We start from the raw sequence: 72,089 nt of genomic DNA, 5'->3' as shown, positions 1-72,089 counted from the left end.
TTTTTCTTTTTATCATGAAATCCATTTTTCATTTTTTTTCCCTTTGTCATGTTTTTTTTATTGCTACTTCTTTATCTCAGTAACTTATAATTAGGAATCATTTTTGTTAACCACAAATCCTTAGTTTTTATTTTTTTATTTTGTGAAAATCATGGTTTTTTATAATTATTTGTAACTATAAATCCCAACTTACTATAAATGTTTATACTAGAATTCGTCTTTCTTTTTCTTTTTTTACTTTTATTTTTTTTATCATAAAATCCTTTGGTTTTTTCCCCTAAATTGCTACTTTTTTGTTTCCATGGCTTATAATTAGGAAAAACCACAAATCCTTTGTTTTTGTTTTTATCATTTTTTTTATTTTATAAAAATCATGGTTTTTATAGTTATTTGTAACTTTAAATCCTAACTTACTATAAATGCTTATATGAAATCCATCTTTTTTCTTCTTTTTTTTTTACTTTTTTTTTAATCATAAAATCCTTTGGTTTTTTTCTCCCAAATTGCTACTTCTTTGTTTCCATGGCTTATAATTAGGAAAAAAATTTAACCATAAATCCTTTGTTTTATTTTGTGAAAAATGACAGATTATACTTCCTAATTATTTTTAGCATTTTTTGTATTGTGAAAATGACAACTCATACTTCCTAATTATTTGTGAAAATGATAGTTCATACGTAATATTCTTTTTCTTTTAATACCCTTTGTTGTGTTTTTTTTTTTTTTTTCACAAAGCTTGGATAAAATAATTTTTTTTTCCCAAATTGCTACTTCTTTGTTTTGATGACTTATAATTAAGAATCAATTTTTTTAACCATAAATCCTTTACTTTATTCTTGAAAATCATGGTTTTATAATTATTTGTAACTATACATCTTAACTTACTATAAATGCTTATATTAGAATCGTCTTTTTTTTTTAATCATGAAATACTTTGGCTTTTTTTCCCAAATTGCTACTTCTTTGTTTCAATGGCTTATAATTAGGAAAAAAATTAATCATAAATCATTTACTTTGTTGTAGAAATGACAACTTATACTTCCTAATTATTTTTAGTGTTATGATTATTGTGAAAATGATAGTTTATACTTGATATTATTTTTCTTTCATTTTTCTCCCCTTTATTGTGTGTGGTTTTTTTTCCCCCATTTTTCACAAAGCTTAGACATCACAAATTCTTTTTCCCAAATTGGTACTTCTTTGTTTTGATGGCATATAATTAGGAATAATTTTTTTTTAAAACCATAAATCCATCACTTTTTTTGTGAAAATAATAGCTTATAGTTGGATTGCTTTGTCTTTCATTTTCCCCTTTTGCTTCTTTGTTTTTACAAAACTCAAATATCTTAAAAATAATTTCCCCAAATTTTTTTTTTTTTTATTGCTTATAATTAGGAAGCTTTTTTTTCTTTTTTCTTTTTTCTTTTTTTGATATGAGAGCTTATAATTGAGACTTAAAAATGTAAAACATACACACAATCCAACGTGGATGAAAACAAACCATACGAATCAAAAACTGAAGAAATTTAGGATCGACTATTACCTCCTGGCATTGGTGTTTGATTTATTATACTCACTGTTTTGCTACAAGTTTTGGCTTTTCCAAACTCTAATATCTCACATAAGATGGTGTAGTACTGAAGAAAACCTTAAGAGACGAGTTCGTACACACCCACAACATCCACAAGACCCATTTCACAAAATGGGTATCAATCTCCATTAATTGTGGGCACAATTAATGGAGATTGATACCCATTTTGTGAAATGGGTCTTGTGGATGTTGTGGGTGTGTAAAAAAAATAACATTCTCCCACTTGGTCCACACCTTTAACCTAATGTCTCATCTTAATCCATCAATTATCTACATTAAGTAACAAATACATGAATCATGGCGATAAGTCCTCTATATAACGAATGCTACCTTCCATGTATTACAGTGTATTTATTTTTTAACATTATACTTTATGTGGCAATATTACTTAATGAATAAACCCTATGTTCATTCTTGGTCCAATGAAGTTAAATTTTCTCAAAATTAAATAAAGGTGCACATGAATATGAGAAAATATCATAATAAGAGTTTGTACAATAGAAACTACATAAGGGAACTAAGTCCCATGTTCACTACATGATCCTTGAATTTCAACAGTGGCATGTCCTTAGTCAAGGATCAACGATCATCAATTCAATGCTAATGTGCTCAATAACCACTTTCTTTTCTTTAACACGTTCTCTTATGGCTAGATACTTAATGTCAATGTGCTTCCTTTGACTTCCACTTTTATTGTTTTTTGCTATAAAAACAACAGCTGAATTGTTGCAATATATACTCAATGGCCTAGATATAGAATCCATAATTCTAAGCCTGGAAATGAAACTCTTAAGCCATATACCATGTGAAGTAGCCTCAAAACAGGATATGAACTCAACTTCCATAGTAGAAGTAGCAATCCAGGTCTGCTTAATGCTCCTCCAAGATATAGCTCTACCGGCCAATATAAAAATGTATCCAGATGTTGATCTACGAGAATCAACACAGCCAGCAAAGTCTGAATCTAAGTAGCCAACAACCTCTAAATTGCTTGTTCGTCTGTACATAAGCTTGTAGTCTTTAGTTTCTTGAAAATATCTCATTACTTTCTTTGCAACTCTCTAATGGTCCAAACCTGGGTTCCTCTAATATCGTCTTAACATTCCAATAGCAAATACAATGTCAGGCCTTGTGCAGACTTGAGCATACATCAGACTTCCGACTGTAGAAGCATATGGAATGTTCTTCATTTGTTCCCTCTTAAGATCGTTTTTCGGGCATTGGTTCAGATTGAACCTATCACCTTTCATTATGGGAGAAACACTAGGTGAACAATCCTTTATCCGAAATCTTTCTAAAACTTTATTGACATAGGTTTCCTGAGACAGACGTAAGATACCTTGAAATATGTCTCTATGGATCTTAATGTCAATGACATAAGATGCCTCACCCATATCCTTCATGTCAAAATTTTTAGAGATGAATTGTTTCACCTCATGAAGTAAACCCTTATCTTTGGTTGCAAGTAAGATGTCATCTACGTATAAAACAAGAAAACAAACTTTACTCTCACTGACCTTAAGGTATATGCATTGATCCATAACATTTTCTACAAAACCAAATAAAGAAATTACGTTATGGAATTTTAAATACCATTGGTGGGATGCTTGTTTTAAACCATATATGGATTTCTTGAGCTTGCAAACCAATTGCTCACCATCACTACAGGGGAATTCTTCAGGTTGTTTCATGTAAACCTTCTTCTCTAGCTCTCCATTAAGAAATGCAGTTTTCACATCCATTTGTTGCAACTCCAAATCAAAGTGGGCTACTAATGCCAATATATGTAAACCTCCTCCTCTAGCTCTCCATTAAGAAATGCAGTTTTCACATCCATTTATTGCAACTCCAAATCAAAGTGGGCTACTAATGCCACTATAATGCATAAGGAATATTTCTTAGATACATGAAAGAAGGTCTCCGTGTAATCGATTCCTACTTTCTGAGTGAACCTCTTTGCAACAAGTCTGACCTTGTATCTCTCAATGTTGCCTAATGAGTCTTTCTTTGTTTTAAAGTCCCATTTATAACCAATGACTTTTGCACCATTGGGAAACTCAACAAGGTCCCAAACATCATTGCACCTCATGGAACTCATCTCATTCTTCATGGCATTGTACCACAATTCTGATTTTTTGCAACTCATGGCTCGTGAAAAAGATTTGAGATCATTTTTGGTTCCCATATTGTAGTTAGATTCTTGTAGATATACTACATAATCACTAAGAATTGTTGACCTCTTAGTTCGAGTAGACCTTCTTAAGGTTGAACAATTATCTTCTAGGGAAGTATGAGGTTCAACTTGTTGTTCAGAAGTGTCAGACAACTCCTGATCAACTTGAGCTACTGAAATGTTGTCAAAAACTTGTGGAACTTCAATGATTGGCTGAACTTCAACGATTGTTTGTTCTACACTTGTTTGAACTTGAGTGGTGTTATGAACAATAAACAATTTATCACTCGAAGTGGAAGGTTGAGACTCTGTATGATCAATATCAGAAACTATGTTTCTAAATTGATCGCTTCCACAAACCAAGTCATATTCAAGAAATTTAGCATTTCTTGATTCCACAATCCTAGTGTTGTGAGATGGATAGTAGAATCTGTACCCCTTAGAGCTTTTAAAATATCCAATGAAATACCCATTTATAGTCCTTGGGTCCAATTTCTTCTCTTGAGGATTATAAATTCTCACTTCAGATGAGCATCCCCAAATACGCATATGTCGCAAACTTGGTTTCCAACATTTCCATAACTCAAATGGCGTATTTGGGACAGCCTTGGTTGGAACCCGATTTAATATATACACTACCGTCTTAAGTGCTTCAGTCCATAAGAATCTAGGAAGTTTTGAGTTGCTCAGCATACTCCTCACCATATCCAATAAAGTTTGGTTTCTTCTCTCTGCTACACCATTTTAGTCTGGAGAACCAGACATGGTGTATTGGGCAACAATCCCATGCTCTTAAAGAAACTTCGCAAATGGCCTAGGTGCTTATCCAGCTTCCATGTATCTACCATAATATTATCCACCTTTATTTGATCTCACAATCTTAATTTGTTTACCGCATTGTTTCTCTACTTCTACCTTGAAAACCTTAAAGGCATCAAATGCTAAATTTTTGTTGTGAAGCATGTAGAGATATATGTATCGTGAGTAATCGTCTATGAAAGTGATGAAGTATTTTTTGCCATGAGAGTCCATGTTTAGACTACATATATCAGTATGTATGATCTCTAATATGGCAGAACTCCTAGTAGCACCTTTCTTTGACTTGTTGGTCTGCTTTCTTTTAATGCAATCCACACAAGTCTCAAAGTCAGTAAAATCTAGAGTACTAAGTACCCCATCATTTACCAACCTTTTGATTTTATCTATGGAGATATGACCTAATCTCCGGTGCCATAATGTAGAGGAATCCTCATTTACAACACATCTTTTCATGCCAGTTTGGACATATAATGAATTATAAGTGTTATCATTTTGTAAGAATATGTGATAAAGATCATCAGACAAAATACCATTCCCAACACAATCAAATTTATAAGTCAAATTGAAATATGTTTCTGAAAAATGAAAGGAATATCCAAAAGGTACAAGTCTAGAAACTGAAATCAAGTTTCGTGAGAAACTTGGTACATAAAAGGTCATTTGCAATTCTAAAACAAAACCACCATTTAAAGTTAAATAACACGTCCCTATTGCTTCCACATGCAAGCCCATCTTGTTTCCGGATAAGATGAATTGCTCACTTCTCACTGGTTTCCTTAGGTTTTCAATTAAATGTGGATTGTAGATTCAGAATCAATCCACTATGTGTTGGTATTTACGTTAACCATATTCGATTCATAACAAACAAATGAGGTAGGGTTACCTTTATTTTCAAGCCATTTCTGGAATTTCAGACATTTCTTTGTCACGTGTCATTTCTTTTTACAGAAGAAACACTTTTCGTCTTTCTTAATGTCAACTTTGGGAGGAATTTGATGCTTCCCTTTCTGACTGGCTTGAGATTTTCCTTTCTTTTACATTACTAGCATGACACTTTCTCCTTGCTCCATCATTAACCTTCATTCCTCTTGAACACACATGATCATCAATTCATTGATAGACCACTTATCCTTATGTGTGTTGTAAGAGATTTTGAAAGGTCCATACTAAGGCGGAAGAGTGTTGAGCATAAAGTGCACCAAGAAGGATTCAGACATTTCTACCTCAAGCTTTTTCAGTTGAGCCATTACGTTCCTCATTTCCATGATGTGTTCGCGTACACCTTCTATACTGGTGAGCTTCAGGGATGTGAACTTCATAATTAGCGTGCTGCAAAGGCTTTATCCGAAGTGACGAATTGCTCATCAACAACTTTTAGCAATTCGTGGACATTCTCGTGTTGCTCGATTGAACCACGTATACCAGCACTAATCTTAGTCTTAATAGACATCATGTTGAGGCCATTAGATTTCTCCCAGTGTTCATACAGTAGAATTTGATCAAGTGTGCTGGTATCAATGATATTAGGTGGTTTATCTTTCCTGATGGCATAGTCTATGTCTATGCACCCTAATTGAAGAAGAACTATCTCCTTCCAAACCTTAAAGTTATCTCCCCTAAGTTTGGAAACCTCACAACGAATATTAGAAATGCTAGGTAAAACTATGGAAAAAGATTACAAGTTTATTAATATTTGAGGCTTTAAATAAATTCATGTTTTACCAATGTAAAACATGCTTAAAATTTGAATCTAATTTTATTAAAAATTGCATGTGGGCTAAATCTCTAATTCAATCAGATTAATTATCTTTATGATAGATTTTATCAAACTATTTTTACTGAATTCATAATTTTAATGTTTATTTTGATTATAGTTTGATATGTTCTATCTTTAAACTTTATGATAAATTAGGAAAAACTAATTTTAATATTTCATCCTAATTAATTATATAAACATAATAAAATCCCTGTGGGGTAAAATTGTTATATTTATATAATTAATTACAATTAATGTCCATTATGTGATCTTTATCTACTTAATATATCATTTTATATAATTAAAGATGTTGTGGCTACTCTTTAATTATTTAAAATTATATGGTTCATTAGACATTAAAAACTATATTTTAGGTTCTACTTAATACCTAAGAATAATTATGTAGTAACATAATAGGCAACCACAAAATTGTTTATGAATCATTCATAACTTAATTGTTCACCCTAAATAATTATTTTAATTAATTAGTGAACAGTTATGAATCTTAATGTGCTAAATAATTTAAACTAAAATTATATGTTATAACTATAATTTATCTAGCACAATTTAGGCAGTATTACATGCAAACAAAGCTATAAATTCACACAAACAATAACTTAAATAAATTGTACCAACATAATATTGGCATGAATAATACAAACATACAAATTAGAACAAATTAACCATATTTGCATGTATAAAATCCACATAATAAATTTTGCAAATGTATAAAGGTGGATGTCAAATTGTGAGCAACTGAAAAGGCGTTGTTGGACCCTACGGAGCACCGACCAATTATCCTTCCATCGACGGGAGCAGGAAGTGGACGCTGCTCTGTGAAACCAGCTTCACGCAATTTCCTCCACTTTAGGAGCCACGTCACCCAGGCCTTAGCCCGGATGTCGAGACTCATCTCCTAACTTGGAACGGGCAAGCCAACATTTAACCCTATTAGGCCCTACCCACTCAATCGAGCCAATATCCACCCACCTTAATGCCCCCACTCTGTGACTGAATCGGCGGTAACCTATACAATGAAGATTCACCTCCAGCAACTCTCAAAAACAACAAAATAGATAAAGGGTATTTTCAGAAAACCCCTACATCATTTTCAACCCGACTAAAACTTAGTTTTTTTTTTTTTTTTTAAAAAGAAAGAAACCAAAACTGATATTTAAAATAAAATGGTTGAATATTATGTAAATCCCATTAGTAGAAAGAAAAACTTTGGACAATGGGGTGAATGTTAGAAATTCAATTCCAAAAACAAAAGATTTCTAACCTCAATCTGTCATAAAAACAACAAAATAATACCAAGGCAGAGGCAAAAACGATGCTCTAATACCAAATGTAAAACATACACACAATCCAATGTTGATGAAAACAACTATATGAATCGAAAATTGAAGAAATTTAGGATCGACTATTACCTCCTACCATTGGTGTTTGATTTATTATACTCACTGTTTTGCTGCAAGTTTTGGTTTTTCCAAACTCTAAACCATGTCGTTGTCGTTGCCACCATTTCAAAACAATTATAGGTCACGTTCCTAGATTGTAGGGAATGTGGAAGACTTGGTCAAAGGTATTGTACCACCTTAGATAAACTCCCACAACTAATGGAGATTGATACCTATTTTGTGAAATGGGACTTGTGGATGTTGTGGGCCTGGAACAAAAATAACAAAAAAAAAGTTTAATCATAAATCCTTTGTTTTTTATTTTTATTTTATTTTATGAAATGATAGCTTATATTTGGAATTTTTCTCTTTTATTTTTTCATAGATTTTATTTTTTACAAAGCTCAAACATCTTAAAAATAATTTCCCCAAATTGCTACTTCTTTTGTTTTATGGCTTATAATTGGGAAACATTTTTTTTAATAGTAAATCTTTTGCTTTTTTGTGAATCAAAGCTTATAATATTTGAGACTTCTTTGTTTCCATGGCTTATAATTAGGAAAAAAAATTTAACCATAAATCATTTTCTTTTTTGTGAAAATGATAGCTTATACTTGAAATTTTTTCATTTTTTCCCTTTTATTTTTTTTCTCATTTTTTCACAAAGCTCAAGCATCTTAAAAATAATTTCCTCAAATTGCAACTTCTTCTTTTGATTTAGAGCTTATTATTAGGAAGGTTTTCTTTTATTTATTTATACTATAAATCCTTTGTTTTTGTTGTGAAATGAGAGCTTATAATTGAGATTTTTTTTTCTTTTTCATTTTTCCCATTTATTGTTTTCTTCTTCTTTTTTAATTTTTTTTAACAAAGCTCAAACATCATAAGATTTTTTTTCCACCCAAATTTGCTACTTCTTTTGTTTTAATGGCTTATAATTGGGAATCCTTTTTTTTTTTTTTTTTGGTCATAAAATGTTTGCCTTTTCGTGAAAATGACAATTTATACTTGAGATTTTTTTTTTTCATTTTTCCACTTAATTTTTTTTTTCCCATTTTTCATGAACTTTTTGTGAAAGCAATGACTTTTTTTATATAAAAAAAATCATATATATATATATATATATATATATATATATATATATATATATATATATATATATATATTTTGCTTTTTGTGAAAATGATAACTTATACTTAAAATTCTTTTTCTTCTATATTATTTTCTTTTTCTTTTTCATTATTAATAATATTATTATTATTGTGAAATGAGGGTTTACTATTGGGTAACTTTCTTTATTAGAAAAAACAACTACAATTTTTTTTTTTAATATACAAATTATAACTTATACTTGGAGTCATTTTTCTTTCATTTTTCTTTTTTTTTCTTTCTAATTTTTTAGACCAACTTTTTGTGAAAACAATGACTTAGTATTAGGAATAAATTTTTTTTTTCACTATCTTTATTGTTTTTTTGTTGAGTCTTTGAAATCAAAAGTGTGTTTAAAGGTTTTTTTTTCTCCTTACTCATATACCATAAATATTCCTTTTTTATTATTAATTTTTTTTTATATATAGGAAACATGTTCGCATGTATCTTTTACAAATTTTGTCATTGGTTTGAACATAAATTTAGTTGACAATCTTTGTCTTTCAAACTCTCCAATGCTTGAGTTTGGATTGATGGAGAGTTTAGGGGGTCTTACAATACTTTAAGAGTATATTAATTTTTTAAAATTAAAATATTGAAAATATCTCTTTTATTCAAATGTGACAGTTTAAAGATCATGAGTAGTTGGTTGGATCAACATTTTTATTTGAGAGATTGACTTTTCATCTGGATATATTTTTCAATTTTGTGTTTAAAAACAAAAAATAGTAACATGGTATATATGAAATGTAGGAAGTCTTCTATAAAAAATATGCACTTATCTTATTTTCTTAAAACTTACTATTAACATATGTAACAAGTTATTCTTTTTTTTTTTTAATTATAAATCCTTTGTTTTTGTTTTTTTTTTTTTTTAACTATATGAAGATGTATGTCTTGCGGATTGTGCCACAACATATAAAATTCTTCAACATAAAAAGTATTTCTTAAACTTAACATTTGTACCAACCAATGTTAATACAATATCAGGTTCTATAAATTTGATTCAAGGCTTCGAAAGAGTTACTATTACAATATCAAGTTCTATAAACTTGATTTAAGGCTTCAAAAGAGTTACTATTATTTTACATAGTGAAACCAAATTTAATATTGATGATGCATTATATTTTGCGAGATTTAAAAGAAACCTGTTTAATAAAAGATGTTTTCTTGAAATGGATATCATATTGAGACCATGAATGAAAAATCTTTATATTACTTCTATCATTTTTGGACAAACGCATCTATTAGAGAAACTCCTTACCTTTTCTTGTGGGTTGTATCACACGACTATTATACCAATTCAATCATGTGTTGTAATAAACTAGAAGTTTTATGACTCAAATACTTTTATGTTTTGGCATAAACAATTTGGTCACCTAGGGTCAACTATGATGCATCATATCATCAATAACTCTCATGGGCACCCTTTAAAGAACTAAAACATTCTTGTTCCTAATTATTACAAATGTGTTATATGTTCACAAGGTAAATTGATTACTAAAACATTATTTTACCAAAATTGCCTCTAAACCCCAACCTTTTTAGAAAGAATCCATGTGGGATATATGTGGCTCTATCTACTCTTCTTGTGGACTTTTTCAGTATTTTATGGTCTTAATAGATGTCTTGACTAGGTGGTTACATGTTTGTCTTCTTTTCACTCACAATATTACCTTTGCAAGGCTACTTGCTCAAATAATTTGTTTAAGATCATAGTTTCCAAATTACCCTATCAAGAAAATCCATCTTGATAATATGGGTGAATTTTCATCCCAAATTTTATTGATGATTGTAATTCAACTAGAATTGACATTGAGTATCTTGTTGCTCATGTTCATAGCTAAAATGGTCTAGTTGAATCTCTTATCAAACAACTTCAATTAATAGCTCAACTGTTACTTTCAAGAACACAACTACCTCTCTCTACTTGGGGTCATGTTATATTCCATGTAGTTGCCTTAATCCGTTTTCGAATTTCTATTTATCATGAGTATTCACCTTTACAACTTGTACTTGGTTAACAATTTCTTACTTAAGAATTTTCAATTGTCCTACTTATGTCCTTATTGCTCATCTTCAAATGACTAAAATGGGCCCTTAAAGACGTCTTATGATTTATGTTGGTTTTGATTCTTCATTTATCATTCAATATTTGGAACTCCAAATAGGTAATGTGTTTATGACATGTTTTTTCAATTGCCATTTTGATAAAACAATTATCTCGTTATTAAGGGGAGAAAAGTCAATTCGAGAAAAACAATGTGAACACAATTGGAATGCATTAGTTTTATTTTACTTTGACCCTCAAACAAATAAATGTGGACTAGAAGTTCATAGTAGGATAAAGCCCTTAAAAGCATGACATGATGTAACAAATATGAATTTATTATTTATTATTTAATAACATTCTAGTTTCACTTTTATCTTTATTCCATGCATTATACTCTTATGAGTATTCTCGTCTGCATTTCTTGTATTGTACAAGACTTGAGTTTATTAGGATTTTCATGGAAGATCTAAGTTATGTGTTTCTTGTAAATTAATGATTTGTTCACAATCAGTTCATAGACTTAGACAATCCATTTGAGGCTATAATACATTACTTCATAAATGGAGAGATGACTAGTCAGGGCCATCGAGATGGGGTTTTCATGATAAATGCACTAGTGTGTATGATTACTCATTGGACATAACTTATAGTAAGTCATGACGTATGACTATCAGGTAATTATTATTTCACCAAACTGCTATGTTATTTTGTTTTTTAACCTTGAGAAAATACTGAGTTTGTGCCAAAGTTAGTAGTGACTTTAACCTACGAATGAAATTTTAGAGTAATCATATATTCCCTATAAATTGGGTACTCGCTATTAATGAAAGTTGATAGCAACAGTTATTCTCAATAGAGACATTATGATATCTCATAGGATTAAGATGTGTCACCTTGACTGATCCTAAAGACATGTGTTTAGATAAACTATAGTCATAGTAGTTTCTTAAGTAGAACTTAACATAAACTCTTTATGAGATAGGACATATCAGTTGATCACATAATAGGATGATTTGTATCTCAAGGATGATAAAGGTAATCTTGAGAGGCTGATGATTTTCACCTTGTTAGATTATAAATACCAATCCATAGGAAGATTGTATACAACAATAGTAAGTATAGACCCAAACACTTAGTACCTTGTTGTAATATAGATAGAGTTGGATTCTAAGGGAGCTAATATTGTCCTATAAGTCCTAATGGTCCCCACTTAAGTTCATATACTTTTATGACATGATTTTTTTTAAGTGGATCAATTATTAGTTACTTATATGCATAAGAGCATTTTGGCAATTATGCAAGATTAGATAAGAGCTGGTTAACAGTATTTATGGACTAAGCTAATTGATTAATTGGAGTTATATAGGGTTAATTAATCAATTTAGACATTTTTTGGGCTAGATTAAGTGACCTAAACTCAAGGTAAGCTCAAGTCACTTAAGCTTAGTAGGACACCTATAAATACCCTCCTTAGGGTTTAAGTCTTTAGACTTTTATCATTATCCTATACATCTAGAGATAGAACACTAACCTCCACCTTCAAATTTTCACCATATGAGTGTGTAGTTTCAAAGAGGAGTCATTAGGTGGAATATTAGTGGTTTGCAAGATCTTCGATGACTACCACACATATGAAAATCATCTTCATTTTTATGATTTGATTTGGGAACATCAGATATGAGGTAAGCACTCCTAATTTATAGATCTTTTAAATGCTTTGTTTTCATTATGCATAGGATCTAGTAGCCTAGGAATAATTTCATACACCTAACAAGATCTAAGGCCTATGAATGGAGTAATCTAGAGTTCCTAACAATTCAAAAGATTATTCACTTCCAAGGAATTACAAATCAATTGTTAGATGCATTCACTAATGCAAACAAAGTGACAAAGTCATATACACTAGTTGAAAATACTCCAACATGGTTTGATGTCCTTGTAGGACATTTAACTAATATCATAACAAATAAATCTAAGACATACCTAAAGCCCGGTAGGCCTATTGGCTCAAGAGATACAATTCCTTGAAAAAGAAAAAAACAAGGAAAAACATATGAAAAACGTTGGCACTCTTATAGCAGTTAAACCAAAAAAATGGGCTATTAAATTTGATTAATCAACCCCAAGTTAATAATCAAATGGCCTCTAAAGAGGCTCAAACTATACAATTAGCCCATGAAGAGGCACAAATACTTCAAAATAATGATATTTATGTTAGTTAGCTATATACGAGAGAAAAATGAGATTGAAATACACTCATTATAAACAATAAATTTTCTTTCCAAGTGGTTATCGATATCATAAGAAATGATGAGGATCTCAAACCAAAAACTGTGGATGAATCTTGATAAAGAAATAATTGGCCAAAATGGAAAGAAGCAATCCAAACAAAGCTAAACTTGTTAACAAAAAGAGAAGTATTTGGACTAATAGTCCAAACGCTTGAAAACAAAAAGTTTGTTAGGTATAAACAACTTTTTTAATACAAAAAATGCAATAAGAAAATGAAATAATATGATATAAAACACAATTAGTGGTATAAGGTTTCTCCCAAAGACCTGGTATTGACTATAAGAAACATACTCTCTCGTCATTAACACGATCACATTTTGATTTTTAATTGGTTTGAGAGTCTCAAAAGGATTGGATATGCATCTCATGGATGTTGTTATAGTATATTTATGTGAATCTATAGATAATGATATATACATGAAAATTCATAAAGGATTTAGATTGCCTGAAGTAAATGATACAAATCCTTGTAGCATGTACTCAATCAAGCTACAACGATTTTTGTATGAGTTGAAGCAATTTGGACATATGTGGTACAATTGCCTTAGCAAATACTTTTTAGAAGAAGGTTATGCGAATAACCCTATATGTCCATGCATTTTCATTAAGAGATTAAAAACAGGATTCATAAATATTGCAATCTATGTTGATGATTTGAATTTTATGGAAACTCCAAAAGAACTTATAAAAACTACTAATTCTTTGAAGAGAGAATTTGAAATGAAATATTTGGGTAAAACAAAATTCTGTCTTGGCTTGTAGATAGAGTAATTTTCAAATGGAATGTTAGTCTATCAATCAACATATACAGAAAAAGTCGTAAAACGTTTTCATATGAATAAATCACATCCACTAAATTTTATAATGGTAGTTCATTTACTAGAAGTGAAAAAGGTTCTCTTTTATCCTAAAGAAGATAACGAAAAAATACTTAGTCTAGAAGTACCTCATCTCATTGCTATTGGTGCACTCATATATGTTGCAAATTACACATGACCAAACATAGCATTCTCTATCAACTTGTTTGCAAGATATAATTCCACACCAACTCAAAGACATTGGAACGAGATCAAACACATACTATAATATTTTTGTGGAATAACTTATATGAGTTTATTTTATTCCAAATGATTAGAGTATGAGTTACTTGGCTATGTGGATGCTAGTTATCTTTTAGAACCTTTCAAAGCTCAATTCAAACAAGGTATGTATTTACATGTGGTAGTATAATAATATCATGGAAATCAGTTAAACAAACAATGGTAACTACATTTTCAAATCATTAAAAAATACAAGTTATGAGCGTGTGTGACTAAAATGACTAAAATTGATGATCTAACATATTAGAGAGTCAAGTGGACCATCCTCCATCAAAGATAATTTGACCAAGTTACATGAAGATATTGCTATTTGTATTGTACAACTTAAATGAGGTTTTATAAAGGGTGACAAAACTAATGTTGAACGGATCCAATCATGTGATAATTTAGTAGATCTATTAAAAAAAACATTACCTTCTACTACTTTAAAAAATTAAGATATAATATTGGAATGTGAAGATTGGAAGATCTACAAATTGAAGCATTGAAGAAAGTATGATTATGTCCACATCACTAGAGGATGTTAATATAGATGCATTGTACTTTTTTTTTCTTTTTTTTCTTTAACCTTTGTTCGATTTTATCCCACTAAGTTTTGTTGATAGATTTTTTAATAATGCAGTCTTGATGATCAAATCAAATGTTGTACTTTTTTTTTCTATTGAAGTTGTTTTGAGTAAAGTTTTAATGAAACATATTCTTAGAGCCCATTTGACAATGATTTTAAGAAACGTTTCCAATATTTTTAATATTTGAAAATTTTATCTTTCAAGTGTTAGAAAGATAATAAATGTTTTTTAGAATTACTATAAAAAACACTCTTAAAGTATGTTTGACAGTGATTATAAAAAGTATTTTTAAACTTTCTAACACTTGAAATTTTTTATTTTTCAAGTATTAGAAATACTAAAAATATTTCTCCAAAATTTTCAAGTGTTACAAATATCAGAAATACTTTATAAAATCACTATCAAACACACTCTTAATCATTTAAAAGGAAGTGTTTTATGAAGTACGAGATTTCTTACAAGATTACGTTAGGATGGATGATGATCTATTCCTAATATATCTCAATTATTGTTGTTAACCTTCACCCAACTTTCTACAAAAGGGTTATCTATCATTATTTTATTGGATTTTCTTTTTGACACCCAAATGTAATCAAAATGATTTTAAAAATATTTATAGCAATTTGGAGAACCGATTTGAAAAATGACAGCTATTTTCATTGCAAAAAATGTTGGAAACCAAGCTAATGCACAGCTAAAAAACCCAATAAAAGAGAAACGAAAGGCACTTTAATCTCCAATCGAGTTGATTGGAGAGAGAGGGAGTTGGTTACTGTTGAATGCAACATTCGAAAAAAACCTAGCCCTAGATTCAAAATCTCTGAATCATTTTCGAATTTCACCCCACCCCCCACAGAATCCTAGTTTCCAGCTCTTCGGATCTTCTCGTTTCATTTTCCGAGGTTCTTCGGATCTTCCAAGGAAAATCCTTCTCGGGTTTGGGGTTTGGGTCCTCATAGCTCTTCCATTAGTCCAAGGATGAGTAGTCGAAAGGAAGAAGAGAGGAATGAGAAGATCATCCGAGGCCTCATGAAGCTGCCTCCGAATCGAAGATGCATCAACTGCAACAGCTTGGTAAGGGTTTTTTTTTTTTTTTTTTTGGTTTATTTATTTTATTTAGTTAATTAATTTATTTTTTGATTTGGAGGGGTTTGTGTTGGTGGTTGTTTCTTGGTAAAGCCCTAGCTTGAGTTTTTTTTTCTTTGCATTACATTTGATTGCTGAGAAAACGGAGGAAAAGCAAAAGTGACGTTACAAAGTTGTAATCGGTTCGGAGTGGTTTTGATTTCTTGGCTTATTTGGGGGTTAATTTTTTTACTCTTTGCTTTGCTTTGTTTGCTTTTCTTTCTTTCTTTCTTCTTTTTTCCACACCGTTTTCTCAGCAATCAAACGGAGTACACTCCCCCTTGAATTTGGAGAATGACTGCTCTTTTTCATGTCATTATTATTTGAAAACTCTAGATGAATCTATTTTTCGCTGATTTTATATCAAGGAGACACTTGTTTATTTCTGTTTATTTGCTTAGCAATTATTATTTATTTTTTCTTTTTTTAGAGTCTCTTTTATTTGTTTGGTATTTAAATGTCTTTTTTTTTTTTTTTCCCTACATTGGATGAAGAATATTTGTTATTATTTTTCTTATTTTCATGTATGCAGGGTCCTCAGTATGTCTGTACAAATTTTTGGACTTTTGTTTGTACCACTTGTAGTGGGATACAGTGAGTATTTTCATTTCCTTTGCTGATTTGTTTATTTATTTATTTTTTATTTCTGTGATCAAACTGTTTCCCATGTTAATATTTGTGGGTTTAATTTCTTTTGTGAAGTGAGAGGGGTTGGAAACATGTGGAAAATCTCTGAATAAAACATTTTCTATGAATCATTTATTTGAACTCAGTCAAATTATGATTTAAACGAAAAGTTTCATGTATGCACATTAGGGATTTTACTTCTCCTTTTGGTATGATATAGACCACCTTTATTTTTTATTTTTAATTTTTATTTTACTTTGGGTTTTTCTTATGGTTCTTAGTCTGAAAAGATCTAACCTTTTTATATTTATGATGGCCTTGCCTTATGTTGATGTTGATATTTGGCGAGAGTATGAGTTTTTCTTTTTTATCAATTAGTATATGATATTGATTTCTTCGACTATAAGTTCTCACATTTTGCTTGTCTTTCATCACCACAAAAGCATTCTCATAGGGAAGATTTTCTGAAAACAGAATCTACGCTGCTTTTCCAATTGCAAATGGAACTTAACTTGAATGTTAAAATGAAATCACCTAATGGAAAAATTAGATTTGATGGCATGAACAAGTTAGACATGGTCTGTGCTTTGTCCTACAACCAAGTATAACTTGTTAGACTTAAAAAATATTAGCTTGAGCTATTTTATTTAAGGTTTTAACCTTGCTCATTGGAATCCTACATTTCTGGATTTCATTTTTTTCTCTTTTCTTTTTGCTCTTGCTGCATGAGATTTGGTGTGGGCTGAGTACAAGTAACTGTTATGAATAGTTAATACTATGCCATAGATATAAATTGGTTTTCCGAAGCCTTGCCATAAAATTTAATTGTTCTTTTCTAATTTTTATTTGATCATGATCTTGAGTTCACTTCTATTGATGAAGAATTTCACTACTTTGTTTTGGTCATGTGATTATTTCTAGGTTAACGAGTGATTGCACAAGACAATAAATATAGAAATTTTCAGAAACTTAATATGGATACCTAAGGTTGTCCTACATATTATCTATCTTATGAAGGTAAAAAAGCAAAATAATTTTAACCAGTCTCCTAGTTTTTCCACCTAACTGGATGAAATTTTCTCTAAACTTCAAAATGTAAAGGTTCATAGCTTTATGCTTGATATGAATGGTGGCATGTTATGACCTATCAACAAAAAAAGAAAAAAAGAAAAAAAAAAAGAAATGGTGGAATTTTATGAGCATTAACCTGTTGTGCACATCATAGAAATGTTATTCAACATTTGCCCATTGTCAATGTACCAAATACAAGTTTTTTTTTTTTTTTTTTCTAAATAATATTTTGTGTTCCTTTTTTTATTTCTTTTTTCTTTTTTCCTTTTGTCTTCTTAAATGGGAAACTGAAGCAATTTATTTAAAACCAAGAAAGTATAAAAGATGAGTTGCCATTCTACAAGCTCATCAGACAAACAGGGGCCCCTCTTAGCCAGATGAAGTGCAACCTAGTCGGCCAACCTTGGCTTCCAAAACATGGGAGAAGAAAGGAAGGCTTCTTTTCTTTATAAAGGTCAATGATCTTGGGACTCAAAATTTCAATCCCTCTTTCCCTGGGAAACCCAAGAGAACAATTGTTAAATCTTTTTCAATCCAAAGGGTGATAGTCCAAAGGATGCCTCTTTCATGCCTCCAATAAGGCAAGCATGTATGCCTTTACAGCCAAGCCAAAACTGTCTAGTTTGGAAAAGCTGTGACCATATTCCCATATGATCTTTGTAATTTGAGGTACCCAAAAGCAAGAGGTGTCTACTGAAACTCAACTCCCCACTGGACCTCACATCATAGCAAAGCTTTGTTGAATTCGACAAATCAAGCTAACAGATATTTTCAAGAACCTTTGGTGATGGGCGGAAATAGAGAATTGAGATAGTGATCTGAGTCCTGAAGGTAATCTGTAGATTCCCAACTATCTTAAGAATCCTTGCATTTCTTTCCCTTCAAATCCCCTACAAAATTGCAAGCATAGTACTCCTTTGGAGAAATGAGATGATGAGCTATTTTTTGGAGGTATGTGGAAATCATTTTCCTGGTTTTCTGAATGCTCAAATATTTTGGGGCTTGCATATTGAAGATTTTTGTTTTTGTGGGAAACATCGGTATTTTCCCCTTTTTATTTTTAATTTTGTGGATCTTTAAAGCAGTTCTAAAATGATGCCTTTTACTAATTAGTTAAGACATGCTTTATAGTTGAAAATAGGTCTTTTAATGTCTTACAATCTGTCACAATTTTAAAAGATTTCCTGTAACTTTGTATGAAGAACTGTTTCTGTAACTTCTGTTATTGGTCACTCTCTTGCAGTTCGATTTTCTTCATGGTCAATAATATATACAGATTGATTTTTTTCCATTGGGAGAAGAGTGAAGGGGGTTAGGTGGAGAAATTTATTTTGCTTTTGTTGATTGATGTTGAATTTGGCATGCAAGCAGATTTCAAATTTTTTTTTCATTAATGAGTTGATGTTCTTTGTGTCATACAGTCGGGAGTTTACTCACCGTGTGAAGTCTGTCTCCATGGCAAAGTTCACTTCACAAGAAGTTGAAGCTCTTCAAAAAGGTGGCAATCAGGTAGATAAATTGCTGATTTTTCTCAATTTGGCGGCAAGTTTTGCTTATTCTCATGCTTATGAGATGTCATCTCCTTTCAGCGTGCAAGGGAATTATATTTGAAAGATTGGGATACACAAAGGCAGAGATTGCCTGATATCAGGTGCAGGATATGTGACTTTTTGCTCGAGGTGCTGGACAACTTATACAAAACTAACACAGAATCCTTAAGAATATCTTTTTTCTTGCAGTAATGTTGATAAAGTACGGGATTTCATTAAGAGTGTCTATGTGGATAGAAGATATGCTGTAGGAAAGACATCTGACAAGCCTCCGAGAGATACACAGGCAATTCTTTCCTAAACCAATGTATACATAAATGTGAACACACACACACACACAGACTACACACACACACACACACACACGTATATATTTATATATACCATCTATACTATTAACCTTATATTTAACACAGCAAAATTTGCACTCATGACCTAAAATGTGATCGCTATTGAAAGTTAAGGTGTGATATTTGTGATGAATTTGACAGAACCTGAGAGACCGTGATGAGGAGACAAGACGAGCCAGTTCATATCACTCTTATTCCCAAAGTCCACCTTATGATTATCAATATGAAGATCGACGGTATGGAAAGCAAGCTGCTGTGCTTACTAGGAAACCTGGTTCAGACCGAGGCCTCTATGATGGGAAGATCTCAAGTTTTGTTTACAGTCCTGGTCGCTTAAGTGATCAAATGTGTGAGGATCGGTTTGCAAATGATGGCTCTGGTGATCCATTCAGGTCCAATATCCAGTCACCAAATTTTCAGAAGGGCATTGGATTCAGCAGTCCTCCTATTCATCCTTCAAGGGGTATCTTAATTGGAGATGCACAGCAACAAACAATAAATACCGTTGTGGAGGAAAACTCCAGGAGAGATGGGTTTCAACGTCCACAGGTGGTAGTACTGTCAACTTGCATGCTTATATTATTGAATAAATTAAAGGCACCAAATCATCAATTGAACAACAGAACTAGGAGTCTCTTCAAATAGTTTCTGCTGTAGATGTAGTTATATCACAGGGTTGCTATACATAATTTGATGAGCCTCAGTCTGGCAGACCTTCATTATGGAATGACTATTAGATGCCCATTAGATGCCCATCCAACATAAGAGCTAGAGAGATGTATGGATGAGTTCTACTCTTTCTATGTGACACATTAGATGTTCAAAACTTAACTAAAGCTAGTTCTAGATTTACATACGCTATGTTAATGATCAAGCAGATTTCCATTAGAAAGAACTCTTTGAACAACTTCTTGGTACTTGTCAAGCTTGTTTTTCTTGTATTTATCTTTAAAGATGAATGAAGATATATGTAAATATCTTAAGTCATCTTTATAGATAAATACAAGAAAAACGATCAATCCTTCAAAGATATGCAAAAAAACAATGGTTAGAAAGTGACCAAGTGTTGAGCTGTACAAAAATAGCCTGTTCTCTCAAAGAAAAAATCAAGGTACACCAAAGAAAATTATTGCACGCTCAAGGGGTAAGAAAGTCTTTGACAAAGGAGGCCGTTAGCTTAGCTCCTTGTTTGGCTGACTGGCCAACAATATGGTTGGCTGAATAGGGAACCCCAGAGAGGAGCAACCCAATTCACTAGCAACTTCTATGATTTTGTACATCCAATTATCAAATTTCCATGAACCTCTTTTCTTATTAATCACCCAAGATATTACAATGGCAGAATATCCTTCTATAGTTAGATTGGAAAGGCCTAGAGCTTTGGCCTGCAATAAATCCTCTAATAATGCCAATATCTCTACCTTGATAGCTAACCCCTCTCTCACCTGGTTAGAGTAGGCTCTCAACAGTGTGTCTGAGTGATCTCTAGTCACACCTCCAATACATATTTAACAATGGTTGTGCAAGGAACATCCGTCAACTTTACGAAACCTATTTGAAGGGGTGACCAACTAATCATAACTTTCATTTTGAACCTGTTTAAGAAGCAAACATTTTTCTACTCTAATATTAAAAAGAACAAAGGAGCATCTACTAAAGACTTGGTAAAACCCATAGGGAAGAGAAAAAGTAAATTAAGTCCCACATGAGATCTCCGTCTATCTAAAAAAATTCTTGCATTCCTCTCTAACCAAATAAACCTTATCAAGGATAAGACAATCACCTGCCAAATAGTCTTCCCTTTTGGAAGGGTTGCAAAGGCCTTAAAGGAGATCCATCATCCCTCTTATGCCTTTAGGAGGAACCTATACAATATTGGCTATGCGAAACAATCTTTGCCAAAGTTCTGGTGCAGTGGGACAATGAAGAAAGAGATGATTGACTGATTCACTATTCTTAAAACACACAACATAATGATCCGGGCTAAGAGCTTTGTAAGGCCTCCTCGGTTGAAGTTGGTTATTGGTATTAACCTTCTTATTAGCCACAAGCCAAGTAAAAGTCTTAACCTTTAGTGGAGCTTTTGAGTTCCAGATCAACTTAGCGGGAACAGAAAAGGTCAAGACTCAAGACAGGAGAGGGAGGAGCAACTGAGAGAGCTTTATAAGATGAGCTCACAATGAAAATACTTGAGGGTGTCAATGACACCCTACCATCTGTAAAGGAAGGTGGTATGTACACATGATGCAAAGATGAGAGGAGGCTAGTTAGTTCCTCAATCTTTGGATCTAAAAGGTTTCCATGAAAGTTGAAATTCCAAGATGGACTGGTAGCAGATTGATGTATAGTGGAGGAAATGAGCATGTTTCTAGACCTAATAATTTGGAACAGATTTGGAAATTGAAACTTGAGAGGATGCTTGCTTAGCCAAGTATCTTCTCAAAATTGAATTTTTGGCCAGATATTTGTTTTTGGTGGTTCATACATTTGATGAGAGATATTACACATTTTCTTGGCTAAGGGAGGTGCTTTTTTGCTCCTTGAGAAGGCTTTAATTGAGGTTGTTGGTTCTCGTAATTGTTCTTCTTTGCTTTCTTGTATTTCATTTCCTTCAATATAACTTTTATTTTCTGTCATCAAAGAAAAAGATTCTGCTTTGTTTGCTCCCCTTCTTTTTTAGGTGCTATTAGTTTCATTCTTATTCTCTTTTTGCCTATCTTGGACCTTTTCTGTTGTGCTGTATAAGTAGATTCACACTTTGGGTTCCAGATATAGTTTGGTTTTACTAGTCTAGGTTGATGATATAGGGGTGACTAAGAGGTCTCCTAGGCCCTTTATGAGACATTTTTAGTGCTTGATCTTGTTATTTGATGCAAATCCTATATTTGCTCTGCAAGAGTACTGTGCTAAAGCCTTAGCTCTTAAAGAATGCAAATTCTAATATTGCAATTCAATCCCCATGAAGGAAATTTGTCTCTCAAAGAGATCAAGACTTAATGGAGGAGTACCTAGATCAAGTGTATAAGGTGCATAGTTTCAGATTCACAATGATATCTTGTTGAGTTACCAATTTCCTATGAGTTTTATCATCTTATAATTTATATTTTGCATCTAGTTAGAGCTTAAGAATTCCTTGTTGCTGGTAATTTCTGAATTCAATACAGTTATTTTCTTAGAGTTTCTAATCGTTTCTACATTGGAGAGATTTCTTGGTTGGAAGCGATTCTCATCTGTATCAAAAACATGGTATTTCTAAATGTAGTTCTAATTGGTTTCTTTTAGAAACATTTTATTTGTACATAAAGTTCTTCAAAGTTTATAAGTAAGGTCCATGAGTGATCTATCAAAAAAAAAAAGTATGGTCCATGAGTAATGAAAATTTTAGTTTCATTTCTTTAAGCTGTATTTTAGTTAGATTATTGAGCATTGAATGTGTGGTTTCCTAGAGCCTTCTGGCTCATTTTTTAACTACTCTTAAACGCTCATTACTACCATACAACCACACAAGTACTCACCCTTTCTTTATTTTCAACTGTACTCTAAACCTTGTTCTTTAAGCCTTTATACTTTTACTTGAACACCAAATCCTAAATTTTGGAATCCAGAATATCAGCAATCAATTTCCTGGACTTTCCAGCTACATATTTTCTTTATACCTATCCTAATGTACCCATATTCCCATTATAAACTCCAAGACTCTTCTTTCATTGTAACATACTGTAAAACTATAAATTTCTTAAATCTTGGCCCACTAGATATATAAATGTAGACAACATTTTTAGAGTTCTCAATTGTTATCCTGCATCATATTACATTTATAAACTATATTAGAATGAGTTTTTTTTGGTTGACTGATTAGAGAAATAGTGGAGCACAATTGAAATTTGATGATTGCCTATCCAAAAAAAATAAAATTGAGATTTGGTGATAAGCACTTTGATCCTGGTCAGCCTTATGGAATTATTCAGATACATGGTGTCGGATGTTGAACTGATTGTAGAATAAACTGGCTTCATTTGTTACTCTGAGACTTAGATGATCCTCCACAATTGCTTGGATTACATTCTTGTACTTGGGAATCTCTTTCATCTATCTTAGCCTTTATTGACAGAATGAATAATTTTACTTTCCAAATTCAATGGGATTTGGTTAGTACCTTTTATAAATCTGAGTGTGAAATGAGAGCAGTTTGTCTCAAGGAGTAAATATGATCTGCAAACTGAACTGGAAAGTGATTTGATTGATCATGTGATATAGCTTATGCCCCCTTGCTTCTAGGTGCTTATTAATATACCTCCCATTTGCCTATATAGAAAGAATATGTTAGTGAAAACCTAACCTAATATTTACCTTTCCATGTCTGCAATATCCTGGATTGTTTGCTATCTTGCCCCCTCTTTCAGAGTTGTAAAATTGTGAGAAATGCAGTTTCTTTCTAGGATATACAATTACTGGCTATTTCGGTGTAAGGTACATGGGTGGGACGTATAAATATATAATTTACAGTATCACTGCTTGAGCACTATGTCTGTTAGTCTGCATGCATCAACTCTGGTTTTCTCAGTAGTGTAATACTTCCCATTCTATGTATTGTAGCAAATCCTCTACAATTCCGTCAACTGACAGTTAAATTATTAATTTATTCAGAGAACTACATCTTCTGGAAGCTTTGGATCATTTGATAGCAACTCCATGTCTATCAAGTCAGCTAATTCCAGTAATTTTATGGATGTTGTCTCAGAACCTGAGCAATCTACTGGTGGGGCACACCAGGATAAAATATCCGAGCTTCATGCATTACCGCGATCATCTGTTTCTGGATATCCTGTCAGCTTGGACCTTTTTGATGCACCCTTTGCACCAGAAACTGTGACTTCTTCAGCTTCATCTATTGATTTGTTTCAGTTACCTGTGACATCATCAGTTCCATCTGTTGATTTATTTCAACAATCCTCAGTTTCTTCAGTTTCATCCATGAATCCTCATCAAGCTTCCCAGACTTCACCACCTTCGGCTTTTGACTTCTTTGCTGAGATTAATCAGCAGCAGTCGGCAGCCACCTTGCATCAAAAGTTGCCAGAATTATCTGTCCCAAAAAATGAAGGTTGGGCTACATTTGATACGCCTACACCCATGACATCTATTGCAGGTACGACTGAAAATTGTACCCCTGCAAAAATACCTTCTACTGATGGAGGTCCTCCAGGAAAGTTGGACTCAGTTTTATCCATGGATGCAAGCATGCAGTGGCCACTATTTCAAGATTCTAATGCTCATGGTCCTTTATCAATGTCTAATCCATGGGATCAGGGTCTACATAATGTTCAAGCCTCCACTAATGTAACCAGTACCCCGGTAAGCTGCTGCAGAACGTAAACTATGTATTCCTTTTTCATCAAAGTTCCAAGAAAAATTAAGAAAAGTTGCAGGTTGGTTTGTAGTGTTATACCTTATGGGGAACTTTTGTAACATTTATAATTTCAAGCTAGCACACAATAAATTGAAGTGATCATTGAATTAACACGTTCCATCTGAGCAGTTATGGAATGCTTTTGAAGATGCTATTGGACATCTTTCGTTGGGAAGCATTCAACAAAGTAGCGAACCACATGTTGCAGTATCCAAGCCTTCAACCGCTGATCAGTTTTTAGGATCAAGAGTTTTAGAGGTTGTTACAGTGACCTGGTGATAGCGTCAATTATGTTGCTTTCCTTCAAGTAATTCTTACAGTTTTAGCTTTGCAGGACCCTGATAATGATGGGATTCAAAGAGCTGCTTCGGCTGGTGGCCCTCCTCTTCCTAGTGTACCAACTCATGTCACTGGCCCGCCTGATGCACCATCAGAGCTTGCCCTTATGGTTTTGATTTTTCTCTTATTTCAGCCTTTTTCTATATTTTTAGGCATTTTTCTGTTGATTGAATGGTAATTTATTTATTTATTTTTTGTTTAAACTATGAGTTTCTTCACTTTTGACAGGGAGGAACACAATCACAAAGAACTGATAAAAAATCTTCTAACCCATTTGATCTTCCATATGATTCTGATTTGGAACAGAGCAGTATGGTATGCCATAGGATACTTATTCTCTTAATAAATTGTTAACATTTATACCAGAAATTTGGCCTTATTTATTTCTTTATTTATTTTTATGTAATGCTAGATTTTTACCTTTTTATTTGTTTTAAAATGCTATATTCCAAAATTCTACTAACTCTTCTTAGAATCTTGGTGGTGATTCATGCTTGAATGGTCACCCTGAAGGTCAAAGCTTCAGGACTGTTAAGAGTGAGGAGAGAGTGATGACACATGTTGTGTACAATGACCTTCAAGGACAACTATAAGCTTGAACTTTATGAGAGCATGTTGAAACCCAACTGTGCATTTTGCTAGAATCTAGGTGGTTCACTATGTTTTCAAGTTGATTAATTTTAATAGTGTTTTTTAATTTATTTTATTCTCCTTTTTTTTTTTTTGCTTCATTACTTAGTTTCATGAGAGTTAGGAGCTAAGATTTGTAATAAGAGGTAGCTTTGTAAGTGGATATACATCCGGTATGAACTGGCAGTATTTCTGACTGACCTTAAAAGTGAGATTCTGTTCTTCAAATTTATATTGTATTATCCTAAGAGAAAATTATTGGCTAGCTAAGTTGTGGCATTGGTGATAATATGATTAAGGGTGAAACAGCCTTACATGGGTGTTGCAGATAATAAAGAAAAAAAGGGGCTTCTTTTTTCAGCTTGATCAGACTACCATTGGGTAGCACAAGGCTTGTTGATGGAGGGTCATCCAGAGTGTTCATTCCAAGGACATCCATATGGCTACCATGTCATTTGGCTATATTGATGTGTTGTTTTAAATGATAATGTTGCTGAAGAACCCAATGAGGCAAGTATGGGGCCATTTAACATATGTTGATATATGGTTATTGTACCCTGAATGAAGTCATTAACTTGAGATCTTGACATTAGGTTACTAATTCTGAGAAGTGGTTAGTTGATACGGTGGTCATAAAGCTATTTGGAGAGTTTTAAGGGCCTGACCATGGAAGGTTCCTCGGTTATCAAAAAAATAAAAAATAAAAAATAAAAAATGGTCATAAAGCTATTTATGCTGCTGTTGAACTCGTGTGGCTGACAAACTGCAACACTCATTTCTTTACAATTTGTAAACTTCTGTTTGCTGTTGCAGTAAAGCCTCAACACTCAATGCGGTGTATGCAATTGGGGAGTGAGTCCATATGTACATGCATGGTTTAAGGGACTCCATGGAAGCATCATCATTCTGATGATTAGAGGAAAAGATGAACCTCCTGTTAATTTTGGAATTTGAATGAGCTCACCAATCCAATTAGAGCCACATGATTATCCGGCGCAACCAAGCCTTTATCATTGATTGAAAAAAGGAAATTAATATTAATATACTAATGATGGATAGGGATATGCAACATCAAGGACTTAATGGTTGATAAGCCTATTTGCAAAACCTAATTTTTTGCCAGATGATTTGCACCTATGTTTTATTCTTTCTAAACCATTTATACTGTTGCAACAAAGAGCGTCATTGAATAAATTAGTAGTCCTTGGAGCTAATGAGAAGCGATATTTTGAAGGATTTTTTTCCTGAATCTCTTGAATTTATTACTTATTAATTAGAGCACTGATCTGACATTTATTTTCTTGATCCCTAAGATATTTTCTTTGGTATGTAAATGAACAATTTATAACAGCGCCCATTCTTGATCCCTAAGAATCCCTCTAAAGGTTGTAGCTAGGGGGATCATATTGTTGTTAATGAGACCATTGCTTTTATCAAAGACAGGCATATGTTGGATGCATTTTTCATTGCTAATGAGTTGTGAAGGACTGCATGAGAAATATGGATGAGTTTTTATTTTTATTTTTTTACAAGGGGGAGTTTAGAAAGAATATTGTAACCTATATTATTAAACCTATGTGATGGACAAGAAAGAACTCGGGCCAATTAAAAGTGGATGAAAGATTGTTTGGAAATAACCTTTTATCGTCTTGATTAGTGGGTTGGCTGGAAGGTGCTAGGCTGGCAATATGCCTTGTTTACGTTCAAGGTAGGGGGAGAATTTGAATTCATCATCTTCATTTTGTGAAATATACCATAGTCCCAAAACTCGATGATCCCCTAGCTACAGTGCCTTGCTGTAGACTGGAGAGTTGTGCCTTGTATATTTTTTAACAATTTTAATTATAAAAATGACTGTATATTGAAATTTTATATTTCATTTGATACTTATTTAAATGCTTGGAATCTTGCTGCTCATTATTATATTGGTTGGGTTGCTTGGATTGGACTTTCGGATCACATTTGGTGATTGAGTGTATGATAAATGTTTGCATGTCTACATTTACTATATCTTATAAAATTGACCACCCATAGGTTGCATCTCATTTAACTTAGGCATTCACCTTTTGTGCATTATTGCACCTTGCACCTTGCACCTTTCAGAACAATGCTCTGTACAGGGATTAATACTTTTTTGATAGGTCACAGTGATTGATATCCCGTGGAACAGATTGCAGTGCAGTTAGGGAGAGTGAGATGGTTGAATGTCCCATTAAGTACTGAGGTCTCCCGTTTAGTTGTAATCCTTGAATCCTCGAGTTTGGGACCTAGACAATGAAAGCATTTTAAGGAGGATTGATGGATGGCTAAGTCCTTTTGCTCCCTTGGAGGGACCATAACTTGTCTAGTCTTGCTTAGCCGGTTTTCCCTTCTGTATCTGTAGGATGCTCATTAGTGTTGCAGACAATACTTGAAATTCAGAGAGAGATTATATGTGAAGGATTGAGGGGGACTGAAGAGATCATTTAGTTTGATGGGGTGTGCTTATATTCCACATCTTAGAGTTGGTTTGGAATTATGTCAAAGTTGCTTTTAGTAGAGCCCTCATAGGTGGACAGGGGAAACCCACCTAACCTTTTTGCCAGATATTAAAAACTTAGATTTAATGGCCTGTCTCTTGTGTGTAAAATTGCCTGCACTCCAAATTAACATTTGAACCAACGCCCAATAAATTCACAAGGCTTGGATTTCATGAGTGCCAAAGGAGAAGACCATTCAAAGAGATGTGATATCTTCTCTTTTCCTTTTCCTTTTACCCTTTTTATTTATTTATAAATTATTATTGTTGACAGGCAATATTTTTGACAATCTATCCATTTAGCCCCTCTCACTGCTCATATTATGAGTGGTTAATTTAGAACCTTTTTTGTGTGCCGGAAAATATCTTCATGATGAAGTCAGTATGCACATCTTGTTCTATTATTTGTCACCTGGAGAAGACAAGCAATTGGATCTTTCAAGTTGTATTTTTATTTATTGTTATTGTTTTTCAGGATTGATTTTTATACAAGCTAATATATTATCTAGCCACCCACACCCCTTTTTTCCTTGTTTGTCATTTTGAGGGTGGGAATAAAATATGCAAATGTTGGGGAAAATATATGCATCTGCAGATGTGGATTATCTATTATGTTTTAATCTTGGCATACATTTAATTACAGTTCTTGGACATGAGCTCTCTCCAAGCAGCCCTGCCATCAAATCCTCAGTTGCCATCTGCATTCCTTGGTGGTGTAACTCAACCATGGTTTCCTCAAAAACCAGTCACACCTTATATCCCAGCTGCACCTCAAGGTAACCTTTTATGGATTGCTCCCAGCAGAATTTTATATTCTATTTAACTATACTTTTCTATATATAATCAGATTTTGGTGTGATTTGATAGGGGGCTTAGCGTATGTGGCAGGATCAACACCAAGCTCCCAATTACCGTAAGTCATTCTTCTTCCTTTAGTTACTTTTTGTAGATGGTTGTAGATAATAATAGTCTTCACCATTGACCACTTTTCCCCAATGGCTCAGTCATTGCTACATGGCAAAAGGACCAAATTTTATGCAATTAATCTTTTGTATTTATACGTAGTTGAGATGCAACCTATAACTATAAGCAACCCAGCAATTTTTGTTTATGCCTTTATTGTTTTTCATGTCAATCTTAATGATTTGACTGATGGGTGATTGATTTGCTGAAAGAATTATCTGATTGGATGATTTCCTCTTAAGATCGTTGCAATCACCCACTTTTAGCTGACTACAGCTCACCATATCATGATAAGAGAGTTTTGCTATCATTTCATCAGAAAGTGAACAGTTGATTAGTGAGATGCTTCCTTGAATTTATCATGATGTGGGCGTGCTTTGACTGGAAAATACTAGCTCGTGCTGAAGTGAGAAAGTTTATAGCTTCAAGTAAAGAGCCTTTTCCCCATGATTAGGGCCTTCACCTACTTGTTCAAATGAGTTGGCAAATGGTTGCAGAAAAACTGTGGCAATACTTGATGAACTTTATTGTAGTTTAGTTTGCTTCCATGAAATATATTTTTGTAGAAGATAAATTTGGAGTGTATAAAAAATATCCTTCACTGAAATGATTTAAAAAGGAAAATGAGCTACCACAAGTAAGTCTCCAATAATTATCTCATGTCACCATTTCGGCATAAGAAACTAGGGCTCAAATCCACCACTAGATAGTTTGTGCATGGTGGATAAGTTATAGCCTAAATCAGCCTTTGCACAAATTTTAACCACCTGATTAGAATTCCCTTTTTAGAATATTATTGGACCTACTTACATTTTCCAAGACTTTCAACTAAAATTTAATAGGAGTTACTAAATCAAGTCAATTTTGTTACTTCTGATCTGCTGAAGAAGACAGTTTGATGTTGATTTGTGATCCTTTCTTGATGTGCTGCTGTGATGAGATGTTAGTGGGTGCTTGTAGTTCACTCAAAGAGGCAAACCCCAATCTATCTATCAGGGATATATCCTTCTTTCTTAAGAAGATATCAACAATGGTGGGGTATGAGTGGGTTGCAAGTTGCTGGATGTAGCTTAGATTAGTTGAGAGGAGCCCAACCTGGATATATTGTTCTGATGTGATTATGGATAAGCTTGTCCCTCTAATAAAGCAATACAAGGGTTGCTGCCAAAGAAGCTTAATTTGTCAGTTTTGAACTTTGATGCAGCCCCGTCAATTGAAAGGGAGTTAACTGGTTTTACTTATCATGGATTGAAAGTTGAAACATTGTAAACAAGAGAGATATGTCAGATGGCCACTGTTGATTTCTCAAACAAACACTTGAAAAATCCTTATTTTTCTATTAGAATAGATTGCTTTTTCAAATCTTTTTGTGCTCTATGATATTTGCAATCTTGACATTATTTCTGTTTGTATTCTGCATGTCAGATCTCTGCTGCTTGTTTATGTGATTTATTCTTGGTAATGTAAGCTAATTAAGAAAGTTGCGGATTTAACAGGAATGGCCAAACACAAGGCCCTGTTGCTTCTATTGGAGGAAACCCTTTCGCATAGGATGCTGTGGTTGAAAGGAATGTTTTCATCATCCTCTTCCTTTGGTGTTGTTGAAAGGTTTTCCATGACTAATTATTTTCAAATCTCTTCCATATATTAGAATCTTTTCTTTCCCTTCCCCCCTTTGCTGTCTTATTTGCCTGTATTCTTTTTTATTTATTTAAAATAAAACCTGTGTACAAAAACTAGCAGAAAATTTGCAAGGTCCCAGAAATTCTTAGTGATTTGCATCAAATTCTGGCCTCATGTTTGTATCCTAATTGTAGTTCAAGAAAAGGGCGATGTTATATAGATGAGTGTAGCTATAAGGATTGTATTAGGTTATGTGTTTCTTTGGGTTCAACTTAAGATGTGGATCTGTATTTACCTTCTTTGCCCATGCTTCAAATGAAACATGCAACAATGATCAGCTGACTTTACTTTGTATTTTTCTCTATTTTTTTCTAATTGTTTCTCTGTATGTTACGATTGAAGATTGTCGACTGCTTTACTTGAGACAGTTCTTCTGTTTTATTTATTTTTATTTTTTTGCCTTTTCCTCCTAATTGTTGCTTGTGTGTGGTTGCACCTAGGCCAATGGAGCAACGACTCCCTAGCTATAGTGCTTTTGCTTGCCAAGGCTCGTGCCTTGTTGGAGAGGCATGTCTTTTCTCTCTCTCTCTCTCTCTCTCTCTCTCTCCCTCTCTCCCTCGTCTTCTTTTTAACACTTTTAGTCTTGATGGTAGATTGAAATTTTATAACTCCATTGGATGCTTCCTCCTATGCTTGGAATCTTGAATTTTTTATTGCTTGGATTGGATTTTGGATCATATCTTACAAAGTTGACTTATGCCTAGGTCTCGCCCATGCCTAAGTCCTGTGTTGTGGTAGGATTCCATTCTCTATTCAAACTTAAGATCATTGAAAGTGAACGCTTGAGATCCTAATCTGATCATGTCAAATCATACTACTAACATAGAAACTATGACCTTTTGCTCATGCCCTTCACTATGTACCATGGCCACATCTGGATTCCAAATCCTAGACACATCACCACACTGCTTATATGCTGAAAGAGATATAACTTAATCCATTTATAATGATTCGTATGATATGCTGATACATTATCAAAGATGAATGTCTTGAGTGGCTTTTTAGGCATACAATTCCAACAAATATCCTCGAGAAAACTAGTGTTTTCTGAATTATATGAAGCTAGTAAGCAAACAGTGAAGCCATGGGTATTTGAACCCGAGTATCCGGGAAAAAACATAATATTTGATGGAAGAACGGGAGGTCCTTTTGAACAACATGTTATAATAGGAAAGCCTTATATCTTGAAATTAATTCATCAAGTTGATGATAAAATCCATGGACGTTCCAGTGGACATTATGCACTTGTTACACAACAACCCCTTAGAGGAAGGGCCAAGCAAGGGGGACAACGGGTAGGAGAAATGGAGGTTTGGGCTCTAGAGGGATTTGGAGTTGCTCATATTTTACAAGAGATGCTTACTTATAAATCTGATCATATTAGAGCTCGCCAGGAAGTACTTGGTACTACGATCATTGGAGGAACAATACCTAACCCTGAGGATGCTCCAGAATCTTTTCGATTGCTCGTTCGAGAACTACGATCTTTGGCTCTAGAATTGAATCATTTCCTTGTATCTGAGAAGAACTTCCAGATTAATAGGAAGGAAGCTTAATCGAATCGGACTGAATCAGAATTTTTCTTCTATGATCGATCGGTATAAACATCAACAACTCCGAATTGGATCAGTTTCCCCTCAACAAATAAGTGCTTGGGCCAATAAAATCCTACCTAATGGAGAGATAATTGGAGCATCTTCTCTTGAGCACAAATGCTTAATGTGCGTTATATATCATACAATAGCAGCCACGAATTGTGTGGTGTAGTCATTGTTAGAGACAAGAATCAGGAGGAAATCAAACTTGAACCATTTGATGATTTTCAATCTCAACTCGTTATCCTTCACAGGGTTCTCATACTTGGAGGGTATTTGATAAAATTTCCATCAAAATTGAAGGTTGGGTGAAATAAGTAGAGAATGGCTTAATTTGTTCAAGCTCTGCCCATGGAGTGGTGCCAAACCTGAGGCATTATGCTTCTTAGAGTTGATTCACTGGCTAACCATTGGTGTTAATGGATCGTGTTCATATAAGCGTTGAGATTCAAACAACACGATCTAATTATTAAATAGGTAATATATCATGTTATTTGTTTAATAATCGGTAGAGTTAGATTTTATTTGAGTCGATATGATTAACCTAACAATAATCACTTTGACTTGTCAATCATTCTTTAATCATCGATAAGTGGGTAGTTGTGATATTGTGTGTTGGGAATACATTATTTTATTATATTTTTCCACTTAAGATTTCACACCTACCAAAAAAAGAAGCTTCCCCGTCAAATAAACTCTCCCATTTTCATGCAAAATTTTCTCCAAGTTAGAAAATAAAAATAATTTTATTAAATATTAAATGTGATTAATGATATTTTATAAAACATTATCGTTATTAATAATTAGTGATATGTTTGGATATGCTTCTTATTTTTTATTTTTAAAATAAAAAAATAATAATAGTTTTTATATAGCATATTAGTATTCTTAAAAGTTTTCAATAATAATTATATATGTATATATATAAATTAGGGCACCATGTGTGCACAAATAATAAAGTTTGACTAAGATTTGAATTAAGATTTATTATTATAAAATTATTAAAATATTAAATGAAAGATTAGGTTGTTAGGAGAAAAGTGTAATTTAATCCAACTTTCTCATTGGGAAACTATATTATATTATTGCCATTTGTTTATATGCCCAAATAACAAAGATGTCGGTGACTTTTTAATTTTTTATTTATTAAATAAATGGAATAAAAATAAAAATAAAAATTAGACATTCATACATATATAAGGTAAAAAAAAGCTCCTAAGGCGAATAAAATCTCCTCAAATTTCCATGCAAAATTGTTTTTTAATACAGAAAATAAGAACATATGTATAGTTTTTATTTTATTTTTATTATTTTTATTTTTTATCTAATTCTAATTATATTTGATTTTATTTTTTATAGTAAAAAATAAAAACTTTATTTTTAATTTTTTTTTTAGTATTTGTCACAAGCCAAACATTGCGTTATTTTTTTTCCTTCTTTTGTAGTCTAGAATTTTTATTTTTCTTTTTGAAAAATAAAAATAATATTAAACAAGATATTTACATTGGCTACTAGACACATATCTTATAATATCTTCTTTACAGATGCAAAAATACTTCAAAAAAAATTATCAAATAATTACATAATAATCAAAATTAAAATCCTTTTTACCATTATCATCTCTTGAAAAATTATAATTTTTTGGTTTGTTTGATAATTGATTTCGAAAATAATTTTAAAAAAATTGTTTTCGAAAACTATTCTCTAATTTTTATAAAATAAAAGTTATTTGAAAACTTAATATATTTTTAACATATTTTTAATATTTTTAAATATAATTTTTTTAATTTAATATTTTATTTTTAATAATTTTATATATTTATATAATTATTTTCTAAAACAATTCTTAGAAAAAAAAAAGTAAAAAAAAAAAAAAAAATTAAAAGATGTTATCTAAAAATAAAAAATAATTTTTATTATGGAGTATGTTTTTTATATTTTTTTGTTTTGAAAAATAGAAAACTGAAATAATACTTAATATTTTTTTCATTAGATTTTATGAAAAGAAAATGGGTCAAAAATGCCCCCACATAAAAACACATTATAAATTTGAAAATATATTATATAAATAGAATATAAATTACAGCTAGATGTGTGAGAGTCGATGAGAAATTCCACTTTTCAAAGTTGTGGGAGACAGTACTGTCTCCCGGTCAATATCATACCAAACAATGAGGAGGACACGCATTCATATACAAGCAGACAAAGTAATCGATTTTCATCTCTTTCTCACTCGGTAAGTCCTCACTTTATTTTTGTTTTTATTGTATTTAATCATCCATCTCCGAGGTTTATCGGAAGAATAACTCGAGGAATTCATCAAGACCACGAAGAAATCTCTTTATGGTTTAAAGCAATTTCTTAGACAATACTATAAAAGATTTAATGTTTTTATGTTTATAATTAAGTTTATCGTAAGAAATTATCTAATGACTCTTTTATTTATTTATTATTATACGTTGATAACATGTTAACTACTTGCAAAAATTTGTTAGAGATTAATAGATTGAAAACTTAACTTTGGGGAGAGTTTGAAATAAAGACCTTAGAGTTATGAAGAAAATATCGGATATGAAAATTCATAAATGCCGAGAAATAAGAAAATTGTGCTTATCATAGAGTACATTGAGAAAGTGTTGGAATGTTTTAGAATAAAAGAGTCAAAGCTGGTGAGTACTTCATGAGCAACTCCCCTCAAACTTTCAAGTGATTTATCACCATAGACTAAGGAGGAAGTGGACCAAATGACATGTGTTCCTTACGCTAATGCAATTTGAAGTATTATATATGTTATGGTTTGCACTAGGGTAAACATTTCACATGCAATTAATATGGTGACTAGATGTATGGATTGTCTTGAAAAGGTCTATTAGCTAGTGCTGAAATGGATATTTCAATACTTAAGAGGAACAATACACGTTAGCTTAGTATATAGTGTAATTAGTGACGTAAGGAATATATGAGTACCTCAAGATTTCGCCTATAAGTCAAGGTCACTAAAGACCTTAATGTTTGTTCAATATTATCTCAAGATTGAAAACTCATGTAACATGGTAGCATGATGAAATCATGACTACTTGATAGTCAATGTCATGATACCCCATAGGTTTTGTTCAACGTAATCAATCATGAATACTAGTATACTTATTACGGGAAAACTATCATGATAATTAAAATAAGCTATCCCTCTCATTATTAAGTAGTGCACTGTAATGTTAAATATGAATCAGTTGTAAACAATTTATCAATTTGCAAGAAATTTATGACTTGAATTTTCTATACAACTCATAATGTATCTAAGTTATGCGCAATATAATTAATGTAAACCTAAATGATCAAAACAATTATAATGCATTAACAGCACAGTAAAGTGAAATTGAAATTATAATTTAAATATTAGTGAAATGCACATATTATTATAATATGTCATGCGTTTAAAGGTTATATCCTTACTTTTTTAGGAATGAGAATCTTTGACAATTATACCATTAATTTCCTATATGGAATATTCCCATGCAATTATAAATATATGTAGTAAGATATTTTGATCGAGAGAGCTTTTTTAGGTGTAATTGGGACTTTAGGATTTAAGAGTTGTAAGATTGTAATATCCTTTAATAATAGTGGAAGTTCTTCATTTTGGCCAAAATTACACATAGGCTTTAGGCCGGACCACATAAATCATCATATGTTTTGTATGTTTCTTCTTTTATTTTCAATCTTTGTCAGAGATTTTCATACTATCTCTAATGGGATTGCTTTCTGTTGGAAGATTTATAATATTTAAATTAATTTAACTTTTTAAAAAAGGTTTTTGAATTGATTAAACATTAGTTTTTTTTATTTAAGTAGGAAAATGTTGGTGGATGTGATCATCTTTTAGTGTGAAATCTATGCATGCCAAGATAAAGGAATTAGCACAATACAAAATATAGCAAAATAAGAAAAAATTTCTCAACCACATTTGGCACCTTGTATGGAAAATTCAATACTAAAGTAGGTAGCCATGGAATCTTCCTGCATTTATTTTTTTTTTAAATGCATTTTATAACTTAAAAGATAAATAAATAAATTAAGAAAAGAAAAGCATGGGCTAGCGCTGTCATACTTGACATATTCTCTGTCACAACATAAATAATTAATTTTCATCACCTTCTCACGAGTCTTTTTTTAATTTATTATTATCATCCATCTCCGAGGCTTCTTGTGCTCAGAATCAAATACTGAGAGAGAGAAGAAGACAAAGAAGAAGAAGGCTTCTTGTGCTCAGTATATATCCGATACTCAGAGAGAGAGAGAGAGAGAGAGAGAGAGAGAGAGAATCCAATACTGAGAGAGAGAAGACAGAAGAAGAAGGCTTATTGCATGTGCTCAGTATCCAATACTGAGAGAGAGAGAGAGAGAGAGAGGAGGAGGAGGAGGAAGAAGAAGAAGAAGCAGAAAATACTGAGTCCTTTCTTGAATTTTGATCTGTAAGCTCATCCCTCATCTTCTCTCCAATTTTCTTTTTCCACATATGTTCTTTCTTCTAATCATTTTTCATTGGGGTTGAAAGATGACATTTTATTTATTTATTTATTTTAAATGTGATATATAATATAAATGAAAATATATATAATAAAATTATTTAAAATTTTACTAAGTAAAAAAATTGCAAGTATAATATCTCACTAATTAATATTCATCACCAGTGTATATTTTTTTTTTTAATTTTTTTTATATATTCATTTTTTTTCATTCATGTTAAAACGTTTATTTTAATTTATATGTCATCCTTTTAAGTTTCTTTTTAGTTTAGCATAAATTATATTTCATGACTCATTCATTATTTATTTATATTTTTTTAATCTTTTCAAATATAAATTATAAAGAGAATTTAAATTAAAACAAAAAAAAATGTGGTTTAAAAAATAATCTGGATTAAAACCCAATAATTGGACATGGACCTTCTTCTCAATTAATTTTTAATTAATTACCTTTTTTAATTTGAGGCCAAATTAAGCTAGTTAAGCAAGAATTGATTTTTTCATAACAAATTCTTAATTAGAGAGAAAATAGAAGAAAAATATTAAAAGATTATTAATATAATTGAAAAATTAAAATATTCTAAATTTTTGAACTTGTATTTATTCTTTATATTCTTTATATTTTAAATTTATTTTTATTTTTAATTGATATTATTGAATAGATTTTATATGGAATTTTAAATCTAAAATATAAGAAATGATGTAGGTTTATAATAGATATTGATATCATGATTATTGTATATTCGTGTTTCAAGGGCTATAGAAGTGCTTTCTGGCCAATGAAATGGAGGGTGAGATGAAGAAGAAGCTTCTAAACAAGGTGGAAAAACCAGGAGGAGAAATAGAAGTTGATGATGAAGGAGAAGAAGGGCATGAGCAGCTTAAGGACAAGCTATGGAGTGAGACAAAGAAGCTTTGGGTTGTTGCAGGCCCTGCCATATTCGCCAGATTTTCGACGTTTGGTGTAAACATCATCAGCCAGGCATTTATCGGCCACATCGGCTCTACTGAACTTGCTGCATATGCTCTGGTTGCCACTGTCCTCTTGAGGTTTGCAAATGGCATCCTGGTAATGTATCACATCTTCTTCCAATTCTTTTCCTTATGCAAGTGGAAGCTTTAATGTCACTTATTGTTGCAATTACATAAAAATAAAATAAATCTATTTTTCGAGGTACACAAGGTTTTAATATAGTTAGACCGATCATTCGGAGCTAGTAGTGTAGAATCATATCGTAACAATCAAGTTTCATCAGCTCAATTAAAATACCATAAATTCAAAATAAGGATAATTTATATTAAGGGTGATCATGACTTGGGGGCATCATTATGTGGTGTCTGTGAAGCCACTCACTTGCAGCCTTCATCATACAAACAAAGCAGTCCAATTTTGATCTCTGAGTTAACCATCTTTTTATTCAATCATTTGCTCAAATTAATGGGTTATGGGTTATATTATATTCGTTGTCTGCAAAATATGGGTTGTTTTTAATTAGGAATTATTTTGCCCCTTTGATCAAATACCTCATAAAGCTTCATTGATAATAGAAAGAGAACAAGGGATGTGAAGAAGATATATCATTCCACAAGATGAAAACAAATTTGTTTTCAAAATTTTTGATGCTTGGTTTGGGAATTCTTGATTTTGTTATCTCATTGTATGCTTTACATTAACTTCTAATTTGGAGAAAATTAAGGGGGTGTTTGGCAAAAGTTAATATTTATTATTTAATGACTTTAATTAACTTTAAGTTAAATTATATTTAGACTGTTAACTTATAACTTATTATTTAATTCTTACTTTAAGTATAAAAATTATTTGATAAAATTAACTTAAAATTTATTCTAAATCATCAAATTAATATATTTATTATCATAAATTATAATTAGAATAAAGAAGGTTAAGTAACGACGAAGGTCGAAAAATAGAAAAAGAGATCATAAAGATAACTATAGGCCAAATGATGGATTTTCAACTGAATGTTACTATGTATACATGCATAAATGTTCATCCATAGGTTAAGTTTACTCTATTCCCACATTACCTTTTCTTAATTTTCCTCCCATCTCTTATCCTCACTTAAACCCTAACCACCCAAATGCCCAAACTCGTCACCTTTCTCTGTTACCCTTCACATTTTTCAGTCTTCTTTCATTCTTTTTCTCAACTTCGCTATAGGTATCTTCAATCATATTAGCACTACCGTGGCAATATATTGGTGACCTTTTCCTTTTTTTCTCCTTTTCTCTTCCTTTTCTTTTCCTTTTAAATTTTTTTGACTCAGACAGTATCTGATAATAAACTTATGTTTCACAATCTGATCTGTTGTGAAGTATGAATGAGTTTAATCTCTTATATTTTGATTGTGTAGTTGGGCATGTCAAATTCTCTACAAACTCTATGTGGGCAATCCTTTGGTGCAAAGCAGTACCATATGCTAGGCATATATCTTCAAAGATCATGGCTTGTTTTAACCATTACATCACTCTTTCTTCTCCCGCTCTTCATCTTCACCGCCCCGATCTTGAAGGCTTTAGGTCAGGAAGAAGAGATTGCACAAGTTGCTGGATATGTTTCCAGGTGGCTAATCCCGGTTATGTTTGCCTTCAATGTGTCCTTTACCTGCCAAATGTACCTACAAGCACAGAGCAAGAACATGACAATAGCCTACTTGGCAGCGTTTTCGCTCGTAGTCCATGTGTTTCTCTCCTGGCTTTTGGCAGTGAAGCTCAAGTTTGGACTCGAGGGTGTATTGGCGTCCACAGCTTTGGCGTATTGGATCCCCAATATCGGTCAGCTCATGTTTATTTTCTATGGAGGATGTCCTGACACTTGGAAGGGTTTCTCATCCTTGGCTTTCAAGGATCTATGGCCTGTAATCAAGCTTTCTCTATCATCTGGCGTTATGGTCTGGTAAGGACTTCTTCAAATCTTCTTTCTCAACTAGTTTTCAGGAAATTGGTGATCACAAGTATTCAGTTCCTTTCTTAGTACTTTTCTAGATCCAAACATTACGTTAAGCTTTTGAGACAACCAGGGTTTTTAAACATAGGTGTGGCCCATTTTCTTCGAGTTTAAGGCTTTGGGGCAACTGGGAGTTCGACTATAGTATCATTGTTTTTTTGTTTTAAATAAAAATCTGGAAATCTGATTTTCACAACTGTATGCTGCCATTGACAGTCTTGAGCTCTGGTACAACACAATATTGGTTCTCCTAACAGGAAACATGAAGAATGCCCAGGTTGCCATAGATGCACTCTCCATCTGGTACTTCTTTTTCCCCTCTAGTTTTTGGGTTTTTCTTCACTCATTTGCTTTCATGTGTCTATATTGGCTTCCTCATTTGCAGCCTCAACATCAATGGGTGGGAGATGATGATCTCTTTTGGATTCTTGGCTGCAGCAAGGTATTATTAGTACTGTTGCGTTTATCATCAACTCAGAAACATAAATTTATAAAATTTAACCATGTTTTGGTTGGAAACATTTCAGTGTTCGGGTTTCAAATGAGCTTGGAAGGGGGAGCTCACAAGCAGCAAAGTTTTCAATAGGGATGACAGTCATTACGTCCTTCTCTATAGGATTCGTACTATTTATATTTTTCCTGTTCTTCAGGGGACGCCTAGCTTACATTTTTACAGACAGTCATGATGTTGCTAGGGCAGTCGCAGATCTGTCCCCTCTATTGGCTTGCTCCATGCTTTTGAACAGCGTTCAACCGGTTCTCTCAGGTAAATTCTTAATCTCTTTTAGGATATAAAACATGGGGGTGATGTATGGATTTGAATCATTGAGCTAGGATGATATATTCACAGGAGTTGCTGTTGGGGCTGGCTGGCAAAGCATTGTGGCATGTGTTAACGTAGCGAGCTATTACCTAATAGGGATTCCAACTGGAGTTGTGCTCGGTTATACCATCAATCTTCAAGTTAAAGCGAGTTATCCGATCGTTTCCTTACTAATTTTCATGCTAGATTTGTAGTTGAAGTAGCATAGTCTACAGAGCTAGAAAATAGATTAACCATATATGTTAAGCTAATCAACATACTTTTTCAAAGCTATACACATTCATGATATTATGTCTTCTACATTTATCCTTTTGAAGGTCATGTTTATATTTAACTATTGACAAGTTAAAAACTTCCTAAGTTTAATAAGAGTTCCTCTATTTATTTGGATTAATTTTGTTATAATAATTTGTGACTTGGAAAAATTGTATGGCCTATATTGGAAGTTGTTCGATTTGATAAAAATTTTACAAAATCAATGCTCGAACTTAAAGTGGAAATCTAGAGTATTCACTTGCACAAGTTATAAGATTCATCCACAATAATAAGAACCTTTCAAGGATAATAACAACCTAACAAGAATGAATAGTAATACTCCAAGAACATCCAACAAAAAAAGATATTAGATATAACATGGAAAAACCTTTCAAATAAAGGTAAAAAATCACGAAATTTTTTTTTTCTTCTACTTTAATAAAATGGAGATACAAATTATTAAATCCTCACTGGTTTCTTCACTTTAAAAACTTATATGGAAATATATGTGGTGAGAATCCATCACCTCATAAAATAATAAATAGAAAGAGGTGAGGAAGAAATCATACTATAAGGACTTTCCCAAAAAGATTGATATATAAAGGAATATGTAATTTCACCCTTGAACCCTAGAATAGTGCTAAAAAAATGAACTCACTTTTCTTCCCTTTTTCTTAACCAACTTTCACCAACATACCAAAGCCTTAATGCTATTTATATTTGGCTTAGTCAATATCCAAATATAAAATAGCCTAATACATGGGCTTAGAAAACTTTCATGGGCTTAGAAACTTTCATGGGTGAGATAATTAAACTTAGCCCAACACTTTAAAAATTCTGTGAATGGGTTGTTCATATGATCCAATGAAATAGAAGAGAGATTATTTCTATGATTCAATTAAATGATTCAAATACTTCTTTGCACAGTTTCTCATATTTTTAGCATACATGAAAAATACTCTATAATCCATCATATGAACTTCAATTTGCCATCACTAAATTGTTTGTCCTTGCAATGGTATGTTTTGTAGGGTGTTTGGATGGGAATGTTGATTGGAACATTTCTTCAAACTGTTGTTCTTATCATAATCACCTATAGGACTGACTGGGAAAAACAGGTACTTGTTTTTTTTTATTAATTTATTTCCTTAAATTTATAGAATTGTGAAGGTTGTGTATCTGCATTTTTGTAGGTATCTCGTGCTCGTGCTCGTGTAAATAAGTTGTATCTAACAGAACCTAAGGAAGCTGATCCCAATATGCAAGACGTGTGAGACATCAACTTAGGGCCTATTTGAGAATGGCTGATAAAAGTTCAATCTCCAATGTTTTTTTCTGTAGCGTGTCTATGAAAAACACTTTAATAATTAACGGGTTATGTTTAGATACAAACCAAAAAAAATACTTTTTGTAATATTTTCGGTAAGGTGTTATATACAAAAAAAAAAAAAAAAAAACATTTATCATGGGTCAGTCCAATAATCAATTCAAGTAATTCTTTTCTCTAATAGTATTTTTAAGAGAACCACTTATCATAAGTTTTTCTAGAAAATATTATAAGTGATTTTTTTATATTATAAGTGATTTTTCAAAAATTTAAAAATATTTTATAAATATTATCAAAGACTTAATTCTTTTTTTTTTTTTTTCAGAAACACTTTTTAAGGTAAAACTGCTACGAGAATTATTGTCAAACAAATAGACATTGTACTTCAAAGAATTATTGTATTCAAGACTATATTTGGTTCCTAGGAAGCAAAAAAATAATATACAATAAAAAAAATGATTTTATCATATTTGGTTTTACCATAAAAATATGATAGAAAACTAAATATAATTAAAATTGGTTAGAAACTTACACATTTTAAAATTATTTAATAGAAGATTTAAAATAATTGAAAGGAGTTTGAAATAACATAAAAAAAAAATAGCTTATGAATCTTAGTTTTTTTTTTTTAATTTAAAATTTCCTTTATTTTTTATTTTCTTATATTTTTCTTTCTCCTATTTTCTCCTAAATTTTTTAGGAATCAAACAATCTTCAACTTTCATAAACTTGTAAGTCATGATTCATGTTGACTTTTGATGGCATTAGATTATGTACATGAACATGATTTTAGAAAGTTCATAATGAAAAAACACAAAAGTGAAACAATTTCGATTCGACACATAGAGAGAGATGCATCTCTTTACTTCTTTGTAGGTATTGAAAAAACAATATTGATATAAACTTCGATCACACATAAGGTGAATATTTCAACTTTAAAAATGTGTGCATTGGGATGAAATTAAACAAAATTAATTAATGATGTCTTTCTTTTTAGATTAATTTTATAAATTTAAACTAATCACCAAAATATAAAGTTTCATGAACAACCATAGTTATACTTCAAGAATTATTATATTTCCATAATCTTTCTTAGGAATGGCAACGGGGCGGGTTCGGGACGGGTCGCCCCTATCCCAACCCCGCCCCGTTTAGCTTTTTTTTTTTTTTTTTTTTTTTTTTTTTTTTTACTTTAAAAATTTTAAATTACATTAAAATAAATATATTTTATAAATAATAAAATTATTATATTTTTTATAACTTATTTTTTTTAAAAATTTATTATTATCTATATATTAAAAATATTAAAATTAAATTTTAAATTAAATTAATTTTAAAATTAAATTAAATTAAAATTTAAAAATAATTTTATATGTAAACGGGGCGGGGCGGGGCAATACCCGAACCCGCCCCGGGTTTAAAAAAAAAATCTCAAACCCGTCCCAAACCCGTTTAATAAATTTTAACCCCGTCCCATTAGGGGCGGGGCGGGTACCCGAAAAAACCCGCCCCCCGTTGCCATCCCTAATCTTTCTACATTCTATAAAAGGTCAAAGTTTAGTTATTGGACAATTTGAGGGAAAAAACAACGGAAAGAAAAAAAAGAAAAAAAAAGAGAGATAAAAGTAAAGAAAAAATGAAGAAAAATAAACAAATAGATTTAAAATTAATAATATTTTTATATTTCTTTAAACTCATCTAACTTATTTTTATTCTTATATATAAATATTAAATAATTTGAAAATATACAAGTTTTAAACTAATTTTGATTATTTTGGTTTTCTTTATGTTTTTCGTAATAAAACAAAACATAAAAAAATTATTTTTCTTAATAATATTTTTTCTTATTATTTTCCTAAAACCAACCATAATGTTAATTGTATATCAAGATTCACGTTGAACTTTATAAATATGCATATTGGTTAAGTAATTCTTTGTTCACTTGATAAGGTTAACAAAGTTAGTACTTGTATTCTTTTCTTGGTTAGTTTGGAAAATTAAAATCACTCCTTAGAGAACAAAGTTGCATGCCAAAAAGTTGTACTTCAAGAATAATTATATATATTCTTATAATCTTCTTCTTTGTACATGTTCAACTTTTAATCAATTTAGCTCAAGTATATAAGAAGAAAATTTTGAAACAAAATTTAAAAATTAAAAGATAATTATATTTAATATTAATGAAGGTATTAAAAATATTGATTAAAATTGAGATCAAATGAAAGAGTAGAATTATTTCAATAATTATAAGCTCTACTCATTATGAACACCTTGCAACATAAAATAAACTCGAGCATATATTTATTTATTTATTTTTATATATAAGTTATCTTCCCTAACCCATGTCATCACATCTCTAGTTTGCTTTAAATTATATGCTTAGGAGAGTGAGAGTTTGATCATAACTAGATTTTTGAGTCCTAGTTATATGCTTGCCTTTTGTTTTGCTTATATATATGTAGGCATATTAGAATTATTGTTTTCCAAATCGGGTTCTTCATCAATTTCATGGATGATGCTCAACTTTGTGATTAGCTTTTAGTTCTCTGATTAGTTTTAGTTTCCTCAAATATTAATTTAGAAGGATAAGATTACGTTTAACTCTATTTAAAATAGTACAAATCATGAAGACTTTTACTATAAGAGGATAAGAAATGCTCCATCAAAGCATTTTTAAATTGGTGCATGCACACGCCAATAGTTTAAAGCAAACTTAATATTCATGGCCTATGAATCAAGAAAAGAACGCATGATTCTTATTAGCTCTCCATGCGAGACTAATTAGTAAAGGTGAGATTACAGGCTTCTCAAATCATTATTCATATAATTAGAGATGGGTTAAGAAAAATAAGGTGGCAAAACTTATAGTAAAAGGATGATGAGTTGCTTTATAGCATAAATAAAAACTTGTTTCTATTTATTAAATAAAAAAGTTATATAGAAATTCTAAAATTGGATTATATTTAAAAAAAAAAACCTCAAATATTGTTTCATATTTTAAAAATATAATACCTTAAAATGAATATGCACATTATTTTGAATAAAGGCCATAAAGATTAAAATCATGTTTAAATATATATATATATATATATATATATATATATATATATATATATTATGTTTTCTACTTTTATGCATAGAAGATGCATATGTATTCTTATTTAATTAATTATTAAATAAGTATATTTAATAGTTTTAATTTTTTTTTTAAAGTATATTAGATAATTACATAATAAAGGTAAAAAAAATAAAAAAATTCAGTGATTTTTCCAACAGTTTGATAGTTTTGGTGATTCTTTTATTTTTTTATTTTTTATTTATTTTCCAACATTCTTTAATACACATGTAATTTGTTAAAAGTTAATATTTAAAAAATATAAGAGAATAAATAAATTTTTTAATATTTTTATATATTATTGCAAACTCATTTAACTTATTTTAACTCTTATATATAAATTCTAAATAATTTGAAAATATATTAGTTTTAAACTAATTTAATGATATTTGGTTTTCTTTGTATTTTCCAAAATAAAACAAAACATCAAAAAATTATTTTTCTTAATAATTTTTTTTACTTACTACTTTTCTAGAAATAAACATAACCTAAATTGAATATCAAGATTCACATTGAACTTTACAAATATGCATATTGGTTAAGTAATTCTTTGCTCACTTGATAAGGTCAACAAAGTGAGTATTTCTATTCCTTTCTTGGTTAGTTTGGAAAATTAAAGTTATTCCTTAGAGAACAAAGTTGCATGCCAAAAAGTTATACTTCAAGAATAATTTAATATTGTTATAATCTTCTTCTTTATTCATGGTTCAACTTTTAATCAATTTAGCTTAATTTAGCATATAAGAAGAAAAGTTTGAAACAAAATTTCAAAATTAAAAGATATTTATATTTAGTTTAATGAAGGTATTAAAAATATTGATTGAAATTGAGATAAAATGATAGAGTAGATTTGTTCCAATAATCATATGTCATACTCATTGTGAACACCAGGCAACCTTGTATCATCACATCCCAAGTTTTTAACTATGCTTTAAATTATATGGTTAAGAGAGTGCGTGAGAGTTCGATCATAATTAGACTTTTGAGTCCTAGCTAGTTATATGCTTGCCTTTTGTTTTGCTTATATGTAGGCAAATTAGAATTATTGTTTTCCATATCGGGTTCTTCAATAGTTTCATGGATAACGCTCTACTCTATGATTAACTTTTGGCTCTTAGAGTTTTAGTTCTCAAATATTAATTAAGAGAGGTAAGATTACATTAACTCTATTCAAAATAGGACAAAGTATGAAAATTTTTACTACAATAAGATAAAAAATGCTAGACCTGATTTTTAAAAATTATTTCAAAACGTTAGACAATCGTGGTAAATTCTTCTTCTTATTATTATTACTATAACTACCATAATATTATAATTATATGACCACCCATTATATCCAACATCATATTTTTAGTTTATGTTTGTTTCTCAAAAAGTAATAAAGAAAAAGGGAATATTAAAAAAAAAATTATTTTCTTATATTTGATTGTATTGTAAAAAATATCAATGAAAATTATAGAATTAAAATAATCTATCGTCTCCAAATTAAATTTTTTATTTCCTTCTTTCTTTCCTTTTTCATTTTACTTTTCATGGCATTTTCTGAAAACCTAGGATACGTGCAAAGTAAGGGCAGTTCCCACGATCTTTTCTTTGCCTATAAATTCAAGCTGCATGCCACCTCCACAAAAACCCATCCAAAAACCACAGCTTGGACAAGTCTCCACAGGTCGCCGGGAGATGGCTCAAGAGCAAGTGGAATCCCAGAGGGTCGGACCGCTGGATGCCCAGTGGATACATATACAGACCACAAACAATGAGGAGGTGCGAAGCTTGGGAGAGTTCGCTGTGAATGAGCAAAACCAGAAGTCGGATGGTGGGAACCTGAAATTCGTTAAGGTGGGTGAAGCCTGGGAGATGAGCCTCGCACCAGACGGCGGTCGCATTTACCTGCTCCATCTTATTGCTACCATACTTGAAGGTCAACAGGCCGCCACATTCCAGGCATTTGTTTGGAAGACCGCTGGGGGTCCAAGGTTGTTCATGTCCTTTAGGATGCAGAGCATCATTGGTTGTCAAATCTTGTAAATTGTTTATTCTCCTTGGAAATTACTTATTCTATTTTCATAAAATATAACTTATCTTATTATATATAAATATATATGTATATAAATACAACTTCGGTTTAAACAAAACTTCTTTTGATTTTTCGAATTCATGTGGGACAAATTAATGAATTTTGTTAACTTTAGGAAGTTGTTTTTTTTTTCACATGGTTATAGTTAACTTCTGAATAAGGTAGAGTATAGAGAAATGCTCCTATGATAAGTGATCTTTTGCTACCAAAAATCCTGGGTGCAATGGCAGCTCCTATATTTTTGATCGACCAAATAAGGAAATTCTCTAATCTTGATCAAAGATGAATACAATTCATGGTCTCTTGTCAATTGACAAGGGGTTCATCCACTCTGTTAAACAAGAGGCAAATTAGGTATGATAGGGGCTAGAGAATAACTGGACCATCCAATAATATTTTATTTAAAACAAATTTAATACAACGAGTCAAGTTTATATATATATATATAATACTCAATTATAAATAGAGTATTCTAGAATACTTAAGAAGATTCATCAAAAAAGTTAAAATATTAATTATGTACGAATAATGAAACAACGTGACATAGAAAATATGCATGAAGAACACGGACATATCCATGCATTAGAGATGGAAGACAAGGTGCATCATGTCTTATGTTAATTAGTGGAGAGTTTTCTTGAATAAGTGATACTATTTTCCATAACACATGACACTTCATAATTGGTCGTACCATGATGGAGCTCGTGTATCGCAAGCTACACATGTGGCATGCAATGATTGGTCCATGGAGAACTTTGAAAAAAACGACATTAATATAGTGCAAAATTTGTCATATGATATATAAAAGACAATAATTTTCAATAGGTGATTTACTAGTGCATCCTTCATGTGATTGGAAGACAAAAACATATGACACACGCGATCCAAATATAATAAGAGTGATGATAATGAAGTTCATAATAAAAAAAGAAGAGAAAACTTCCAAGAAATTTTTCAAAAGAAAAAAGAAATTTTACTAGAAAATTTTCAATAATATTATACTTTTTTATTCCTAAAAAAATCCCCTTTTTTTTTCAAGAAATTAGTAGCTCATTAATAATTTTTTTTTCAAATAGCTAATATAAAAAAAATTAATAGATATTCAGCTTTTAATTTAAGAATTATATGTATATATATATATATATATATATATATATATATATATATATATATATATATATATATTGAAAAATATAATAAAAAACACATAAGTGGTGAGAAAAAAAAATATTTAGTATTGTTAAAGAATGGAAAATAGATTAAGATAATGGTTATATGATGAAAAAAAGATAAAGATATGATAGAGATGAGAAACAAAAAAGGATAGGTATGAATATTAATTAGATGTTATAATTTATTTATTTTATTTTAAATTTTATCTAAAATTTATAAAATAATTTTATCTAAATCCTAATTTTATTTTGGAAATTCAAGTTTCAATCTACTAGGTATTTTTATCCTATTAATACCATGACAAAAACTTTTTGTTCTTTAATGTAAACATTTGAAAAATCAGAGAATTAGTCATCTCTGTATCTCAAACTCTTAGGAGATTTTTCTTCACATTCTCTAGGTTGAGAAGGATATCTACATCTTCTCAAGCATTAAGGTAAGATCCACTAGGTGCACATGTGGTGTTGTGTTGCATATGTGAGGTTCAATGTAGATATTAGGAAGTAAGACTTAGGGATAACTTTTGCTTAGTAATATTATGTACTATTCTTTAAAATTGTGGATTTGTGATTAATGGTCTTTGACTTTGTGGTTTTTACATTAGCATAGTTTTTAGGAGACTGTGTTGGTGGTTTTCCACAAACAATCCTTGTGTCCTTTGCATTGATTTTATTTATTCTATTTCCTATATCAAATGAGAATGTCAAGGGGTTAAAAATAATTAATTTTTGGTTATAAACTTCATAACAACGATTCACTCCCTCCAGGTGTTCCCTAATATAAATCTTTTAACTTTCAATAGAAATTAAAAAATGATTTTAAAAAAAAAATCAATTTTTTTCCCAATCCTTCTAGATCTAGTTATGCAACCACGGAGGGTTGAATCTTTCATTAATAATCTATCCTATTTTGTTGGCAATAGCAATCCTCACTAGAAGGCCCATATGGAGTTTTTCTTGAAAATGCAAGGAAGACAAGTTTTGAATTTAGTGGAATTTGGATGGGGATCATCATTAAAATTGAATGAGATTGGAAGATCTACCGGAGAACTCAAGCACAAACAAGAGTGAGACAAACTAGACAACGAGGATAGTGATGCGAATGCTCAGTCTCTCTATAATATTTTCAATGGCGATACTCTTGATGAATTTCGCAGGATAGTCACATGTAAATGAGTTAAGGAACCTGGGATATTTTCTCACTAACTTATGAAGGCACTTTGGCTATTAAGTTGTTCTTAAATTTAGATGCTCACTACCAAATTTAAGAGCATAAGGATGAAAAAGAATCAAACTTTCTTTGTATTTTATTCAAAGCTTAGTGACATAGTCAACTCTTACTTTGATTTAGGGGAGAAGATTCTTGAGTCAAAAGTTTTAATAAAATTTTGAAGATAAGGCTATTAGGTAGTCAAAAGTTATTAGTAGTTTTGAATTACATGTGAAATTCTAAAGTGATTATATATTCTCTATGGATTGGGTCACTATTAATGGACTAATAAGAAACGACGTCACATCGAGTATAAAGTTTGAGACATGGTGCTTGTCAAGTTCCTTCCTCAACAATTCAAGTCATTAAGGCCGGTGCATAAGGGCCTTGTGAGGAGGTTTGAAGGACCCTTCCTCATACTCGGGAAGGTCGGCAAGGTGTCCTACAAAGTTGAGTTACTACCAAGGCTAAAAATTCATCTTGTCTTCCACGTAAGTTACTTAAAACCATATCACGAAGACAAGGATGATCCAACCCGAGGGTTTTTTAAGCGAACACCTACAGCAGTCGTGACCTCCTATGACAAGGAGGTAGAACACATCATTACAGACCGAGTTATCAGGAGACGAGGTATGCCTCCTGCTACATGGTACTTAGTGAAATGGAAGGAATTACCAGAGAGCTAGGCTAGCTGGGAACCAGTAGATGCACTATGGCTGTTCTAGGAGCAGATTGAACGGTTCCGGGCAGAAGGCTAGATGAGGACATCTACGACTTAGGTGTGGGAAAGTGTCACAGGATGCTTCAAATGAGCCTCCCCATGGGCTTATATAGAGCCTAGGAAGCTTTTGGAGACTCTTATACTTAGCCGTTAGTGAGAGGAGTGTGGAAGGTTCTACAGAATGTCTAGAGAAGCCCACACATTCTACACTATGATGGAAGGCATGAGAGGAGTCCAGGGCTTTCTAAAGAATTCTAGAGACCTCTTGTACATAGGCTTGTACATAGAATGTGTAGGGTATTCTAGAATCTTCTTGAATTGTAAGGAACCCTCCAAGGTTCTAGAAAGATCCATTGGTCCCTATAAATAGGTGGGGGCCTCATTTGGCCAAGGCACCAAGCAAGTGAGCTTCTAGGCATTGTATAGCTTCCTTTGAAGGCAATAAAACTTCCATTCTTTAAGAGTCGCCTACTACGCCTTCTAAAAATTTCGAGTCGCGAGCGTCTTAGCCTAGTAAGTTAAGCATTGGGAGTAAGACTGACTTAGTAAGATCAAGTGTCTTGACTTGTCTAAGTGTCGCATGAGCTTAGGAAGAGACTAAGTCCGTGACACTAAGTTGCCTAAGTGGGCCTAAGGTACCTAAGTCTAAATTAGGGCTGCCAAGAATCACATCGGGGTTAAATAAATCCCTCAACCAAAGTCCTAAAGGTAGCCTAGAAAAGATAGGCTACACGAGCAGTAATGGACTACCAAGGAATTGTTGTAAAGTATCGAACAATTACCTAATAGGACATGTGCTAAGGGGACAAAATGGAGGGTTTACATTATAGGTTTTAAAATTGAATATAGATGTTTTAATAAATGATTTCAAAAACTCTTAATAGCGCTCAAGCGCTCATGGTAGACTTCCAATTTTACGTAATCTTATTTATTTTATAATTTTAATTGGATTTGTTTTGGAAATTCGGGGTTTAGTCTAATATGTATTTTTATCTTATAAAATACCATGCCAAAAATATTTTGTTTTTTGATGCAAACAGTTTAAAAATTAGAGAGTTAGTCTTCTTTGTATCTTAGACTCTCAAAACATTTGTCTTCACATTACCTAGGTTGAGAAAGAAATTTATATCTCCTCATGTATTGAGGTAAGATTCAATGGGAGCACACGTAGTCTTGGAACATAGGCGTAAAGTTCAAAATGAACACTAGGAAATAAGACTTACGGATAATTTTCATCAGGTAAAACTATTTTTTCAATCAATAGATTCATAATTGAAGGTCTCTAACCTCTTGCTTTTTACATTCATACAATATTTGGGAGACTATCGGGATGGTTTTCCACATAAAAAATCCTTATGTCCTTTACATTGCTTTTATTTATTCTATTTCCTATACCAAACTAGAATGTTAAGGGATTAAAAAATATTAATTTTGGGCTATAAACTTCATAACACCTATTCACCCCGCTTTAGATATTCCCTAATATAAATCTTTAAACTTTCATAAATAAAATAAAATTTATTATCAATGCACTTTTCCTACATGCCTTTTTGAAGGAAAATATTGTCAGCGTTTTCTCCTATCCTTTCCTTATCACTTCTTTTCCTTACCTTTTTCCATAGTATCCAAACGTGACAAATCATTTTTCCTTAAAATTCCTACCTTAGCAGTTTCCTAAACCAAACATAACATAAATAAATTGTTATTTAAAACATGCATACAACCTGCTAAATATTATTCTCCCATTGTTTTATAGTCTCCTTCTAAGCCCCACATACACATAATCCTTCCATCAATAAAAACCAGCAAGAAAAATTCTGTTGATGAAGAAGCATCCTTTCAAACATGGATGTTTAACATAAAAGAAAAAAGAAATTGTTTAAAATTAATGAAGAAAAATATTAATTAAAATTAATAAAAATAAATATTAATATGATAAATATTTCAACTTAATGTTTTAAAAAACTTTTAAAGTTAAATTTAACAAACAATTTTAATATTTAGACTAAAAATTAAATAATAAACTAGAAATAATTTTTTTTAAAAATAATTTAATTTAAAATCAACTTAAATTATTAATTAAAAATATTAAATTTTATAAAATAAAAAAAATCCTCAACTCCATGACTTAATTTTTTTTTTCTTCCTATATATACATGTCCATTTGTAGCTTGACTAACTTGCATTGATTAAAGACAACAAAAATAAATATTATAGTTGTTTATTATTGAGCATTAATTTTGTTGGCTCCACCACTTCCCTCCATGAGTCATATCTGTCAAAATATTGATATTAATTTTAACTAGACAAAACTAATAATTCTCATCACTTTCTCACTATTTTTTAATTTTTTATTTCCCCCTTTATTATTATTATTATTAGTATCAACAGTCACTTTGGCTTCTCCATCACTCTTTAATCATCTTTCAGTGGGGTTGCCGTATTGCGTATGTCTCGGGGATACATTTTTATTTTTATTTATTAAAATTAGAAAATTTAATACAAAATATAAAAGCTCTTATACCAAAAGTAGAAATTTATTTTATTTTTTTAACAAATGTTTTCAAAATTTAAAAAATTTGTGAAGGAATTTTTTTTAATTAAGAGTTTTCAAGTATAAAAGTAATGCATTAATTTTTTATGCAGAAATTCTTATTTTTATATAATTTTTTCTTATTTTTAAAAATTTTAAAATAGAAAAATATTAAATTAAAATATTATAATGATATAATGAAATTTTATTTTGGAAATCACTTTTGACCCCTTATGTGCATTTTCAAGTTATTATAATGTTGAAAAGAAATGTTAGAATAATAGGAAAAGAGTTTAATATAATTCAACTTTATTGTTGGGCATTATTGGAATTTTCATATGAAAATAATAAAAGTACTTTTATTAAACCCATTTAAAGTTGCCTTCCATTCATAATAGGTTTAAAGTTTTTGTTATTAGAATCATAATTAAAATTTTTATCCAAACGTATTGAAATTAACAACACAATAGGTAAGGGTCTGTTTGATAATTGTTTTTTAAAATAGTTTTTGAAAATAACTTTTAATCATTCTATGTGTTTATATAATTATTTTTTAAAATAATCATTCGAAAATAACTATAAAAACAATAAAAAATAACAAAAAGATATCATCAAAATTTCTTAAGAATATGAAACAGAAAAGTCTTTTTATTGATTAATGTGTTTTCTTGATTTTTTGTTTCGAAAAACAAAAAACTGTTTTAAAAAACAATTGTCTAACAACAAACCCTAAGTATCGATATAAAAGACACTTCTTATTTTATATTTTTAGAATAAGAAATTAACAATATGTTTTATATGAGATACAAAAATTCTTAAAAGCTTACATTAATAAAAATAATGATTTTAAAAGATTAGGTATTTTACTTTTATATATATATGTTAGTATATGTTTAAATATCCTTCATGTTTTTTAAAATCAGAAAGTAATAATAAATTTGATATAATATTCTTAAAAGTTTATATTAAAAAGTAATGGTCTTGCATATTATTTAAAAATATTTAAATTATCAAATCTTTTTCGAAAATTAAGGTACCAAATCTTTTTCGATGCTTTATTTTTATTGTAAAGGTAGCACATAATTCAATTACGTCATTGGGAAACTATATTATTGGCATTTTATATGACCAAATAGTAAAGTTGTCGGGATTGCTTTTAATAAATGAAAAAAAAGATATGCATCCAAAAAAATTTCATACATATATGTTCACGAAGAAGCTTCACCTTCAAGAAAAATTGTTTCTTCCTAGGGAATACACATACATATATATATATATATATATATATATATATATATATATATATATATATATTAACTTCAATTTTAGATTTATAATATTTATAAAAAATTATTTTTCCTCCATTTCAACCTAATGTTAAAAAGAAATAAAGCTATAGTTTAATAATTATCAATATATTTTTAGTTTATTTATACCTCAATTCTAACCAATCAAATTTGAGGAAAAAAAATGAGAAATTTTTTTAAAAATAAAGCCAACAAATTATTTCTATATACTACCATAAACTTATGTATAAGTTTTTATATAGTTTTTATTATATTTAGTTTTTCTTTTTATTTTTCTTAATAAAACAAAAAATGAGAAAATTATTGTTTTTTTAACATTTTTTTTGGAACCAATCATAACATTACAATTTTTTTTTTCCTTCTTTTGTCGGCAATATATTTTTTCCTTTTGAAAAATGAAAATAATGAACAAGTTTCAATGGAATACATCATCAATTTTAAAAAATATTAAAAATTAAAAATATTTTTATAAATTGCATAAATTAAATATAATACAAAAGTACAGCCATAGGAGTGAGTCAATTACAAACTTCAGTTTTCAAAGTTGAGGAAGATTGTATTGTCTCCCTGTCATATCATACCAAACAAAAATAATTAATTCTCATCTCCTTCTCCTTTACTCTTCATTTTTTCTATTTATTTTTTATTTTTTATATTTTATTTTTATTTTTTGTTTTTATTGTATTTATTCATCCATCTCTGGGGTTTCTTGTCCTCCAAACACTCAGAGGAAGAGAGAGGCAGAAGAAGAGAAGAGTCTGTGTTCTTTTGGATTTTGATTGCCAATCCTGTAAGTTCATCCCTCATGTTTTCTGTATTTTTTTTTCTTTTTCATATATATATATATATATGAATAAATTCTCTCTTCTGATCATTCTTCAATATAATGAAAATTTTATTTTTATTTTATTTAACTATGATATGTAACATAAATGGAATCGAACATAGCAAAAAATATTTTTGTCAGATTGAGTGCATATTTCTGTATTTTTTTTCTTTTCTTTTTCATTTTTATTTTTCTATCTCTTTGATTTTTGTTTTGGTGAAAGGAATAATTTTTTTTTGACTATTTTATTTAGAATTTGGTTAAAAGAAAATTTTAATGGATGAAAAATGCTTCTTTTTTATTTTATGTATGATGCTTCTCACAAATAGTTTTTTTTTTTTTAATTTGTTATTATTATTATTATTATTGTTATTTTTGCTAGTATTATTCATCAACCTCTAAGGTTTCTCTGTCAAGCAGAGAAAGAGAGGGAGAGAGAAAGTGAAAATAATTTTAAATAAAAATTATTTAAAATTTTAATAACTAAAAATTGCAATTATAATATCTCACTTAAAATTCATTACCAATGCAAATTTATTTTAATTTATTTTTTTATATATTCATCTTTTTTTTTTTCACTTATCTTAAATTTTTATTTTAAATTTATATGTCATCCTTTTAAGTTTTAGTATCAACATAAATTATATTTATTATCTCATTCATTTTTTTATTGTTTTTTATTTTAAAATTTTAAATACAATACAAAAACTATATACTATCATTCTAATTATTTGAGTCTATGTCAATAAGTATACAAATATAGATTATAAATAATTTCTAGATTAAAATAATAAATAAATAAATGGTTTAAAAAATAATATGGATAAAAACCCTTAAAGTATTCTGAAATTTTAGCTTGTTTTTAATTTTTATATTGTTCTTTTTTTAAATTTATTTTTATTTTTAATTGATATTGATGAATATATTTTATATGAATTTTTAAAACTAAACTATAGGAAATGATGTAGGTTTATAATAGATATTGGATTGAAAAGACATTACATGTCAAATTATTATCCTCACTTAAAAGATAAGGAAGGTTGTTATATTATTTACAATTCAATTTTGTTTGTTGGAGTTTTTTAATGTTATAATAAGACACAATCAAATTTTAAGCCATTAAATTAAAAGAAATTAAAACTAACATCATCCTAGATTAATACAGGGGATTCTTTTTATTTTTAACATTATTATGCCTTTTTTTTTTTTTTTTTTTTCTTTTTAGTGATTAAACTTTTGTCAAACACTCTCTATGCTAAGTTTTACATTAAGTTTGTGTGATAGTATTTTTAAAAATATTTTTAACCTAAAAAGTGTTTTTAAAGAAAAATTAGGTGTGTGACAAAATTTAGGAAATATTTTTAAAATTTTAAAAAGAGAAATTTGGCAAAATTTTAAAAACACTTTTAAAATGTTTCTACAAGTGTTTACACTTCGAGAAATACTTGTAAAAACACTAAGTTGATGACTATCCTTTTGGTAGTGATTTGAAGAAACATTTATAATCTTTTTAGCATTTGAAAATTTTTATATTTTTCAAGTGTTACAAGGGGTAGAAATATTTCTTAAAATTACTTCTAAACATAGATAAGTGATTTTCTACAAGTGCTTTATATTATCACTTGGAAAAATACTTGTAAAAGTTTCTACAATTACTTCCATAATGTTGAAAAATCACTTGTAATGTTTCCTAAAGAAACACTTGATTAGTGATTCTCTTGAGAACACTTTGAGAGAGAACACTAGCACTAAAAATATTTCAAATAGAAACACTATAAAATGCACTCATAGTCTCTTTTTTATAATATGATCCACACATTATGAATTTTATTTGATTTTATTTTTTTGTCATCCCATTCACCTTTTTCATATACACAACAACAAAATGTACAAAACACACTATAGGGATATAATGGGAAATTAATTTTGAGTCTATTGACAGTGAGATCACTACTCCTATAAAAATAGTTTTTGAAGAAAAATCAAGTGTTTGATAAAATTCAGAAAATACTTTTAAAAAGTTAAAAAATCAATTTTTGTATTTCTTGGAGAAGCATTTGATTGGTGCTTCTCCCACAAACACTTTGAGTAGCTACACTTACAAACAAGCTCTTCATAATTATTTTATGTGCATGTTTCAACAGTTGTAGAAGTGTTTTCTAGCCATTGAAATGGAAGGTGAGATGAAGAAGAAGCTTTTGAACAATGTGGAAAGGCCAAGAGGAGAAATAGAAGTTGATAATGAAGGAGAAGAAGGTCAACAACTCAAGGACAAGCTATGGAGTGAGACAAAAAAACTTTGGGTTGTTGCAGGTCCTGCTATATTTGCTAGATTTGCGACATTTGGTGTAAACGTCATCAGCCAGGCATTCATCGGCCACATTGGCTCTACTGAACTTGCTGCATATGCTTTGGTTGGCACTGTCCTCTTGAGGTTTGCAAATAGCATCCAGGTAATGTTTCACGTTGTCTTTTTCTGATTGTTTTTATCATTCCAAACATACTTTTGAAACAACAAAATAAAAATAAAAATAAAGCTTAAAGCTACGTTTCAAGGTACACGAGATTTTAATATAGTTGGATTAATCATGCCTATATCTTGAAAGGTAAATAGTATGAAATCATATTCCTACAACCAATCTCATATCTATAGATGCAGTTGCTTAATTATTGTTGAAGATAACATTCTCGAACAATGGTCTCTTGTTTGAACTTCATCTTTAGGGCTTCATTGATGGCATTTCTATTTGTCCAAAACCTACCATTTATATTTAATGGTGTCGCAACTAAAAACCTAGCCCATGTTCTTTGGCTGTGATAAGATTAATTAATTGCTATGTAGTTCTTGCATCTCTCTCTAAAACGGTAATACCATTAGTTTCCTATGCCAAAACCAACAAATATGCATGGGATTGGCTAACAAAGCTCTATCCAAATCGATCTCATTCTTGAGCTATTCAACTCAAGGATAAATTTGTTGCTATAAGTTGAGGTATAAAGAGTGTTGTTGAATATCTTCATGGTCTTAAGTTTATTGTTATTGAACTTGATATCATTGAGTCACCAAAAAGTGAGGATGATATGCTTATATACTATCATTGAGGTCTTACCCCTAAATATAAGAAAATTGTGGTAGCTTGTGCATGCACTCATGACTCTCCCATTTCATTCAAGGAACTTCATGACCAACTTGTAGACCATGAAGAGTTCCTAAACAAAGAAACACTTCTACTTAATACAACCATGACTATTACTATGGATTTGGTTTTCAACTTGCCAAAAATACTAAACAAGGCAACAATAACTCTAAAGGGAACTTGAAATTTTTGGTCACATAATCATGGGGCACTTGCTTCTCTAAATCAGCCACAACAATTTGAGTCAACAAGGACTTCTAACAAATAGTTAACCATCTCTCACATGTTAGTTTTGTGAAAAAATTAAACATGGTGCTCCACAATGTATTCCAAATGTCCATCCCACTCCCCATTCTAATCACAAAATTTCCTATACTCCATAAAATGAAAATTAGCTTATAAACTCTATTGCCTCTAATCATATTACCTTAGATTTGTCCAATTTGTCTATCCACCAAAACTATGAGGCTCTAGATGATATTCTAATGGAGATCATTCAAGTCTCTCAATATCTCACACTAGTTCAACTACCTTATCTATATCTTCTAAAAACTTCTTCCTTTCTCCTATTTTATGTGTGTCAAACATGTATAAACAAATTTTTTTTTTTTCTCAATTTTGTAAAATGAACTAACCAAACTTCAGCTAATTTTTTTCCTTTTTTTTATCGTAAAGGATTTAAGCATAAGGGCAACTCTTCTTCATGGTCAAAACGATGTATATGAGTAGCCTAGCACCATGAGAATTGCATTACAATTTACTTCCTCCAATACCTTTACTTTCTTAAGAATAAAAATCTCTTCTCAATTTTGGCATGATCATCTTGGTCATACTTCAAGAAAAGTTACGAATTTTCTTATTCAATCAAATTGGTTATCTATTTCCCCTATTTTTCATTTGATTTTTACTATGAGTTTTATCTTTGTAATAATAGTTGTCATTTAACATTTAACACTTCTTCACTCAAAAGTTATGCGCCTCTTGATTAACTTTTTTATATTGATTTCTAGGGTCCTTCCCCTAATTTACCAAATGATGGTTTTTATTATTAAGTAATCGTTGTTAGTCATTTTACTAAATACATATTGCTATATTCATTACAATGTAAATCAAATATCTTTTCTACGTTCACTCATTTCAAATCTATTGTTTAATTACTACATATTCAAATGGTGGATAGGAAAGTATGTAGCCCTTAAAACTTTCTTTGCCACTAACGACATCCAAAACTTGCAAACAACACCTCACACCCCTCAACATAATGGCTTTGTTGAAAAATGTCATTGCCATGTTGCTAAAATTATCCTTATACTTCTTCACAGTGCCTCACTATCTCTTTCCATCTAGCCTTATGCCTTTCAAGTTTGAATGAGTTTACTCTCTTATAATTTGATCTTGATTTTGAATGTGTAGTTGGGCATGGCATGCTCTTTACAAACTCTATGTGGACAATCCTTTGGTGCAAGGCAGTACCATATGCTAGGCATATATCTTCAAAGATCATGGCTAGTTGTAACCATAGCATCACTCTTTCTTCTCCCACTCTTCATCTTCACCACCCCGATCTTGAGGGCTTTAGGCCAGGAAGAAGAAATTGCAGAAGTTGCTGGATACATTTCTTGGTGGCTAATCCCGGTTATGTTTGCCTTCATTGCGTCCTTCACCTGCCAAATTTACCTACAAGCACAGGACAAGAACATGATAATAGTCTATTTGGCAGCATTTTCACTTGCAATCCAGTTGTTTTTGTCCTGGCTCATGGCAGTGAAGTTCAAGTTTGGACTTGTCGGTGCATTGGCTCCTGCAGCTTTAGCGTATTGGATCCCCAATATCGGTCAGCTCATGTTTATTTTCTATGGAGGATGCCCTGAAACTTGGAAGGGTTTCTCACTCTTGGCTTTCAAGGATCTCTGGCCTGTTATCAAGCTTTCTCTATCATCTGGGGTCATGGTCTGGTAAGGCATTTTTCAAATATTCTTTGTCAACTAGTTTTCAGGAAATTGATGATCAAAAGTAGGTTTGTTATGTTTTTTGGTTTGATATACATTATTAGGCCATCACACACTCCATCTATATCAATAAAAGTATAAGGAAAACAATGAAAATGAGAGAGAGGAAAAAGGAATAAAACAATATTCATCATTCATTTTCTTTCGTATTTTTTCATTATAAACTAATTAACATAAAGCGATTTTTTTTTTTCTTTTTCTAAATTTCCTTTCGTTTCTCAATACTTTTTAGATCCAAAATAACATTAAGCTTTTGAGACAACGGATAGTTTTTGAACACAGGTGTAGCCCATTTTATTCAAGTTTAAGCCTTTGGGACAACTAGGAGCTTAAATATAGTATCATTGTTTTTTATAAAAACATCTGATTTTTACAACCATATGCTGTCATTGACAATCTTGAGCTCTTTTGGGAAAAATAATGTGTTTGGTAAAATTAAGAAAGCGCTTTTAAAAGATTAAAAAACATTTGTTACGTTTGATGAAGAAGTATTTGATAGGTGATTCTTCCAAAAATACTTTTAAAAAAAGCATTTCAATTAAACGGGCACTCCAAATCTGATTTTTACAACTATTTGCTACCGTTGACAGTCTTGAGCTCTGGTACAACACAGTATTGGTTCTCCTAACAGGAAACATGAAGAATGCTCAGGTTGCCATAGATGCTCTCTCCATCTGGTAATTTTTTTTTGCCCTTTACTTTTCTGATTTCTCTTGGCTTCTTCGCTTTCATGTCTATGCTGGCTTCCTCATTTGCAGCCTCAGCATCAATGGGTGGGAATTGATGATCTCTTTTGGATTCTTGGCAGCAGCAAGGTATTATTACTACCATCGCATTAATTTATCATCAACTCAGAAGCATATATTTAGAAAATTTAACCAACTCCTTAACCATATTTTGGCTGCAAAACCTTTCAGTGTTCGGGTTTCACATGAGCTTGGAAGAGGGAGCTCACAAGCAGCAAAGTTTTCAATTGGGATGACAGTCATTACATCCTTCGCTATAGGATTCATATTTTTTATATTTTTCCTGTTCTTTAGGGGACGACTTGCTTACATTTTTACAGATAGTCATGACATCTCTGAGGCGGTCGCAGATCTGTCTCCTCTGTTGGCTTGCTCCTTGCTTTTGAATAGTGTGCAACCAGTTCTCTCAGGTAAATTCTTAATCTCTTTCAGTATATAAAACATGGGCGCGACAAAGTAATTTGGATTTGAATCATTGAGGGTGATGTCTTCACAGGAGTTGCTGTTGGGGCTGGCTTGCAAAGCGTTGTGGCATGTGTTAACGTAGCCAGTTATTACCTAGTAGGGATTCCTATTGGAGTTGTACTCGGTTATACTATGAATCTTCAAGTTAAAGTAAGTTATCCAATCGCTTCCCTTTTAATTTTCATGCTAGATTTATTGTTAGAAAGTAGCATATATAGTTTAGGGAGTTAGGAAATAGACCAAGAATGTATCATGTATATTAAGCTAACGTACCTTTTCAAGATTATTCACGTTCATGAGATAATGTCTTCATTTATTCTTTTGAAGTTAGAGATCATTAAGGCAAAAACTCTTTTTTAAGCTTAATAAGAGTTTCGGTTCTTGTTTGGAAAGTGCCTGATATAGAAATCAAATGTTTCCTCTTATCTTGGAAGTCATTCAATTTAATAAAACTTTTACAATAATTTTTTTGAAATTTATCCATAAAATATGTTGAATTAAGTTTATTGGATTTGGATTCAATGTGCATATTATACTCTTTAACATCCTCCCTCACAATATGCATACCTCATGTGCGGGTATGACACGTAGGGAGACAAACAAATACATATGCAAAGAATTGCAAAAAGATAGAGAGATACATAGACAAAGAACTACAAATTAATTGAGGGAAAGGAGAAACAAATGAGAGAAATGCAAATTGTTGAGAGATGGCTTGAATTCAAGGCCTATTGACAAACCAAGGTCTGATATCATATTGAATAACCATTTTTTCTAAAAACTTAAATTTATAGGATTTAAGTTCAATATACATATCATACTCTTTTAACAAAATAAAAGAGCTAGATTTCTACATGTTGTGTATGATTGAAGAAGATGATTCAAATACTTTTTAGCCAGGTTTCTCATGTTTGTAATATATATATATTCTACGATCTATCATATGAACTTTAATTTTCCATCACAGCAAACTAGGGTGCAAGTTGTTTCTTCACTAAATTGTTTGTCCATGCAATGGTATGTCTTGTAGGGTGTTTGGATAGGAATGTTGATCGGAACATTTCTTCAAACTGTTGTTCTAGTCATAATCACCTATAGAACTGACTGGGAAAAACAGGTACTTTCTTCTTTTCTTTTTTTTTTTTTGAATTTATTTCCTTAAATTTATAGAATTGTGAAGGTTGTGTATCTGCATTTCTGTAGGTATCTATAGCCCGCGCTCGCGTAAACCAGTGGAATATAACAGAACCTAAGGATGCTGATCCAAATATGCACGACGCGTGAGACATCAACTTAATTAGGGGTTTGTTTGAGAATGAATATAATAAAAGTTTAGTCTTAATGTTGTATCGGTGGTACTTCTATCAAAACAACTTCAGTAATCTTAACGGGTCATGTTCACATATCAACCAAAAATTATTTTTTATAATGTTTTGGATATATAATGTGTTAATAAAATTAGCAAGTGTAATGTGGTGTTTGTTTTTTTACTTAATTCTAAATAGAACCTTAATGCTTAATAGTATTAAATATTAGGTTGTTTGTTTTTGTAGTATTTTATTTCTATTAAGTATTAAAAAGTAAAAAAAAAAAAAACTAATATGTTATTTTTTCTATTTAGAAAAAACTACATATTTTGGTTTTTTCTATTTAGTAAAAGTTTATAATAAGTCATGAAAAAATAGAAAAACAAACAACCTAAATTCTAAAACTAAATTACTTTCAGCAAAAAAACAAACACCGCCTGTCTAAGAATCACTTAAAGTAATTCAATCTCTAGACTTTTAAGTGATTTTCAAGACTTTATCGAATGTCTTATTTTACAAATACTTTTAACCCCCCCACCCCCCAAAACCCAAAATCACAAATAGGTTGGTTCTTATTTATGTCCTCGGAAAGTGTGAGGGAAAGAAAATATAGAGGAAAGTTAAAAGAAATAAATTGATTTAAAATCAATAAATTTTTTTTATATGTTATTTCAAATTCATTTCACCTATTTTTCTTTTTCTATGTAAAGGTTAAATAACTTAAAAATATATAAATTTCTAATTAATTTTAATTATATTATACACTTTTTTTCTTTTTCATAGTAAAATCAAACATAAAAAAAAAATTTTCTTGACATTCTTTTTCTCCTTAATAATTTTGGGAATCAAATATAATCTTGCTTTATTTTAGAACTAAAAATAAATATTACCTTTATTTAACTTACTACTCAGTACTTTACTTTTAATTTGGCCCAAGGGTCTTTGATTGAACATTTTTTAGTATATGGTTTTATACATTAGAGGATTTACCCCCATTTACTCATTATATTAAATATTTGAATCATATTATAAATAATACATGAATTGTTTTCAACCCTTTTGGTTTATGTTTGTAATTGTTTGAATTTAATGCTATATATATGGCTGAAAAGCAAAAAAAAAAAAAAAAATCCCAATAAACTATTTCTATCTCAATTTGCTGGTGATTCTTTATATTTATAGAAAGATTTTAGAGTTCCTAGAGAACTCCCAAAAAGCTCTCCATGGATTATATAACCTTATGTGATGTCTCACATAGGAGAGGGGAAAAAAAATTGGTTCTACATATGTATGTGTTCATCTTAATTTTATAGATGCATTTTAAAGTCGTGAGTGCCCTTTTGGACTTAAAGCGGATAATATCTACGTGATTGGATGTGAATTGTTACACCTTATTTGTAGCATAACCTTGTCCGTTAAAAAAAAAATGCTTTTCTTAGAGTAAGAAAATTTCATCACAAGGAAATATTAAGGTCATGGGGATATTTTAAACTAAAAGTTATCTTCAAGGAATTCTTGTATGTAAGAATTTTCCATGGAATCATGTCTCAAATTAATCCTTCCTATAAGTTGTGTAAACTTTTTTTAATTGCAACATTCCCATCATGATTATATTTTAAAGAAAATATGCACTTGCAACCAATTGAGTGTTTTCTTTATTAGCTCCCAAAGTGATTTTTCTTGAGAGAGCATCCATCTCATCCATTACTCATTTCTAAGAAGTAAAAGCTTCTTTATAAGAGGAGGGAAATATATTAGTAATCCAAACAATTAGGTTATGTTTGATTCTTGAAAAGTATTAATGATAGAAAAAAAGTACAAAGAAAAATGATTTTTTTCACGTTTGGTTGTACTATGGAAAATCAAATATAATCTAAACTAGTTAGAAAATTATGTGTTTTAAAATTATTTAATTTTAAATATCCTCTCATAGGTTAAAGTCTCTTATTAATTTTAGTATAAGCTCAATATCCTCTTAAGATTGAGAATCCATATAGTATAGTAACTTGGTAAATCATGACAATCAATAATCTTACGTCATTATTCATCGTGGGTCTTGTCCAGTATGCATTACATACACTAGTGCACTCACTATAGGAAACTCATTTCGATGGCCAAGACAAATTATCCCTCTAATTGAGAGGTAGTTCATTATAGTTCCTACCAGATTGCCTAAATCCATGGACTAATTCTAGATACTTATCTACTTATAAGGAACTCATAACTTGTATCCTCTATGCAAATCATAATGCACTCAAGTCATGTACTAGGTAAGAGATATCGGTCGAATGTTCAAATCCATATCAATGCATAAAAATGATAATAAGGGGACAGTCAAGTTTGACTTCATAACTGTCAAAATACTAAAAAAAAAACTCCATAGAAACCGAGAACTTTGATCAGTTTATTGTTTTCTGCATCCATCTATATACATATATATATATCCTATACATGGAGTCTAAATTCCTAAATTGTATATGGTAACATTAACAAATACATGGTAAGCCAATCTGTCAATCTTTTCCTATATGTACAACCAATTTGATTCCTAATTTGTATATGGTAACATTAACATTTCCTATATGTACAACCAATTTCATTCCTAATTTGTATATGGTAACATTAACATCCCCCCTCAAATTGATGCTGGTAAGTCAACCAGCAACAATTTGCCAACAAGAAATTGATGTTGCTGTCGAGTCAAAGCTTTGGTGAAGATATCAGCCACTTGAAGATCAGAAGACATGTGAGGAAGAGATATCACCCCCGACTTTCCAAGGTGTCTCGAATAGAATGACAATCAACCTCAATGTGCTTGATACGTTCATGAAAAACAGGATTGGTGGCAATCTGAATAGGACTAGTGTTATCAGCATGAAGAGGTGTAGAAGTAGTCTGAGGAAACCCAAGCTCCTCAAGAAGACCGTGTAACCATACAATTTCATAACAAGCAATAGACATGGCACGATACTCGGCCTTAGTAGAGGATTTAGAAACACGATCTTGTTTCTTACATTTCCAAGAAATTAAGACATCACCTAAAAACATCCATTAACCCGTAGTACCACCCCAATCAGCATCACTATAGGCAACAAGTTGAAGAGATGAGCCAATAGGAAATAACAACCCACGGGTAGGTGAACCTCGAAGATAACAGATGATGCGTCGAACTGCAGCAAGATGGAGATGCCGAGGAGAAGTCATAAACTGACTGACCTGATGAACAACATAGGAGATATCAGGTCAAGTAATAGTCAAGTAGATAAGACTCCCAGCCAGGTGCCGATAGAGAGTAGGATCATCCAGAAGGTCCCCTTCATCTTTCCTGTATTTGACATTTACCTCCATAGGAGTATCAACAGAAGAAGTGTCCTCCAAACCAGCCAAAGTGATAAGATCTTGAATATACTTATGCTGGTTCACGAAAATACGACTAGCCCGATGATAAACTTCCAATCCTAAGAAGTATGTGAGTTGTCCAAGATCTTTCATATGGAAAGTTGTATGTAACAACTGCTGAAGCTTAGTAATCAAACTATAGTTAGTGCCAGTAATGATAATATCATCCACATAAACCAAGAGAAGGACTATACCCGACGTAGACATGTGGAAGAAGAGAGAATAATCATATTGACTTTGGGTAAAGCTGAAGGAAAAAATTGTACTGCGAAACTTCTCAAACCAAGCCCGAGGCGCCTGCTTGAGCCCATACAAAGAACGTTTTAGCTTACAAACATCATGAGGAGAAGAATTAGTCATACTAGAGGGAAGCTTCATGTAAATCTCTTCCTGGAGATCACCATGAAGAAAAGCATTCTTCACATCCATTTGATTAAGTTGCCATGAGTGTGAAGCGGCAATAGCTAAGATGGTTCGAACTGTGGTCATTTTGGCAATAGGAGAAAATGTCTCCTCATAATCAACCCCATATTCTTGTTTGTTACCCAAAACTACGAGGCGAACATTGTACCGGTCCAAAGAGCCATCAGAACGAAGTTTTACAGAGAAAACCCATTTACTCCCAATAGGTTTGACTGTAGGAGGACAAGGAACAATATCCCAAGTATGATTCTCCTCAAGTGCTTGAAGTTCTGCTTGCATTGCATTTTGGCAACACTCATGTTCCATGGCCTGCTTGTAGCAAGAAGGAATAGAAATAGTGGATAAAGTAGCAACAAGAGAGATAGGAGAGAAGAATTCATACCAATCAGGGGGTCGAGAAAGACAAGTAGACCGACGAAGAGTGGTGGAAGCAGGAGCAAGATTAGGCATTGGGTCAAGATTGGAAGGGGACATAGAGGAAGTGGAATTGGACTCATGTCAACTATGTCTTTCATACTCAAAACCAGGTTTGAACCCTTCCACAATTGTTAGGGATTAAAAAATACTAGGCAGAAGAGATACAGATGCAGATGGCAGTTCAACATGAGATGAAAAGAAATATTGATTTTCAAAGAAAATTACATTTTATTTTCAAAGAAATATTGATTTCCATATTTTCATTTTATTTTTTTATTTTCATTTGTCCTAATTACCTCTACGATCTTTTTTGTTATTCCACAACTTCTATTTTTATTCGAACTCCTTTACAATAATTATAATTTATGAAGATAAATATATCAATTAAATGATTTAGAATAAATTATAAGTTTTTTTTTTCAAACCACCTTGGTACTTAATTAAAAATTAAATAATAGGTTTTAAGTGAACAACTTAAATATTATTTAACTTAAACTCAACTTAAGTAATAAGTATTAAATTTTACCAAATAAAAACTATTATTGCATGAAAAGGATAATTCACTTCCTAAAGTTATATATATAGTAACTAGTCACACATGCACTTCACAAATCAAAGGAAGTCATATATACAAACAATGTGTATATATATATATATATATATATATATATATATATATATATATATAGATATAAAAGTCATTTGCAAGGAGATTAAATAATTTACAAGATATGGCAACGCAACTCGAGCTTAATTGACTTAGATGACATGAAGAGCCTAGGACCCCCAGCGGTCTTCCAAACATATGCCTCGAGCAAGCTGGGATTTTCACCATCAGGTGCGCTAACGAAAAGATGGAGTAGGTAAATGCGACCGGCGTCTGGGGCGAGGCTCATCTGCCAGGCTTCAGCCACCACAAGGAGCTTCAGGTTCCCACCATCCGACTTCTGGTTCTGCTCATTCACAGCGAACTCTCCCAAGCTTCGCATCTCCTCATTGTCTGTGGTCTGTATAGGCATCCACTGGGCGTCCGGCGGTCCGACGCTCTGGGATTCCACTTGCTCTTGAGCCATCCTCCGGCGACCTGTGGAGACTTGTCTAAGCTGTGGTTTTTGGATGGGGTTTTGTGGAGGTGGCATGCAGCTTGAATTTATAGGCAAAGAAAAGATATGGTGGGAACTGGGAACTGCCTTTAACTCCACGCATCAAGTTTCCGGAAAGAAAATAGAAAGGAAAGGCAGAAAAAGAAAAAGTGAAGAAAATTTGAAAAAAAAAAAAAATTGAAGGGAATGGATTATTTTTACATAGTAATTCAAATTCATTTAACTTATTATAAAAATTAAATAATTCAAAAATGCATAAAGTTCTAACTAATTCCAATTATATTTGATTTTTTTATATTTTATATAATACCTCCAAAAAATAAAAATAAAAAATCATTTTTTTTTAATATTTCTATATTTCCTTATTACTTTCTAATAAGCAAACATATGTTGGAAGTAACGGGTGGTCATATTATTATAATAATTATAGTAGTAATAATAATAAGAAAAAGAATTTATGACAATTGTTTATTGAATTTATGACTATTGTCTATTTTAATGTTTTGAAATAATTTTAAAAAATCACATTTAGTGATTTGTTTTTACTTTTATTTTTATTTTTTAAACTTAGTATTAAAAATTCAAATAATAATAAAAATATTTTTTAAAAAATATTCTCTCAATATATAACAAATTAATGATATTAACGTATTACATACAAATATTAAAGAATGTTGGAAAATCAAGAAAAATTGAATCACCAGGAAAAATCATTGAATTTTTTTTTTACCTTTATTATGTAATTATATAATATATTTTTTTAAACTATTAAATTTATTTATTTAATAATTAAAAAAAATATATGCATCTTGTATGTATAAAAGTAGAAAACATAAAAAAAAAAAATATTTAAATATGATTTTAATCTTTATGACCCTTTTTTCAAAATAATGTGCATATTCATTTTTATATTATTTTTATTATTAAGATATTACTATATTTCTAAAATATGAAACAATATTTGAGGTTTTTTTAAATATAATACAATTTTAGAATTTCCATATATTTTTTTTATTTTATAAATAGTAAAAAGTTGTATTTATGCTATAAAGTAATCCATCATTTTTTTACTATAAGTTCTACCGTTTTATTTTTCTAAACTCATCTCTTTGAGAAGCCTACAATTTCACTTTTGCTAATTAGTCTCAAATGAAGAAATAATGAAAATCATATGTTTTTTCTTGATTAGTAGGCCATGAATATTAACTTTGCTTTAAAATATCTGCGTGTGCAAGTTTGATGAAGCATTTTTTATCCTCTTGTAGTAAAAGTCTTCATACTTTCCCTATTTTAAATAAAGTTAAGTACAATCTTATCCTTCTTAATTAATAATTAAGGAAACTAAAACTAATATGGGAACTAAAAGTTAATTATAGAGTTGAGCCTCATCCATGAAACTGAAGAAGAATCCAATATGAAAAATAATAATTCTAATATATCTACATTAAGCAAAACAAAAAGGCAAACATTAGGACTTGAAAATCTAACCACGATCAAACTCTCAGTCTCCTAACCATAAAATTTAAAGCATAGTTATGTTAAAACTTGGGATGTGATGACACAAGATTGCAAGGTGTTCACAATGAGTATAGCTTATAATTATTGGAACAAATCTACTCTATTATTTTATCTCAATTTTAATCAATATTTTTAATACCTTCATTAAAACTAATTATAAATATCTTTTAATTTTAAAATTTTGTTTCAAACTTTTCTTCTTATATACTTAAGCTAAATGGATTACAAGTTGAACATGTATAAAGAAGAAGATTATAAGAATATATAATTATTCTTGAATTATGACTTTTTGGCATGCAACTTTGTTCTCTAAGGAGTGACTTTAATTTTCCCAACCTACCAAGAAAGGAATACAAGTAGTAACCTTATTAACCTTATCGAGTAAGTAAAGAATTACTTAACCAATATGCATATTTATAAAGTTCAATATTAATCTTGCAATACATTTTAGGTTATGTTTGTTTCTAGGAAAGTAGCAAGGAAAAAAACTTATTAAGAAAAATAATTATTTTGATGTTTTGTTTTATAATGGAAATTACAAAGAAAACCAAATATCATTGAATTAGTTTAAAACTTAGGTATTTTTAAGTTATAAATGAAATGAATTTAAAATAATATATAAAAATAATTTATTAACTTCAAATATTTTTTTTTTCCTTCACTTCTACTCTTATGTTTTATTTTATTTTCCTCGTATTTTCCCTCAAATTGACCAATGACAAAGCTTAACCTTCTATAAAAACTAGAAGATTATCGAAATATAATAATTCTTAAAGTATAACTATGGTTGGGCATGAAACTTTATATTTTGGCGATTAGTTTAATTTTATAAAATTAATCTAAAAAGAAAGATATCATTAATTAATTTTTTTTAATCATATCCCAATGGACATGTTTTAAAATCGAAGTATTCACCAACTAACAAACAAAGAAGGATTCACTCATGTGTCATCAAAATTGTTTATCAATATCTCAAAGGAGTACATGCATCTCTCTCTATCTCACGCACACTAACACACAAATTTAAAAGAAACAAATAGAAAGGAAAATTAGAAAATGAAAATGAAAATATGAAGGAAAATTATAAAAAAAATTACTAGAATTAAACTTAATAAGTTAATTAATTTTTTATGTTACTTCAAATTACTAGAAATAATTCTAAAATGTAGATTTTATAACTAATTTTAATTATATTTAGTTTTCTTTGATATTTTTATAGTAAAACAAAATACAAAAATCCTTTTTTTAATATTTTTCTTTACCTCCTAAGAATCAAATGTAACCTTGAATAGAATAATTCTTTGATTGTAAGGTCTAACTTTGCTAACTTTATAAGCAAGCAAAGAATTGTACTTTCAATTCCAAAATTACTCTTACTTTAACTATGAGTTGTCTTAATATTAAAATTAGAAAAGAAAATGATTAAATAAAATCACTTTCTTTAATTTTATTTGATTTTTTTTAGTATTTTACATAACACAACCAAACATAATTTTATTTTTTCTTATTACTTTCCAAGAACCAAATGAAACATGAGAGATGAGGTTGGATATAATGGGTGGCCATACAATTATAATAATATTAATTTATGACAATTGTCAATTTTTAACATTTGAAAATAATTTTTTAATATTAGATAATATTAATTATCTAATATGTTTTCTTTTTAAAAAATAAAGATTAAAACAATAAAATATACTTATTTAATAATTAATTAAATAAGAATACATATTCATCTTCTATGTATAAAAGTAGGAAAAAAAAAGTAGAATACATATGCATCACTAAGATCTTATGTTAAGTTCAACTTAAGGAATTACTATGACCATAGTTTACATAAATACATCTCCTTAAGATCACCCTAGGGAACACTCTGTCTCAATCCCATAAGATATCATGATGCCTCTATTGAAAGTACTTGTTGCTATCAACTTCCATTAATAAT

At 30.7% G+C, this 72,089-nt stretch overlaps 3 protein-coding genes across 3 annotated transcripts; all 3 read left to right on the top strand.

The window, feature by feature from the left end:
• The first annotated feature begins 15,571 nt into the window (after positions 1-15,571).
• LOC117920300 (probable ADP-ribosylation factor GTPase-activating protein AGD14) lies at positions 15,572-31,476 on the top strand. The gene is made up of 13 exons (XM_034837736.1): positions 15,572-15,976; positions 16,560-16,621; positions 19,147-19,234; positions 19,315-19,376; positions 19,465-19,561; positions 19,767-20,174; positions 24,273-24,980; positions 25,165-25,293; positions 25,370-25,483; positions 25,603-25,689; positions 29,166-29,298; positions 29,390-29,435; positions 30,982-31,476. Exons 1-13 carry the CDS (start codon positions 15,881-15,883, stop codon positions 31,034-31,036), a joined length of 2,085 nt encoding a protein of 694 aa, XP_034693627.1. The 5' UTR covers positions 15,572-15,880; the 3' UTR covers positions 31,037-31,476.
• A 5,698-nt stretch (positions 31,477-37,174) lies between these two features.
• Positions 37,175-42,698, top strand: LOC117921145 (protein DETOXIFICATION 21-like). The gene is made up of 9 exons (XM_034838947.1): positions 37,175-37,235; positions 38,045-38,358; positions 39,662-40,203; positions 40,471-40,557; positions 40,640-40,696; positions 40,782-41,020; positions 41,105-41,223; positions 42,364-42,450; positions 42,526-42,698. Exons 2-9 carry the CDS (start codon positions 38,074-38,076, stop codon positions 42,604-42,606), a joined length of 1,497 nt encoding a protein of 498 aa, XP_034694838.1. The 5' UTR covers positions 37,175-37,235; positions 38,045-38,073; the 3' UTR covers positions 42,607-42,698.
• Positions 42,699-55,493: 12,795 nt separating this feature from the next.
• LOC117920067 (protein DETOXIFICATION 21-like) lies at positions 55,494-63,466 on the top strand. Its single transcript, XM_034837420.1, has 9 exons — positions 55,494-55,584; positions 57,765-58,073; positions 60,171-60,712; positions 61,357-61,443; positions 61,525-61,581; positions 61,684-61,922; positions 62,009-62,127; positions 63,008-63,094; positions 63,181-63,466. The coding sequence occupies exons 2-9, from the start codon at positions 57,792-57,794 to the stop codon at positions 63,259-63,261; spliced, it is 1,494 nt and encodes a 497-aa protein (XP_034693311.1). The 5' UTR covers positions 55,494-55,584; positions 57,765-57,791; the 3' UTR covers positions 63,262-63,466.
• The last annotated feature ends 8,623 nt before the right edge of the window (positions 63,467-72,089 follow it).

This window comes from Vitis riparia, chromosome 8 (genome assembly GCF_004353265.1).
Source record: "Vitis riparia cultivar Riparia Gloire de Montpellier isolate 1030 chromosome 8, EGFV_Vit.rip_1.0, whole genome shotgun sequence".
In the NCBI taxonomy this organism is placed as follows: Eukaryota; Viridiplantae; Streptophyta; class Magnoliopsida; order Vitales; family Vitaceae; genus Vitis; species Vitis riparia.
This window is presented reverse-complemented; position numbering and strand designations above follow the sequence as displayed.

What these genes read in the sequence shown, in the direction of transcription:
- LOC117920300 (XM_034837736.1), top strand. Translation starts at nt 15,881, where the DNA reads ATGAGTAGTCGAAAGGAAGAAGAGAGGAATGAGAAGATCATCCGAGGC. An exon ending in GCATCAACTGCAACAGCTTG is followed by an intron (nt 15,977 to 16,559) that starts GTAAGGGTTTTT and finishes TCATGTATGCAG; the next exon opens with GGTCCTCAGTATGTCTGTAC. An exon ending in ATGGGTTTCAACGTCCACAG is followed by an intron (nt 20,175 to 24,272) that starts GTGGTAGTACTG and finishes TAATTTATTCAG; the next exon opens with AGAACTACATCTTCTGGAAG.
- LOC117921145 (XM_034838947.1), top strand. Translation starts at nt 38,074, where the DNA reads ATGGAGGGTGAGATGAAGAAGAAGCTTCTAAACAAGGTGGAAAAACCA. An exon ending in ATAGATGCACTCTCCATCTG is followed by an intron (nt 40,558 to 40,639) that starts GTACTTCTTTTT and finishes CCTCATTTGCAG; the next exon opens with CCTCAACATCAATGGGTGGG. An exon ending in GGACTGACTGGGAAAAACAG is followed by an intron (nt 42,451 to 42,525) that starts GTACTTGTTTTT and finishes GCATTTTTGTAG; the next exon opens with GTATCTCGTGCTCGTGCTCG.
- LOC117920067 (XM_034837420.1), top strand. Translation starts at nt 57,792, where the DNA reads ATGGAAGGTGAGATGAAGAAGAAGCTTTTGAACAATGTGGAAAGGCCA. An exon ending in TCATCTGGGGTCATGGTCTG is followed by an intron (nt 60,713 to 61,356) that starts GTAAGGCATTTT and finishes TACCGTTGACAG; the next exon opens with TCTTGAGCTCTGGTACAACA. An exon ending in TGTGCAACCAGTTCTCTCAG is followed by an intron (nt 61,923 to 62,008) that starts GTAAATTCTTAA and finishes ATGTCTTCACAG; the next exon opens with GAGTTGCTGTTGGGGCTGGC.